Source organism: Leguminivora glycinivorella, chromosome 17 (genome assembly GCF_023078275.1).
Source record: "Leguminivora glycinivorella isolate SPB_JAAS2020 chromosome 17, LegGlyc_1.1, whole genome shotgun sequence".
Lineage (NCBI taxonomy): Eukaryota > Metazoa > Arthropoda > Insecta > Lepidoptera > Tortricidae > Leguminivora > Leguminivora glycinivorella.
This window is the reverse complement of record NC_062987.1, coordinates 1,162,196-1,234,284: the sequence shown is the minus strand read 5'-3', so window position 1 is coordinate 1,234,284 and position 72,089 is coordinate 1,162,196. Positions and strand designations below refer to the sequence as shown.

General features: G+C 37.7%; 1 protein-coding gene and 1 long non-coding RNA gene across 4 annotated transcripts; one reads left to right on the top strand and one right to left on the bottom strand.

Moving 5' to 3' along the window:
• Positions 1 to 22,840: 22,840 nt before the first annotated feature.
• Positions 22,841 to 23,985, bottom strand: LOC125235187. The gene is made up of 2 exons (XR_007178055.1): positions 23,548 to 23,985; positions 22,841 to 23,134 (listed from the first exon to the last, which is right to left on the bottom strand). It is a non-coding gene; the product is annotated as an uncharacterized LOC125235187 (long non-coding RNA).
• Positions 23,986 to 42,295: 18,310 nt separating this feature from the next.
• LOC125235184 (4-coumarate--CoA ligase 3-like) lies at positions 42,296 to 58,811 on the top strand. 3 transcript variants are annotated; one of them, XM_048141649.1, is made up of 9 exons: positions 42,296 to 42,367; positions 45,308 to 45,510; positions 45,901 to 46,111; positions 47,714 to 48,067; positions 54,362 to 54,547; positions 54,736 to 54,857; positions 55,202 to 55,363; positions 56,179 to 56,349; positions 57,702 to 58,811. In XM_048141649.1, exons 2-9 carry the CDS (start codon positions 45,319 to 45,321, stop codon positions 57,984 to 57,986), a joined length of 1,683 nt encoding a protein of 560 aa, XP_047997606.1. In that variant the 5' UTR covers positions 42,296 to 42,367; positions 45,308 to 45,318; the 3' UTR covers positions 57,987 to 58,811. The 3 variants fall into 3 exon arrangements, with proteins under 3 accessions (XP_047997606.1, XP_047997607.1, XP_047997605.1); XM_048141650.1 differs by lacking the exon at positions 42,296 to 42,367 and adding an exon at positions 42,416 to 42,718 and having other exon boundaries at positions 54,748 to 54,857; XM_048141648.1 differs by lacking the exon at positions 42,296 to 42,367 and adding an exon at positions 42,418 to 42,718.
• The last annotated feature ends 13,278 nt before the right edge of the window (positions 58,812 to 72,089 follow it).

Below are 72,089 nucleotides of genomic sequence, written 5' to 3'. Positions count from 1 at the left end.
ATGTACTCAGCTTCATGTGGAAAATTGTCAAAAATGAGTTTCTTCCTTAGGCAGATAACTATTTTCAGTTCGTTTGACCCAGTCATGTTCTTTCAATCTTTATGAAAATTGCCTCGTTTATAAACATTTTTAGGACGCTTCTAATGATGCCAAACACAAAGTGTAATATATTCAGCTTCATGTGGAAAATTGTCAAAAATGAGTTTCTTCCTTAGGCAGATAACTATTTTCAGTTCGTTTGACCCAGTCATGTTCTTTCAATCTTTATGAAAATTGCCTCGTTTATAAACATTTTTAGGACGCTTCTAATGATGCCAAACACAAAGTGTAATGTACTCAGCTTCATGTGCAAAATTGTCAAAAATGAGTTTCTTCCTTAGGCAGATAACTATTTTCAGTTCGTTTGACCCAGTCATGTTCTTTCAATCTTTATGAAAATTGCCTCGTTTATAAACATTTTTAGGACGCTTCTAATGATGCCAAACACAAAGTGTAATGTACTCAGCTTCATGTGGAAAATTGTCAAAAATGAGTTTCTTCCTTAGGCAGATAACTATTTTCAGTTCGTTTGACCCAGTCATGTTCTTTCAATCTTTATGAAAATTGCCTCGTTTATAAACATTTTTAGGACGCTTCTAATGATGCCAAACACAAAGTGTAATGTACTCAGCTTCATGTGGAAAATTGTCAAAAATGAGTTTCTTCCTTAGGCAGATAACTTTTTCAGTTCGTTTGACCCAGTCATGTTCTTTCAATCTTTATGAAAATTGCCTCGTTTATAACCATTTTTAGGACGCTTCTAATGATGCCAAACACAAAGTGTAATGTACTCAGCTTCATGTGGAAAATTGTCAAAAATTAGTTTCTTCCTTAGGCAGATAACTATTTTCAGTTCGTTTGACCCAGTCATGTTCTTTCAATCTTTATGAAAATTGCCTCGTTTATAAACATTTTTAGGACGCTTCTAATGATGCCAAACACAAAGTGTAATGTACTCAGCTTCATGTGAAAATTTATTAATTTCTGTTAGGCAGCTATGTTGTGAAGTTAGCTGCCTGTGTATTTTTGCAATTTTTGTATTTTTTTATATCATTTTGTGATGATATTTGACTAAAAATATACTTTAAGAGTACTTGAGACCTTGAAATCGCATATTTTATTGTTTTAACGCATTTAAAATTTTCGACTTTTTCATTTGGTCGGGTTACCATAGGCAGATAACTTTAGGCTGCTAACTTCACGCCGATCTAGTTCACTACGCGCTAGGCCACGCCGTGCAAAGGCTATATACCTATAACCTGTAGGTTACTTTCCAATATGTATCTATAAACTTTTTACTAAAACTGCATAAATGCCAAATTAACGTTTCAAAACTGAGTAGGTTCGGTGTAACATAAAGTTGGCGTCGCCGTCGGCAACACTGACTTAAATTACCACTCCTTTGCTTCCACTTTGGCTCGTGTCTGTTGCTAAGAATGATTCAAATAGTGAAAGTTGCTTCAAGTAGTTAATAATTATTGCAGTTAATAGAGTTCGCATGTTGAGTTTGACGACCGGTCTTGCCTAGATTAGGTAGTGACCCTGCCTGCTAAGTTGACGGTTCTAAGTTCGAATCCTGGTAAGGTAAGATATTTGTTCCCGAGATATGGATGTTTTTAATTAAGATTTTAAAGTATTTTCACATTATGCCTAAGATTTATTGTTTTCCGAGTAGGTACTCACAATACAAGCATGTACAATCATAATAGATATAGATGGCCTATAATAGTTATTTGTTATACAAGGGGGCAAAGTTTTATCTTAACGCCGAGTGTGGAATTGAAAACAAGCAAGTGAAAGGATTCCATGTTGAACCACGAGCGAAGCGAGTGGTTCGAGAGTAGAATCCTGAACTTGCGAGTTTTTTAACACACGAGAAGTTAAATATGACGGAGACCAGCCGGTTGGCGGCGGCGCCCGCTCGGGATGGATGGCCAAAGGATGAGCGGCATGGGCGCGTGGAGTGGTTCTTCGTGTATTGCTTACTTCACAGCTACACTCGCATGCTACGATTTCGTGAAATATACTCTGGACCACATTGACCATTCCTAAACTAACCTCTATTTATTACTCAGTGCCAAAAATCAATAAGGATTGCTCTAGGAAAGACGGATTGCTCAGAAATGAGGAATCAACATGAAAACGGTTAAGACTTTATTTTCAAATAAGCTACACCGGTTCTAACCCTACGCCACTTTCCCGGGAAGAATTCAGTCCCATCTTAATTAGGGTTCCGTAGTCAACTAGGAACCCTTATAGTTTCGCCATGTCTGTCTGTCCGTCCGTCCGTCCGTCCGCGGATAATCTCAGTAACCGTAAGCACTAGAAAGCTGAAATTTGGTACCAATATGTATATCAATCACGCCAACAAAGTGCAAAAATAAAAAATGGAAAAAAATGTTTTATTAGGGTACGGTCCCCTACATGTAAAGTGGGGGCTGATTTTTTTTTTCATTCCAACCCCAACGTGTGATATATTGTTCGATAGGTATTTAAAAATGAATAAGGGTTTACTAAGATCGTTTTTTGATAATATTAATATTTTCGGAAATAATCGCTCCTAAAGGAAAAAAAAGTGCGTCCCCCCCCTCTAACTTTTGAACCAAATGTTTAAAAAATATGAAAAAAATCACAAAAGTAGAACTTTATAAAGACTTTCTAGGAAAATTGTTTTGAACTTGATAGGTTCAGTAGTTTTTGAGAAAAATACGAAAAACTACGGAACCCTACACTGAGCGTGGCCCGACACGCTCTTGGCCGGTTTTTTCAGAAGAGTATCCCATTTGGGACCGGCAAGAAACCCGGAGGGTCACGTCTTTTCAAGTCATAGGGTCACGTCTTTTCAAGGTCAAGTCAACGGTTAAAGAACGATAAGATTCAATAAGCTATCGAAATAATCCTTCAGGTATAAGCCTTCAGGAACGAGGCGAATTAGGCACGAGCGTGGTCAACGTCTATAAGCTACAACGGTCTGATCAAGAATCATCCGAATGAATCAATGGGGCAAATGAAAATGGGCAAAACGCAAATGATCAAGAATCTGACAACCTTTTTATAGCATGATTCAAACAAGAATCCTCACCATCCCCGCTCAGAGCGGTCAGGTCACATTTCCGTTTACCGTCAAAGTGACGTTAATTTCCAAGTAATCAATTGACGTTTTAAATCTCAACAACATTTCCACCTCGTGCCGAAAACACCCAAGTTAAAACGACTTGACGTTCCAAAAGCCTTTTACCAACAATCAAAAGAGAATCAATAACAACTGTCATGTTTAACGACATCATCTGCGATTGACACTAAAATGGTTTGTTTACATCACAGAATATATAATAGTACAAGTACAGAAGGCTCACTCCTTTGATGTTCACAAAACGCCGCCATTCTAAATTCATACCTACATTAACAAACGGACCGCACGCGTGCAGACGACATTGAATTCTATTGCGCCGCGCGAAGGTCGTCGCCACTGAATGGGCCGCGAACTCGCGGCCGCCGGCATGTACTTGTAGCGCGGCGAAAGGATCGCGGAGTGAGCCGCCCCTGTTTACATTCGACTACCCGCAGTACCCGCGTTAATACAAAAATAACAATATTGGTGTCGGAACTGCCTCACGATACGACAAATACATTTGCACCCGAGTGTAACACAAAACTTTTCCCCTCGCTGTAGTGAGGAAACTACAACGCAAAAAATGCGTTTATCACTGCTTATTTATTTATTTATTTTATTTAAACTTTATTGCACAATTGGAAAAAAAAAGTACAAATGGCGAACTTAATGCCTTGAGGCATTCTCTACCAGTCAACCATAGGGCCAAACAGAAATTCGCGAATGTGGGTGCAGTGAGAAAAATACAGCCAAATGCTTCCAGTAGTTCCACAGGTGGTAAATCATCTTTATTACTAGATTCACCTACTTTTATCAATTTTAAAGCAGTTAATTTGACTTTATTCAAGGTCAAATTACTTTACCCACTAGTGGGTAAAATGCGTTTTTACCCACTGGTATTATAGGACAAAACACGTGTTTCCGAGCTAGTGAGGGGAAATATTAATTATTTGTCTCTGCAAAATATACAGGGTGCAGCATTGTTGGTAGTGCAGAAACCCTTCATTGGCAGAAGTAATATGAGTCGTCCTTAGTGGAGCCACCAAGTTTGTTATACATGTGGGGGTGGACGAAAATTTCATCATTGGTCTGAATAAGATACCATAAACGACAAAAAAATATGTGTTATTATAATTATAATGAAATATTTCGGTTATTCCGTAGTTGGATGTTTTGACGATGAAATTAAACTGTTGTGAGATACACTAATGTTATGATTATTTTACGTTTAAACCTCAATTGTATTTATTCAAAACTCAAATTAAATATAACCGAGTATGAAACAGCTTACAAGGTAATATATTCTGCCCTGCTAAGCCGTATATCATAACCAAATGATTTTGAAAATGGAACTGTCAGCTATACATCGTGTTTTTTTTGTTTTCTGTTAAACTCGACACGTCGTTAGGTTAATTATCACCTGTCCATTATCGCCGCCCTGTTAAATTCGCAAAAAAAAATGTCATCGTTTTCACCTAAATACATACATACATACAATCACGCCTGTTTCCCAGAGGGGTAGGCAGAGATCACGGATTTCCATTTACTACTACGGATTTCACATAAATAATAAATAAATTTATTAGTGTGAGAGACCCTTTAGAATAACATTCAAGTTAGTGTCAAGTGAGTGATGGCACATGTCAAAACAAATAACATTAGGGATTGGTAAAGGCTGTGACACACGTGTTCAGCATTTATCTTAATTTTTTTAATAACTCGATAACCGTAAGAGTTAAGACGCTAGTTTCTTAGAGAAATTAATTGTATTTGATGTTATGAATCTTCTCTTAAAGTTACCGGAATTCAATAAAAACAGTGGGTAGATACTTAAATATAAGTTACATATGGATTTTTGTTTGATATAGCGCTTTTCAGCTTAAGAGGGCAGTATTTTACTTTCAAACAACGTGAACGTTTTCATTCACCCCCGTCCACACTAACCCCGCAAATAGGCGAGATCTTAAAATTTAATTATGCCCCTTGTTTGCAATGATCCAAGTTTCGCGAGAAACTTAAGCTGTTAAAGACGCACGTGACTCACCCTGCGGCGATTCAGAACAGGGTACGTGGTCGAATTACACTTCTACAGGCAGCCAAGTATGGTCGCGCGATAAATGATAAAACATCTGGCCGTCCCTATCGCACTTACTATACTGCGATAGGGACGGCCTGATGTTTTATCGTCTATCGCGCGACCATGCTTCCCGTGCAGGGTGTGGCCTGTAATAGGAGCAAAAAAAATAACTGTAGCTTGTACCAAGGATGATTTATATAGGACTAGCGTTTGCCCGCGGCTTCGCTCGCGTTAAATTCGAAAATTGGGGAATGCTCCATACAAAACTCCCACCTCCCTTTTAGAGAAGTAGGGGGTTAGAAAGGACAAAAAGTAGCCTATGTCACTCTCCGTCTCTTCAACTATCTCCGCCTCAAAAATCACGTCAATTCGTCGCTCCGTTTTGCCGTGAAAGACGAACAAACAGACACACATATTCCATTTACAATATTAGCATGGATTTACAATCTTCATACTAAGAGTCGTACCTCAATTTTTTAGCGCCACCTATTATATACGAGTATGTAGGTCTGTATGCCTCCCTTTTTCTCTAACGCGAAGAAAAAGGACTGCATGTTGCTTATGATCATATTTCTATGATAAACATATGATAGTGGACTATCGGCCTTAAGTAAATATTACAAATAAGGTACATACATACATACAGCCTGTATCCCATAAAGGGGTAGGCTGAGCACATGACACTACTCAACTTTCAAATTTGAGGGTGCAGTGACAGATTGCCAGCCTCTCGCCTACGCTTCAAGCAAATCCTTATCCCACAGTCGACTTCTACGACACCCACTGCGCTGCCTCCAGAACTGGTATAATACAATAGATGTGGGTACCAAGACAGCCAAGGTCAAATGGGATTGGGCGGGGCATGTTTGCCGAATGCACCCGGAACGCTGGGCCAAAGTACCTATCTACTGAATGGTTACCATTACCACCAATTAGCCGGGGCAAAGTTAGACCAAAGAAGAGAAGACGGGACGAGCTCCACTTATTTTGCAACAACTGGCAAGAGCGGGCATCAAACAGTGGGGAGTGGAGAAAGGAAGGGAAGGCCTTTGCCTAGCAATGGGATACTATTTAGGCTATACCATATAGAGAAGCAACTGATGTATCAGGGAGATTGTTAGGAGAGATGTAGAATATATTAAACGGATATAACAGCTATTATCAAACCACCAGCCGGCTGGTGGCCGTCCGGCGGGTCGACCCGGGTATCGCTGGGAGGACAGTGTGGTGGCGGATCTGCGTCGGCTTCAGGTCAGTGACTGGCAAGAGGCTGCACAGGATCAGGACAGGTGGCGATCTCTCGTTTCGGAGGCCAAGATTCACTTTGGATCACTGAGCCAAAATACCACCTACCTCGGCGCTATGCCTATTTCACGGGAAGATACTGAAAGGAAAATTTCCATTAGTTCTGAAGCAAAGACGACGATAAGTATACGTATAATTTGATTGCAAATTCTCACTTATGGTGCTCAGACAAGTTCGCTTACTGAGTTGCAAAAGACCGATTTGAAGGAAAATCAAAAATATAACCTGTATACCTAGTTGATATAATTATTATTACGCTTACCGTAGTTGATTTATTATATGCTAAAAAACTGTATATCTTTTTTGAAGTTACTCCAAAGCACAAAGTTAGTATTTTTCTCGTATTGGTGTACCAATTAAAAAGTTTTGTGTTGCACTCGGAGGCAAAATTTGTTTAATCTTCGTGCATTGGAACCCTCACAACGCTCAAGATTTCACTTCAATATTGTATCATGTATTTCGCTTACTCAATCAATATTGGCACGTGCGGTTAAACAACTTTCTCCATTGTAAAACAATTAAGTAATGCCTTTTTGTTCATTATTATATATTGTAAAGTAGGTAGCTTATTACATTATTATAATAAAGGGCAATACATACATGTAGGTACCATTAAGTTCAGTAATGTAACAACAATATATTATTAACTTTTCTGTTGTTAAAGCGATACATTGCCAAACATTTACTGAATCCCCATTAACTTCGATAACATACATATATCTTAGTAGACCAGATACAGCACACGTATTTTGTGTGTAATAATCGATATCTGATATTGTTCTATTATTTTGGAAACCTGTTCAAGTATCAATGCTCCACACGGTCAGTCCGCGTGACATTGAATTTTAATTACTAAATTAAAACTATCCTTAAAAAATCTAGTCTACTTGGTAAACAGAAAGAAACCTTTCCTTACGAATTCAACATAATATTTTGAATGTATATACTTATATTTTAGTACAAAACCACACAGCTTACTATATTGCATATTTCTAGGTCAACGAGAAGTAACTACCCTATAATTTTGATCTTTAAAGAGTGTGAAAATCATAGTTTTACGACATAAACTACAATGTTTTTTTTGCCTTGCTATAAAACTGTGATTACAAGTTTCGATACAATGTTGATTCTGTTGCAGGCTCAGTAACTCTAAGTCAAAGTCAATAGGGTGAGTCGTAGGGTTAGAGTCGGTGTAGCTTTATTTGACGTTCATAATTATGCGCATTGTAATATGCCTACTTGAAAAATAAATATTTCATTTTCACTTTTCAATATTCTTTATTCAAATCGGCTTACAATAAGCACTTTTAAATCGTCTACAATGTACAATAATCATCTTATTCTAAATATCAGAGCAATCTATTGGTGGAATGAACCGTTTTGTTTAGTCTACTTTTGAAGTTTTGACCATTCAATTGCAGCGCTCTTGCGACTTCTATCATGATACGTCTGTGTCCCACAGCAGCCTATATCTGCTCAGCACAACTGACTTCCCGATTACGAGACCAATCGTCTTCGCGGTACATTTAGCAATTGCCAAGCGTCGAGTTAAGGTAGTCTCTTAAACAGAAAGTATTTAAGTGTATCGGGAGTGGGCAGATAAAATATACGTTGAAACGTCTACTTAAGAAGCCCTAAAATTTTACATTATTAATTTTTTAAGCCTAATATTCGTTTTCTTGATATTTAGGTATGTCTTGTGTACTTGTGTATTTTGTAGTTATCACGAATAAATAATTGATTGATTGATTGATCTTTAAAGTAACCTCAGGCGTCTCAAGGACAGCTTGGTCCTTGTGGTCTCAGAGAAAGTTGGCTGGTTGACATCAACATCTTCTAGCTGTACAAGTGTTTCAAACTACCCGTACTTGGTCCTGATGATTATTCACTCAAACCACATTCACATTATGTGTAAAGACACATAAAATTGCACATAAAAGTCGCTGAACAAATGTTGGTCAGTTTATGGAGCAGAGCCTACAGTTAAAATTTTTGCTTTGTTACATGCTCCACTCTGTATTAAACGAATTAATTAGTGCGAGGGGATTTTAATAATAACATTAAAGTTAGTTTCAAGTGTATGGCGGCACATGTCAAAAAAATTACGTTAGGAAGTGGTAAAGGATGTCACACACGTGTTCAGTAATTAAATAAATGTTTGTAATGATAGCTGTAAGAGAAGACAGAAATTTCTTTATTTGTATATCTTTAAAACAATATTTGTTTCTGTGTACGAACGAAATAACATTACAAACTCTGGGGCATCGTAAATAGTCATGTACGTGTAGTCGAGTTCATAAATATGTGTACATTTTTTCACCTTATTGCAACGAGTTAAGGTTACGAAATGTACACATATTTATGAATCGACTGTACATTTGGTATGCCGCGGAATTCGCAGTCCGGAGTAGCCGGGGCATGGCGTAACAGACCCGTGAAGTAATATTCAATTAATTTATTTCAAGGACCAACTGATCATTGTTGTTAGTACGCAATTACATAATAATTAAATATATGGTTAGTATTCTACACAACTATTTTTTTTAATATTGTGTACCGCATCAAACTGTCGATATTGGTAAAATTCTGCGCATGAATAGGTACTTTGTAAATTTATACTTACTCCGTTGGCTCAGTTTTATAGGAGGTAGGGCATAGCGAATGATATTCCGCTTTGTGTGGTAGGGCACAGCACAGCGGATAACTATCATCTCGCTCGAATCTAGAGCAGAGCCCAACTGGAGAAGTACCTCCGCCTTACAGAAGACCTCAGCCAAATAGCACTAGACCTTACTCATAGTGTTGTGTTCCTGCCGGTGAGTAAGGCTGCCAGAGCTCATCGAGGGTGCGGTGTGCTGGTGACGAAAGGACCTACGTCCGGGACTAATTTGTTCCGTCTATTGTCCTTTGAGTCGTCGGCAACCCGAACCCTCCTTGGAATTTGTACACTCCTAACACAGCAAAATGGAGTGTACAAACTTCTAATAGGTTGGCAACGCGTATTTGACACTCCTTGAGTTTCAGGCGTCCATATGTTACGGTGACCGCTTTCCATCAGGCGGACCGTATGCTTATTTGCCACCGACGCAGTATAAAAAAAAGTGCCCCAAAATGAGACTTGGCTTCCGATACAAGACAGCGCCATTTTTCTCGGTCCTGCGTTTCCTCTCGCCAATTCTTGAGTTGGAGTTCGCACAGGTCCGCCTCCACCATGCACCATGTCGCTCTAGCCACAGTATAAGGACGACCCAGTAGTGAGTCTCCCGCGATGGGTGTTTGGCTCTATCTCACGCGCCGCGCGCGACTCGCTCGCGCAGAGCGCTACTCAATGGCAAACCGCGCGGCGCAAAATTTGTTAGAACAATTTTATTATTACTGGTTTTATACTGTGCTCCAGCGATACAAGTATGCGTAGCCATATGCACAAACGCCCACGAAACGCTCACGATAATATCTCTTTCGTAGCTATCTATCTCTATCGCTCTTGCGTATTGGCGCGATAGAGCCAGACTACCTTTCTGCGGTGTTTCGATTTTGTTTCGCGTCGCAGAAATGCCATTCGGCTACGGGGTCTGGGGCGTCCGGCAGGTTATCCTCCTGCTTGGTGACCCAGGTATACTCTTTTGACATTTCGATCCTCATCCATCCTCTCGAGGTAACGCCATCATCTTGTAAATTTATAGATACGGTAAAATTACCAGGTATTCGATAGTGTTATCAATAGGTGCCACTTTCAATGTTAAGCCATTTTTAACCGACTTCAAAAAAGGAGGAGGTTCTCAATTCGACTGAATGTTTTTTCAATGAATGTTGACACATTGCCTTGCATTGACGGATATAATCTATTGTATTGGGTATTAACGTGTCAAGAAGTATTTTTCGAACAGATAAATTCTCTTTAGGGTACGTATCACAATGTCTAAAACAAATATGGATCATTTAGTTTGAAATAAACCAATTTTATTTCATTTATAATTATATCCTAGTTAAGTGTACACTGTATCTACTTAATAATTCAAGAAATGTAAAATTTCGAAAAAAACAGGAGTTGATTTCCTCCCAGTCGTAACTACCTACAAAATCTTTGTATAATCTTATTTATTTTCAGTCTTAGACCGTTTTCACATTATCCGATCCGATATCGGATGTCGGAAGGATTTCAATAGAAAAAATCCAAGATGGCGCCTGTAATGTATGGGATATCGGTCCGACATCCGATATCGGATCGGATAATGTGAAAACGCACTTAGGCTAGGCTATTTATAATTCGCATATAATAGTAAAATACAAAACCACTTACAAAACAATAAAAAAAATATAAACATATATTATTTATTATAAAAAAACATAACCCAGGGTGCCGCCATCAGCGGGGCAGGGCCCAAGCTGCCGGTGGTTAGGGCTGCAGAGAGAGGAACTGTCGGACTATCCGCGCCGTGTCCAAGATCACCGCCTTCTGCATCTGACCCTTGATCCAGCCACCTAGCGAGAGTCTCTCGAGATGTTGGTCGAGACTCTTCGCTATGAGACCGTTCGCGGAAACAACTATCGGGACAATGATCGTCGAATCAACATCCTACATGGCGGTTATCTCGTAAGCCAAGTCCAGGTACTTACTAGACTTAATTGTCCTCGGCTTTACCACGCTGCGCTGAAATTGTTAGAAAATAGTTATCAATAACAAGTATGAGTTTGAAATCGGAATCGGCTTCCATATCTTACATCAAATTTTATTCAAAGCATTATCAAAAGATAAGTATTATGTTTTGTCGTAATACACATGTATTTGTTATCTATTATTCTGTTTGTACAACTGGTACGGCCTGTGGATTCAATGGCTCGAATGAGAAACATGGAAATAAATACAGATATTTTTTTGAGTTGTTTATTCTATGTTTGTATATGTAAGTAAAATACAGAGGGCGCAATTTCGACTGGAAGAATTTCAATTAATCGTTTTACATAAATAAATTATACAGAGTGGGGCCTGTAACAAAGGCGAAGAATTGAACTGTAGGCTATTCTCCTTATACTGATCAACATTTGTTCAGTGACTTTTAAAAATTATGAAGTCTTTAAAATTTTCATTTCATTTTATTTCATTTCATTTATTTCATGCAAAACCATGGTTACAAGAGGTGTTACATAACATAGATTAGGTACATGGTCACCCTGCAAGGGCGTAGCACTGTCTTATAAAAAACTATCTTAAAACTAAAAAAATTACATTACAATAAATAAAAGAATATCAAGCTGTGAAAGTATTACATTACTCCTACATTTATTATTTTCCGTCAATAATTAATAATATTAGTTTACAATTTCCAACTTTCAGATTAAAATTATTTCTATAAAAAAACAATATTAAAAATAATTTAAAAATAAGTTAAATGTAAAAAAAAAAAAAAAAACCGCTGACACTGACGGACGTGTCTTTGGATAAATTTTCACAATTTTATTTATTTTTATAGTATTTTTATCGCCGTTCTTGGTTTTTGTGGTTCAGTTTTTGTGTATTTCTTACGCTACATTAAATCATGTACAATAATGAACATGCAACGGTACAATTATCAAAATACACGGATATCAGCATGAACTGTCAAACGGCGATAAGTGCATTGTGAAATTTGTGAAAATGATAACAAGGTCACGCACCAAAGCGGCACAAAGAAACGCACGCCCACCATCCCCGCCCGCCTCGTCCAGCTCCCCGTCCGCATCCTCGTCGGGCGACGAGTTCGCCACGGCGCCCGACACCGACGGGTCCAGCGACGAGAGCGGGCCGCCGCCGCCGCCGCCACCACCTGCGCGACGAGGGCGGCCACCGCTGCCGGCACGCTTGGGGCCTGCGGGACATCCTGCCCCGCCCACGGCTCCCGCTGCCGGTGGTGTAGTGCGTCGCATGACATGGACTCGAGAAATAAACGAGAATGTCATGCGCGCCTATTACGGGGCCACAGAGGGGGGAACCCGGCTATCCGCGTACCGTTCTAGAATGCTGCCTCTATTCCAGGCACTCGAGCCATCCACCACCGTATCGGAGCAGCGTCTATCGGATCAGGTGCGCGTCATTCAGCGGTCAAAGCGGTTGGATGACGCCACACTTGATCGGCTTCGCCAGGAGGCTCTCGCTGCTCGCGCGGACCCCGCCTCGGGGCGGGATTTGCCCGCCATGTCGCAGGACCCGGTGCCCGAACCCGACCTGGCACCGGAGGCGCCGCGGGTTGATTCCGGTAACGACGGCGGGGACTTCGCGAGTCAGAGCGTGAGTGAGCCTGCTAATGAGCAACTGAGGAGGTCTTTGGAAGAGGCGATTACGCAGTATCGCTCCACAAACAATCCTAGGCCACGATTACCACGTCTGCCCATGAATAGACGCAATCTAGCGTTAATGGGAGCCTTAAACGCTTTACTAGAGCCATTTATACGGACTAGTAAAGATCTAGATGATACACACTCGATCATGTACTGCGGAGCCATCGCGGCGTGCCGTGTTGCTCGAGTCAAGTTTCCGGACGCTGACCGTGCAACTAGGACCGTCGGAGGTGTCCCTGCATGGCAAGTACGGATCGAGCGTCGTATCAACTCATTTAGGACTCTCATTGCAAAGCTGATCTGCTTCAGAGGGGGTAATAATCGCCCCCGAGTAATGCGCTTTGTGAACCAGGCGTTCGCGGGGACGGACATCAGACCCCGCGACTATTTGGCCAATGTCACAGAGCGCATCGACTTCCTGAAGCAGAAAGTCTATGCATGGGCAAACCGTATTCGCCGCTACAGAAAGCGTGTGGACCGATTCCAGCAGAATCGTCTTTTTCAAAGCGACCAAAGGAAAGTATACCGAAGGTGGGAGGAAACCGACCCTCGTGTGTCTGACGTGCGGCTGCCGGATGCTACTGCCATGTCTGATTTCTGGCGTAGCATCTGGTCGGTGCCCGTAGAACACACGGAGGGTGAGTGGATGACCGTTGTCGAACGCGAGTGCGAGAACATCGAACCTATGGGGGCTATCACCATCAGCCCCGACGACGTAAGTTGTGCTACCCGTACGGCCCAGAACTGGAAAAGTCCTGGACCGGACGGATTGCACAACTTCTGGCTAAAATGGTTTCGATGCTCGCACTCGCGTTTGGCAACGCAATTTCAACAAGCCCTCGATCTTGGTTCTCTTCCACCTTCCCTAACAACTGGTGTTACTTTCCTGCTCTATAAGTCCGGTAGTACCATGGAAGCAAAAAACTACAGACCCATTACATGCTTGCCTACACTCTACAAGCTCCTTACATCCATTTTGAGAGCAAAAATTAACGCGCATATTGTCGCTAACAACATTGTGGCTCCCGCTCAAAATGGATGTAAGGTTGGGTCCCGTGGTACTAAAGAGCTCCTCCTCATAGACATGACCATTTGCCAACAAGTTCGGCGGAACAAGGGGGCCATCTCGGCCGCTTGGATTGACTACAAGAAGGCCTATGATTCGGTGCCTCATTCATGGCTGGGAAGGGTATTGGAGCTGTATAAACTTGATGCAGCTTTAATATCCTTCCTGGCTGCATGTATGAGGCAGTGGACCACAGTCCTTCGTCAACCAGGAGGCAGGGATGACCCCCTGGCCCGCAGGACTTCATAAGGATTGAGCGAGGAATATTCCAGGGTGACAGTTTGAGTCCATTATGGTTCTGCCTAGCTCTGAATCCCCTCAGTACGCTGCTGAAGGATTCTGGGCTAGGTTGCCGGCTTCGGAGAGAGGGTGAAGTCATCTCTCACCTTCTGTACATGGACGATCTCAAACTATTTGCACCGAACACCCAAGACCTGATGGTGCTATTGAACACCACAGAAGTTTTCAGTACCGCCATCAGAATGGAGTTTGGTGTCGATAAGTGTGCGGTTATGCATGTACAGCGGGGGGAGGTTGTAAATTCAGAAAATTTACAACTTTCTGAGACGATGTCGTTCAGATCTATCTCTGAATCAGAAACCTATAAGTACCTTGGTATATCACAGTCGTTGGCTATTGAGGATGTTGGCATTAGACGGTCGGTGAAGGAGCGCTTTTTCAGTCGGCTCACAAAAGTCCTTAACAGTCTTTTGTCAGGAGGCAACAAAGTGCGCGCCTTTAACGCCTGGGTAATGCCTCTACTCACATACTCCTTTGGCATACTAAGGTGGACCCAGACTGAGCTGGACGCCCTGGACCGGAGGGTCCGCTCACTGCTTACCACACACCGCATGTTACACCCGCGCTCGTCTGTTATGAGATTGTACATCCCACGGAAGTGCGGAGGTCGAGGCTTCCTAAACGCCAAAAATCTCCACAACCGTGAGGTGTACAATCTCAGGAATTACTTCCTTAACAACGAGTGCGGGATGCATCGTGATGTGGTGGCAGTGGACGGAAACCTCACGCCGCTCTCCTTGGCGAAAGAGAACTGGCGCAAACCTGTGGTACTAAGTACTGCGGACCGCAGGGCGGTATGGGAGAGCAAGCAGTTACACGGGCGGTTCTACAAGGCCCTCACGGGACCCGATGTAGACCTGCTCGCATCGGTGAACTGGTTACGATTCGGGGACCTCTTCGGAGAAACCGAGGGTGTTGCCTGTGCAATTGCCGACGAAGTTATGATGACGAACAACTACCGGAAATATATCCTGAAGGACGGTACGATAGACATTTGTCGGGCATGCCGCCGTCCCGGAGAGTCACTCAGGCATATCATCTCTGGTTGTTCTCATCTAGCTAACGGTGAGTACTTGCACAGGCATAATCTCGTAGCCAGGATCATTCACCAGCAGCTTGCTCTTCAATACGGCCTTGTGGAACGCGAAGCACCGTACTACAAGTACATACCTGCGCCAGTTCTCGAAAATGGTCGTGCCACGCTCTATTGGGATCGATCTATTATCACTGACAGGACTATTGTAGCCAATAAGCCTGACATTGTCATAATAGATCGATCGCAACGCCGGGCCGTGCTCGTCGACATCACCATCCCCCATGATGAGAATCTCGTGAAAGCCGAGAAGGACAAGTCCAGTAAGTACCTAGACTTGGCTTACGAGATAACCGCCATGTGGGATGTTGATTCGACGATCATTGTCCCGATAGTCGTTTCAGCGAACGGTCTCATAGCGAAGAGTCTCGACCAACATCTCGAGAGACTCTCGCTAGGTGGATGGATCAAGGGCCAGATGCAGAAGGCAGTGATCTTGGACACAGCGCGGATAGTCCGACGGTTCCTCTCTCTGCAGCCCTAACCACCGGCAGCTTGGGCCCTGCCCCGCTGCTGGCGGCACCCTAGGTTAGGTTTTTTATAATGTGTTTATATATTTTGTATTGTTTTGTATGTGGTTTTGTATTTTACTTTTATAATCATATTATAAGTAGCCTAACTTAAGAAGAAAGATAAATAAAGAGTTAAATGTCAATGTTAATAAAAAAGTCAATTAATTAGTGCTAGAGTGAGGAAGTAAAATTTTCATCAAAGAACTCAGTAATTGTATAATAGCATTTTGAAATAAGTAGTTGTTTTATGAGCCTTATGAAAGTAGAGTCTAGTTCTTCATTTCTAAGATCGTCTGGAAGTTTGTTTTAATTTTTCATACAAAATAAATATTAGCTTCAATGTACGCCATTATTGTTGTTATTGACGTTGTCTGTCACACTTTAGACTTAACAGAATTCGCAATACATTGCCTCTTAGAAAAAACTTTCAAGGGTGATAAAAATCAAAATACAAGTTATTTTTAAAAGTCGCCGAACAAATGTTGATCAGTATAAGGAGAATAGCCTAGAGTTCAATTCTTCGCCTTTGTTACAGGCCCCACTCTGTATACAGTACTAGTTCAGTGGACACATCACACATCATCATCAGCATCCTCCTTGCGTTATCCCGGTATTTTGCCACGGCTTATGGGAGCCTGCGTTCCGCTTTGACAACTAATCCCAAGATTTGGCGTAGGCACTAGTTTTACGAACCGAAGGGTAACTAGGCCTTATTGGAATTAGTCCGGTTTCCTCACGATGTTTTCATTCACCGAAAAGCGACTGGCAAATATCAAATGACATTTCGCACATAAATTCCGAAAAACTCATTGGTGCGAGCCGGGGTTCAAACACGCGACATCTGGATCGAAAGTCGCACGCTCTTACCGCTAGGCCACCAGCGCTTTAGTGGACACATAAGGCACACAAATATTTTAAAACGTGGAAAACATCTTTCGATTGATTGAAAACATCGATTTAAACTTCCCTAGATACACTATCGCCTACAAATTCGACACTCAAAAGTGTCCGATCGCTTAGTTGCAAATGTGTGCGTCTAGTTGACAAACGAAAACTTCGCAATGTAGTAAAAACTACTTTAATTTTTTTACAAAAACAACGTTATTTCTTAGTACTTAGAGTTCAATTTCAAATGCAAGCAATTGGCGGTTATGACATTAATGAATGTGATCATCGCGAAAGCCATAAAATTTTATGACCGCAGATCGCAGGTGTGCATATTTTTAAACAAATCTACGTCTTATTGCAACCAACATAAGTTTAACACGTTCGCGGACGCTCAGTCACCCCTCTGGGACACCAATATTTTGTATGGGAATTTTTCGACTGCTATAGTATACCTGTCCTTAGACAGCTTATATTAGGGTTATTATGTGACGAGGAACGCTATAGCATTCGGATGCTATAGCATACCTGACAAAATACAGAGTTAAAATGTGATCTTATGTGACACCGTATGCTATAGCATACGATGCTATAGCATACCGTGACACAATACTGAGTCAAAATGTGATCTTATATGACACCGTATGCTATAGCATACGATCCATAGATGGTGATACAGCAGATTCATTCTGTAGAATCATATCAAATAAAACATTTAGTGTTTCTGGCTGCGGGGATGATGCCCACAAATAAAAGTATAAAGCTTGTTCACGAATACAGAGTTTTTTGGTACAAGAAGAATTGTCTAAATGTGTATCTCCTACAGACTCTTTTGGAGTACCTAACTTTCGTCAGAACTGTAGTCACCCGTTTCGTCATTGAGACTAGAATAATGTTTGTTCAAACCTGCTGTTGTATAGGTGCTAAAGGCCTTCATTTGGTGTGATGATTTCTGGGTAGAACTTATCCACTACGCCCAGCTTTATATGCTATTTTACAAGCATCTAAACCAAGTTCAAGTAGTTAAACACCAACAAAATTCACTCAAAAAGATATAATTTAACGTAAACAGTCAGTATCAACCAGAAATAGGGTTTATTCACAATTATATGAGCAAAGCAATGACTAAGTACAAAGGAAATTACTCAAATAATAGGTGTAAACATGCTTCGGTTTTCTTAATTTATCGTAACCAAAATCACGGTGTATTATTATAAAACGACAGTGGACATGTTTGTTAACAAAACCGCAACACAAAAATATATATAAACTGTAAAAATAATTACTTATGATTTTTTAAACAATCCGTAAAATTGCGTTTGCGCTCGAAATTTGGCCACATTTCACGGGCCAACTCCCGGTGACACTCGCGGGGCTACTGCGCAAATTTCCATACAAAGAGGTATTCTATAGCATACGCGTCACAAAAAGGTGAACTCGATCTGTGACGCCACAGCATATTTTTTAACTGCGATAAAACTATGTAATGTTGCAGTATGCATACTATGATTCTAGTGAATGGTAGAGGAAATGTTGGTGAATAATATTATACTGTGAACAAGAAGATTACTAAGCAAACAGACGCAGAAATTCAAACCAAATAACGTATTCTATAGCATACGCGTCACCAGAAGGAGTACAAAAACGTATGCTATAGAATACGCGTCCGCGAACGTGTTAATTTCGTTCGCGCTGCAACAATCTAAACGCCATTTTTAAATTGGGAACGAGGATGGACAGAGGCATCATGGGAGTCGCGCTATGAGATGAAAGGCGAAAATGAGGAAATTTGCGGTATTCTTGCGAAAAACTGTTTAAAAAAAATATATATATATATGTGTGTGTGTGTATGTATGTTTATAAATAAATAAATAGATATTGGGGACACCTTACACAGATCAACTTAGCCCCAAACTAAGCAAAGCTTGTACTATGGGTACTAAACGACGATATACATACTTAAATAGATAAATACATACTTATATACATAGGATACATCCATGACTCAGGAACAAATATCTGTGCTCATCACACAAATAAATGCCCTTACCGGGATTCGAACCCAGGACCGCGGCTTAGCAGGCAGGGTCACTACCGACTGAGCCAGACCAGTCGTCTAATATATATAACATATGTGTGTGTGTGCGTGTAGTGAGTGTATGTGTAGCGATTATGTGAAGGTAAACAGTTGAGGGATTGTATGTGGTGTGTGTGAGGGATGGTGCACTTGGAGAATATGAATTAAGTAGCTATTAAAACAAAGAAGAATTGAATGATGACATTAATTTATTATTCTACGTAATTTCTTTCAAAGCTTTGTGTGGGTAAATCTTCTCTCCGCTCCTCAGCTATAATCTTGCGCCATTTTTCCCTTTCAACGTCTTGTTTTGGAAATCTGGAATAAAAACCTTTTTTATTACTTAAAAACGAATTTGCTATTCCCGGGTTGTTTCTTTTTAGGGTTCCGTAGTCAACTAGGAACCCTTATAGTTTCGCCATGTCTGTCTGTCCGTCCGTCCGTCCGTCCGTCCGCGGATAATCTCAGTAACCGTTAGCACTAGAAAGCTGAAATTTGGTACCAATATGTAAATCAATCACGCCAACAAAGTGCAAAAATAAAAAATGGAAAAAAATGTTTTATTAGGGTACCCCCCCTACATGTAAAGTGGGGGCTGATATTTTTTTCAATCCAACCCCAACGTGTGATATATTGTTGGATAGGTATTTAAAAATGAATAAGGGTTTTCTAAGATCGTTTTTTGATAATATTAATATTTTCGGAAATAATCGCTCTTAAAGGAAAAAAAAGTGCGTCCCCCCCCCCTCTAACTTTTGAACCATATGTTTAAAAAATATGAGAAAAATCACAAAAGTAGAACTTTATAAATACTTTCTAGGAAAATTGTTTTGAACTTGATAGGTTTAGTAGTTTTTTAGAAAAATACGGAAAACTACGGAACCCTACACTGAGCGTGGCCCGACACGCTCTTGGCCGGTTTTTATAATTAAAGTAATTTATAAGATATGTATTAATATTATTGAATTGAAATCATTTATTTCAGATTTATTGGTCCATAATAATAAATAAATACATACACTAATAATATGAAGTAGGCTTCTTTTACAAAAAATATAAATTAGCGACTCCATCATTCCATTTTTAACTATGTTCCACTTCATCCATCTTTTGTCGCCGTCCGCTCATTACTAGTATAGCGCGAGAGAAAGAGACAAACTGCGTAAGACCAAATCAAGGAATTTACTTTAATTATTCTAGAAAATAAATGTTTTTAGTAAGTTAGGAAGCCATTTTGGCCACAAATGCATAACATTATAAAATTATTAACAATTACTTACCGGAAATACGATACGTCATCCTTTTTTAACGTATATAAGGTGTTATTTTTGCACTTTTTTACGGAGCACTTAGGCATGTTGCCGGCACGGCGGATGAAGCGCTACTGACCGCCCAATTGTGCTTAGAACATTTTCAAGCACAATTTGCTGCGGACACATTCTAAGCCATGATGGTGCATCTAGGTAGTTTAGATCGATGATTGAAAAATGCTTCGCTGCGTTCTCGGTTCAAAATGTGGAATCTTGAGCGTTACGAGGGTTTCAAGATATTCACTCACTACCTATACCGCACATTGCACTTCCTACCTTTTGTTAATAAACACTTTCTTGACAATTTAAAACTCGTTTATTCCATAATCAAACTAGCTTCCTTAATAGCGTGAGGCAGCTTTTGTATGGGAGCTTATTAGTGACATCTGGTGAGACATTTGGATATATAATATTACATTTAACACAAGAGACGTCGTTTAAATAATTTTTCGGCGAGTGGTGACAAATTTTGTGTTTCACTCGGTAGCACAGTTTACCTTTGTGCCTTGAATTCTGTACCTTGTCTTATTAATGTCTTGTTTGAAATGTCATACGAAATTGTCAAACGATTAAGAGCGACAAGGAACAAAAATCATCAGATGTGTAATTCTCGTTAAGTTTGTACATTTGGATCACGTCTCCGATTTGGATAAAAATTGGTAGGCTGATAGAGTCCATGATGCTGAGCAAGATCCACTAGGTTTCCCAAAATGTCCTATGTAGTTTGTATGAAACCTTCCTTTTTGTTACCAGATTTCTATACATTTTCGGTAACAAAAAAGGAAAGCTTCATACAATCAACCTAGGACAGTTTGGGAAACCTAGTGGATCTTGCTCAGCATCATGGACTCTATCAGCCTACCAATTTTTATCCAAATCGGAGACGTCATCGAAATGTACAAACTAAACGGGAATTGCTGAGATCATCACTTCTTTATGCCGGTGACTGAACCACTCGATACAATATTAGTATCTTTGACTTGTTCGGCGTTTTTAACCCCCGACGCAAAAATGACGGGGTGTTATAAGTTTGACGTGTCTGTCTGTCTGTCTGTCTGTCTGTCTGTCTGTAAGATAAGATAAGATAAGATAATATTTATTCCATAACAATTTTACAATTATGTCGGAAATGTAACATTATACTATTAATAAACTTTCTAATTACTAGAATATCTTACAACCTTATAATTAACATGCAATTTAACTATATTATACAGTATTAGGATATTAATTAATCTTATGTCAGTCAAATTTTGGTATACAGTAGGAACATTTAAAAAATACATTAAAAATTACAAATAAAATCATTGACGTCGTAATAGCATTTACTAATCAATAAATCCCTTAACCGGCATTTAAAATTGGTCACATCGTGTAATGACTTGAGCTCGGTCGGGAGGCAGTTGTATAGTTTTACTGCTTGATATAGTACGGAGTGGTGAACAACATTTAATTTTGGCGCTATCAAGTTATCCAAGTCCTTCCTACGTGTGTTCATTCTAGAGATTCTTTTTTCCTCTGTCTCGTATCTATTTAAGTGTTTTACGACACCAGTTAGTAACACTAGAATGTAAAGACAGGGTACTGTAAGAATTTTGAGACGGATGAAATGTTCTCTACATGACTGCCACCATGGGATGCGGACCATGATTCTAATGGCACGTTTTTGGGCTACAAACGCTTTATTTATATTATATTTGTAGTAAGTTCTTCTCTCCAGTTAAGATCCCTATCTAAATATATACCGAGGAATTTGACACTGTCTTCATCGGCCACAACAGAACCTTCTAGGTTGACATGCAGGGACTCGCTATTCCTAGACGTAGTTCTGAACATCATACATTTAGTCTTGTTCATATTCAAAATTAGGTTATTGCTATTAAACCACGCCTGAAACCTTCTCAGTAATGCATTGACTTTATTGCTCAGTTCTTCTGTGTTAGTTGAGGAAACTGTTGCGTTTGTGTCATCCGCAAAAACCACAACGCCAACATCGCCAAAACATTTATTAATGTAATGTTAGAGTAAAAACACCAGGTCACCACTATTAATTATACAGTTTATTAAACGGAATCTCAAAATACAAGTTCAATGACGAGCTATCTTCAAGTGACGCTCTGAGTCCGTCTGCCGCCATTTTTGACAGCGATGCCTAGGGATGGGGACCAGCGACTAGTGATGTCCTTACATTCGCCCATTCTGACCTTGACCTTTCGTCCCGAAGGTCTCTGCTATCCATGCTGCTACTGATGACTGCCGCAGTCAACGCAGCCGAAGCAGGCCGCGCCTCCAACTGGTGGCGGTAGACTTCATCTGTTCATTTGTTCTTTTCTTTTCTGCAAAGTGAACAAGAACTTTGTATACTCCAGCTATACACTCAGGCCCTGGTCCTTTGAAGTGATTAACTCGAGAACCGTTGGAAACGGCCGGTGTAGTTTAAGACTAACTTACACCAAGATATGTAATTGGCCTCATTTTATAGTCGAATCATAGTAATGGCATAACTAAACTCAAGATTGCATGACCAGACTAGCCTAGTACAAGTAAGTCAGGTCATTATTTAACAAATCCACAGCCAGTAAGGCTTTAAAACTATTAAGGTGCGATGGTACGAAAAGTACATGTTTTACCGCCATGATCGATACTATATATTAGTCAAATTAATTATGTAAAATAGATGACATCTAACGGCGGGCAGGTAATTACTGGTGTACAAAACACCATCTAATATTTGCTTGTAAATAACTTCACCCATCAATACATTTCATTTATTTTCAGGCAAGTATTATGCCATTTATGCCTTAAGTTAAGACTTACGTGAGCGGTGCATTCCAAACTAACCAACCGCTCAATATAATAATGATGATTGGCGTCGTTTAAATAGCAAATACATGGAACAAACTCACAGTTGGCTTCGTCACTGTAGGCTGTGAAGCTCCCCACATGCGCAAGAAGGCGTACAACTCGTGAGAGGTTAACATGACACACCCTATGCGTGATCATAGCCACCTTCCAACACAGCACAAGCTCTTGTTAAGAAGCTCTGTAACATACATGGGAAATACTAAGTTCCTTAATGTAACGAGAACGTGATAATTTTTCCTTGGAACTAAGCCAGTAGGTGATAGAATCAGTACAACACAACTGTCGTTCAAGTAACATGATAAGGTTACGAGAAATTAATTTACAATTGGCATAGTAGGTGCTCTCAATTACAGATCCGGCTTACATAGCCGTTAAATAATTTAGTAATAAACAATGACAATCAAGACATTACAAAATATTGTCATGTATTTTTTTTTTTTTGAATATATATTAAGCAGAATACATGGCTGTTCCTTGGCAGGACCTTTAACAACCGCTGATTATTTTTTTCTATCAACATGATAAAATTAATAAATGGTAATAAACAATGTGTACTAGCCACCAATTTTGCTATAAGACAACACACATTACCATATCAAATCTTCATACGAAAGCCACGGTGATACGGCTTCTTTCGTGGCTGTCAGCGCAACGACCGCAGAAGTTGGCCCTTCATGACAAGGTTGTCGCGCAGCCTGTAGCATGCATTCGTTCAGCTAGGCATTCCGAACAGTTGCTCTCTCCGCTCTATTGGAAACCGTAATTTCACCAGCGACCTCTGGAAAGTATGCATGTAAGTGACCCTTTCAAGGTAACCTTGAGATCATTACTCTTTAAGGTCATAAAACATGCTTTTGACAAACAAGGTCTCAAGCTAACCTCTTAAGGATATACCTCTTAAGGACTATATAACACATGATGGCATCTCTGAAGACCTTCATCACAAATAACAGAAGCAGAACAATCCTCTTAAGGATAGACTATATAGCACATGATGGCGTCTGTAAGACCTACATCACAAATAACAGAAGCAGAACAATCCTCTTAAGGATAGACTATATAGCACATGATGGCGTCTGTAAGACCTACATCACAAATAACAGAAGCAGACCAATCCTCTTAAGGATAGTCTATATAACACATGATGGCGTCTGTAAGACCTACATCACAGATAACAGAACAGAACTAGCCTCGTAAGGGTAGTCTATATAACATATGATGGCGTCTGTGAAGACCTACATCACAAATAACAAAAACAGAACAATCCTCTTAAGGAAAGTCTATGTAACACATGATGGCGTCTATGAAGACCTACATCACAAATAACAAAAACAGACCAATCCTCTTAAGGATAGTCTATATAACACATGATGGCGTCTCTAAAGACCTACACCACAAATAACAAAAACAGACCAATCCTCTTAAGGATAGTCTATATAACACATGATGGCGTCTGTAAAGACCTACATCACAAATAACAAAAACAGACCAATCCTCTTAAGGATAGTCTATATAACACATGATGGCGTCTGTAAAGACCTACACCACAAATAACAGAAAGAGACCAATCCTCTTAAGGATAGTCTATATAACACATGATGGCGTCTCTAAAGACCTACATCACAAATAACAGAAACAGACCAATCCTCTTAAGGATAGTCTATATAACACATGATGGCGGCTGTAAAGACCTACATCACAAATAACAGAAAGAGACCAATCAGATATACAGATATACAGATATACAGAATTTATTGGTAAATAAGTACATTTACAAGTCATAAATTTCATTAAAACAATAAAGATTATTATTAACAACAATATGTTAGGTATTAAGTTAGGATTATGGATCAATGATCATTTTTCATAGACAATATAAATTCGTCAATTGAATAAAAAGCCTTTTCGATAAGCAACGATTTAAGCTTTTTGTAAAAAATTGTGTCACTTTTTGATTCCTTTATGTTAGTCGGTATTAAGTTATAAAGTGTTGGTCCCATGACTTTGAGTGACTTTCGTGACTTAGCAAGCCGGCACTTTGGAGCGAACAATATAGGCGACCTGCGGGCTGGCCGACTGCGGTTACATGCACTGGATTTGTACAAATGTATATTTGTTCTGCAATACATACACGCGGTTAGTATATACATACATGGCAGAGTTAATATTTTGTGCTTTTTAAATAAACCTTGTGCAGGATAGTCAGCGGGTTTGCCGTCAATTATGCGAAGGGCGCGTTTTTGCATTTTGAGCAGTCTATCGCGGTCAGCAGCAGTAGCCCAAAGGTCAACACCTGGAGAAAGTATGGCGTGAAAATATCCGTAATATGCAATTTTCAAGTTCTCAATGGATAAACTGGGTGCTATTCGAGATAACGCAAAACAGGCTGATGCCAGTCTGTCGCAGGTGGACTGTATGTGTGGGGCCCACGTTAGTCCTGAGTCGATTTGGTATCCTAGGTATTTTACGGTGTCAACCTGTGGGATTTGGGTGTCGTTTACTATAATGTCGAGATTATTCGTATTAGTATGTTTCAGTTGAAAATGGATAATATTTGTTTTATCGAGATTAATTAACATACCATTAGCAGTGAACCACTTTTCCACCAAACTTGCCGCGTGGCAGAGTTTGGATTGTAAATTGTTGAAAGTATCCGCCTGCACAATAATACAGGTGTCATCTGCGAATATAATGTATTCCAAGTCAGGGCATGCCGCAGTGATGTCATTTATGAGGATCAAAAACAAGTTATTACCAGCTATTGAGCCCTGGGGTACTGCGCAGTTCCCTGTGGATTCCAAATCAGACTTAGAGTTTAAAACGTAAGTGCTCTGTTTCCGGTTTTTTAGGAAAGATGAAACAGTGTCGTGAAATGTACCCGCTATTCCATACTGTGACAGTTTTGTTAGAAGGAGCGAGTGGTCAATCATCTCGAAGGCGCGGGACAGGTCACAGAATATGGCTGCGACCTGCCGCGCGTCCTCGAGATGACCGAGCACCCGCGTCACTACGTCACGAGCCGCGTCCGTGGTCGACCGACCTGGCCGGTAGGCATATTGTTGGTTATTCAAAAGCCTGTTGGAGGTAAAATGCTGCATCAGTCTGTTACTTAATAGTCTCTCGAACACTTTTGAAATAACGGGTACCAGCGATATCGGTCGATAAGACTTTAGCGAGTTCAAATCACCCTTACCCTTGTAGACTGGTTGCACTTTTATTAATTTTAAAATGTTAGGATAAACACCCGCACTGACGCATTCGTTAAATAAGAAAAGTAACAAAGATACAACCACCGGTGGTAAACAATCAAGAATATACGTCGACATATCGTTTATATCCTTTGAGGTTTTACGTTTGATTTTTTTAAAAGTGTCAATCATTTCACTTATTGTGAACGGGTTATTCACAAAGGCTGGGGCTGGTTTACCTAAATAAGTGTTTAAGAACTCTAAAGCAGTATGAGTGCACGGTTGAACATTACTTACGTTAGGGTGGGCATAGTAGGTATTGAGGCGCGCGGCGGCCGAGGCCGCCCGTGCGCTTGCGCAGTCACCCTCCGACCCGCTCACGAGTATGTCGATTGCGCGATTGCCTTTGTTATTGTTATTGCATGTTTCATCGGATATTATTCGCCAGATGCTTCTACTCATATTTTCGCCGCTTTTCGATATCTTTCTATTTATGTAGTCACTACGTACGCTTTTTAAAAGGGCCCAATACTGTAGTTCTAATCTATGAAGGTGGGAAAGTGACTCAACATCATAAGGCTTGTGAGAAAGTTTAATCTTAAGTTTACGTATATTATTACGTTTAAGTTTTACTAGATCATTGATCCAAACATCATTAGACATTCTTGCAGGGTGGTACTTAACAGGAAAGTTTAATTCAAAATAGTGCTTTAAAACATTCAACAACAATTCCATTCTTCCACTAGGGCAGTTACTTTTCGAGAAAATAGAATCCCAATCATATAAATCAAGACAACGAGTGAAATTACGTTTGTTACAGTCAGAAAACTTTCTTTTTAAGACATGACATTTTGGTGGGACCTTTTTATTAATATTTATAGCTACTTTTATAGATAAGTGATCGGATAAGTGAATGTCATTACAATGTACCTCCGCTATATCACGTTTAGGTATGTTAGAGTATGCGTGATCAATGCAAGTTTTAGACGAGTTTGTTATCCTTGTCGGTACGCTAACTAGGCTTTTAAAACCGTTTGCCTTTATTGTGTCAATTAGATTTTTACTATTGTTACAATTTATCAATAAATCAATGTTTATGTCACCAAGTATTATAACATTATTATTCTTAATTAAATTTAAATTCAAAATTTCGTTCAATTTAGACAAATACAACATTATATCACCGCTCGGTGGTCTATATATACATATTATAATGAGGTCAAGGTCGATGCACTCAATTCCGCACGCTTCGAATTGCATTTCAACTGACAAGTCTGCTACTTCCTTGCGCTCCATTGTGAGGATCTCCGGTCTTGTATATATACAAACTCCTCCTCCTATTCGTGAGGGTCGGCAGTAGTGGGTTTGCAGCTGGTAGTTGAGTATGTTTACTGATGTAATTTGATTTGATTCGAGCCAGTGTTCAGATAAGCACAATATATCTATATTTTTAAGTAACTGTAGCTCACTTTCCAGTTTATAGGTTTTATTTGCAAGGCGATTAATGTTCAAATGTAGTAAGTTAACCTGTTTTTTGCTAGGGTTGGTTTTGGCTGGACGTGTAGTTGTTTGAGGGAGACCGGGTCTCCCGGGGGCGGAGAAACGGCTGCCATTCCGAGATGCTGGTGTTTATCGGCCAAACCGATGTCACAAGAAATTTATCAAAAACAGCTGATGGGATACCGATTTTAAAAGAATTGTAACTGTCACGTTTGGACTGTATTTGCTCCACGGTATATTCTGCTTCATTATGGATAGTTTTTAAATGATTAATAACACTATCAGGTGTTGAGTTCTTATTAAAATAACATCCGTGTAGGTACCTATAGACAATTACTCCTTCCAAGGACGTATCCGTTGCGGTTCCTTTTATCAACAAAGTAGATTTGCGGTTTTTTCGGCGATTTTTACGGGTAGTAGCGGTCTCCCAGTCATTATCAATCGTTTCAATCGATTCAGGCGATAATGATGATTTCGTATCAGTTGCTACAATGGTAGTTGGCATAGTAGGTTCTAATGATTTTAAGTTATTTTTGCAGTCAATTACACTCGTAATTTTATTCGTATCATTATCCATAGATGCGGTGGGTACTGTTCGCAGCGGGTCGTGTTTCGCTGGCAGGCTGGTTATCTTCGCCCGTGTCGTTGGTTTAGACAGAGAAGCTATTTTCTCTTTTGTTCGCACGGCAGTCGCCCGCTTCGCGCGGGTTGGTGCGTGCGAGGAAGCAGGACGGCTGGTCGGTGTTGACGCGTCGGAATCCGAAGCAATCGACGGTGTCGGCGGCGCAGGCACAGTTTTTGGTTGACCTTTGTTTACCGGTTTAGATGGGCCATCTTGGTTTTTCGTTGAGATATCGGATTTTAATTCACATAAATCACTGTTTAACTTGTCAAGTTTTATAAACATTTCATTTAATTTTAGCTCTATTGGTTTAAGTACACTCGCGAGTATTGTTTTTAGTTGTTCACTGTTGTTAGGGGACATTTTGTAATATTAATTCGAGGACGACAATAGCGCGTTATGTTGGTCTAACCGCCCGCAGACCGCGACGACTGAATCCTCTTAAGGATAGTCTATATAACACATGATGGCGTCTCTAAAGACCTACATCACAAATAACAGAAACAGACCAATCCTCTTAAGGATAGTCTATATAACACATGATGGCGTCTGTAAAGACCTACATCACAAATAACAAAAACAGACCAATCCTCTGAAGGATAGTCTATATAACACATGATGGCGTCTGTAAAGACCTACATCACAAATAACAGAAACAGACCAATCCTCTTAAGGATAGTCTATATAACACATGATGGCGTCTGTAAAGACCTACACCACAAATAACAGAAACAGACCAATCCTCTTAAGGATAGTCTATATAACACATGATGGCGTCTCTAAAGACCTACACCACAAATAACAAAAACAGACCAATCCTCTTAAGGATAGTCTATATAACACATGATGGCGTCTGTAAAGACCTACATCACAAATAACAAAAACAGACCAATCCTCTTAAGGATAGTCTATATAACACATGATGGCGTCTGTAAAGACCTACACCACAAATAACAAAAACAGACCAATCCTCTTAAGGATAGTCTATATAACACATGATGGCGTCTGTAAAGACCTACATCACAAATAACAAAAACAGACCAATCCTCTTAAGGATAGTCTATATAACACATGATGGCGTCTGTAAAGACCTACACCACAATAATAGGTCTTATGCACATGGTCCGCCTCCTTAGGCCTGCATTGCATAAACAGAACTACTTAAGAAACAATAATCAAAGTGCTAAATGTATAGCAGACATTAAAGTAATCATTATAATTATGACTCACACTTTAAGTGACGGAAATCACTTCATTTGTGGATATCACATTAATTACACTACCATGGATACCACAAGATTCAGGTACAATGTGCTTATCAGGAAACCCTGTGAACAGAATATATTATTAACATCATGTAAAGGCAACACAACTCGGTTCTTAATCCGGCGTGTATATATGCAATGGAAACTCAGTTCTTAATCTGAAAGTAATAAGACAAGCACAACTCGGTTCTTAATCTGAGACTAATAAGACAAAACACAACTCGGTTCTTAATCCGGCGTGCATATATGTAATGACAACTCAGTTCTTAATCTGAGACTAATAAGACAAAACACAACTCGGTTCTCAATCCGGCGTGCATATATGTAATGACAACTCAGTTCTTAATCTGAGACTAATAAGACAAAACACAACTCGGTTCTCAATCCGGTGTGCATATATGTAATGACAACTCAGTTCTTAATCTGAGACCAATAAGACAAAACACAACTCGGTTCTCAATCCGGCGTGCATATATGTAATGACAACTCAGTTCTTAATCTGAGACTAATAAGACAAAACACAACTCGGTTCTCAATCCGGTGTGCATATATGTAATGACAACTCAGTTCTTAATCTGAGACCAATAAGACAAAACACAACTCGGTTCTCAATCCGGCGTGCATATATGTAATGACAACTCAGTTCTTAATCTGAGACCAATAAGACAAAACACAACTCGGTTCTTAATCCGGCGTGCATATATGTAATGACAACTCAGTTCTTAATCTGAGACTAATAAGACAAAACACAACTCGGTTCTCAATCCGGTGTGCATATATGTAATGACAACTCAGTTCTTAATCTGAGACCAATAAGACAAAACACAACTCGGTTCTCAATCCGGCGTGCATATATGTAATGACAAGTCGTCTGGCAACCCCAGAAACGATAGTAATCTTACACGGACTCTATAATTCGAATAATTAATAATAAGTGTATTTTCGACATAATGTGAATATATTGTGACACTACAAGTGACAAATGCACGCGATAAGTGTTATCTTCTAAAAATAACCATCATAACAGTGTGAATACAGTTACAACAAAATAGACCTCTTGTCATGTCTGTAAGAATAACATTCAAAAAACAATAAGTGAAGTGTTTAGTGTACGCATCAGCGCTATGATCACGGATACGCAAATGCAGAATTGAGCGTATTTTGATCAACTAATACGTAAAATTAGAAATTATAACCACCGTTAAATATACAAACTCAGATTAACGAAGCTCATTGGTTCCAGGAAAAAGGTAAACAAAGATCAGCTGACCAATCCGATCAATACGTGTCACTTTGACACATAAGACTGGGTTACCATAATAAATATATCATCAACGTCTCAAATACGGTGATTACAGTGCCATCTATACTCAACCAGCTGAACTAGTGCTCAGCGCCATCTACCGAAAAATCTACACACTAAATAGAAAGTCGATACAAAGAAACGATGTCACTAAAACTCAACCAGAGAGCCACAGGAAGTGGCCGCAAGATGGCTGCACAAGTAAGCTGCTACAAATGCAAGTCTATAGTTGATATTAAAAAAACCTTAGAATGTACTAAATGTAACAACAGATATGAATTTGATTGTGCGGGATACTCCGAAAAATTATATAATTTGTCAAAGGAGGCAACAAAAAAGGAATGGAAGTGCAAAAATTGTTTAGCAAAAAAAAACGAAAAGGGGCGAGGCGCCCGGTCAAACATCACACTTAGAAAAACCAACAGAGGAATATCTAAGACAAATACCCCATGTGAAATCACATCGTCGCCACTGCCAATTTCAACAAGCGGCACATCGTTTGAAGACTCAATACAACCTCTAAAAGACACCAAACCTGAGGCATCGTTGTCTACGCCACTGACTTCACCTATCCGACTACCGTTAGACCAAAATCCGTCCCTTGATATCGAAGGTAAACACAGCCCCACTGCATCACCATCGCAGCTAGAACATAGTTCAGACGGAATAAACGACAGCAACGAATTAGACGCGTCGCTACATAGCGTATCCTCCAATTCTCAGAATTTAGACTCCGACGAGAGTATTCTAACTGAAAGAAACTCGTCTGATTCATTATCGAATACCAGTAGAATATTATCAAAAAGCATGGACGGCTCGCTCCGAGGGTCCAATATACACCTACCAGTAAACGAACTGCATGACAAAATAACGGAACTGGAGCTGACATTAGCTAGTACGCAAAACGAGCTGGAAAATAAAATAATTGAAAATATGGAGCTGCAAAAAAAATACAGCAAGTTAGTTATGGAGACAGAGGTACTTCAGTCATTGTGTTTCGTTCCCTCATTCGAATCAAAAAACAGTGGAAGCGCGAGAAAGAAGCATCGGCATTCCTTACGACCTACGCCACCAGCGACGCCAGCCAGATCTTCACCAGGCACTCTACTAAATACTAAAAATGTTAATATGAACTTGATTAACATGCAAATAAAAATTGTAGAATTGGAAAAACTCATTAAAAATGTCGATAAAGAAATTTCAGGGTTTGCAAATCAACTGGAGAGACTAACCAATAAATTTCAAACAACAAATACAGGGACGATGTCACCATCTACTCTGTCGCCGCTGAAGAAAAATGCAGCTCCGGCAAGCGGTGAATCAACATTTGGATCATCAATAAAGTGTGAACAACATAGCTCTGGTCCTAACATAGTAATATACGGTACCCAGCAATGTGTGGGTCTGGCTTCAGCCCTGACCCGCTCACGGGAGTCAAATAATTATGTCAAGTATCACGTTACGGCCATCACAAAACCGTATTGTTTGAGCGCAGAAATAGCGAAGAACTGCCTAACTACAGTACTTAATCCTAATGATAAAATGGTCATATGCCTTGGCGAAAACGATCTTAATGTCCATTACACACTATCACAGATGCGGTCGATACTTAAGAAAATTACTAATATTCCGGTGCTGATATTAAGTGTCCAAAATAATACACAATATGTAAATACTAATAAGCTAAATTGTGCAATTAACGAATTATGTAATGAATTTAAAAATTCACATTTCATCGATTGTTCTCGCAAGAAATCTCTTAATTTGTGTAGAATAATAAACTATAACATAGACTGTCTTGACTATAATAACAAATATTTAAATGTAAATGAAATAAAGAAATTGATGAAGAGTAAAGAAAATGGTCACATCATATCTGCACAAAAGCCAAACATCCAAAAAAAAGGTACTATCCCTTATTATTTCTCACGGGCAAACATTAAGAATGCAATTTTTGAAAATGTAGAGACGTTTACCGTTCAAAGTTATACGGAAATAAATAAGCCAAAGAAAGGGACGATAGGCTATTATTTCCCAGTAGTAAAAAAGAAAGCGTTTTTTCGTGAATAAACCTCCAGAAAATGGCAGTTTTTCTATTCTACATCAGAATATAGCTAGCGTTTTGGCCAAGCAGGATGTTTTAGAACTAACGCTACAAGAATTGAAAGATAATAATTTTGTCCCGAGTATCCTTTGTCTAACGGAGACCTTTTTGAGAGCAGGATGCGAAAACTATGTTCAACTCTATGATTACAACTTTGTGGCGGGCTTCAGTAGGGAGCAAAATAGAGGTGGATCATGCATCTTAGCTAAAAAAGATCAAACGTGCAAGGAGCTTTCATTCATTAAAGAATTAGCCACAGAAAAAATATTTGAAGTCTGCGGCATAGAATTACCTATTCACAAGCTTGTGATTATCTGTATTTATAGAACTCCTTCGTCTAACCCTAGAGTTTTTTTAAATAAATTAGATCTGCTACTTTACGAATTAGAGCGAAGATATAACTCAAAAGTACGGATAGTAATAGCTGGTGACTTTAATATTAACACTCTGAATAAAAACTCTATAGTAACTGAACTGGAAGATCTCTCCAATAATTATAATTTAAAGATACATATTAAGGTACCAACTCGAAAGTCATCTTGCATCGACCACTTACTTAGTAATATACCTAACGCTAAAGCAACCGTGTTGCCACTTCATCTCTCAGACCATGACACGGCACAATTACTAAGTTTTCCGAATAGTACGACAGCCTCTAAGCCTATTAACTATTTTACCTATAAGAGAGACTACAGCACGGATAATCTAAATAAATTCAGAAATTGCTTACAAAGTCTTTCTTGGTCGGATATCTACGACGAGACAGATCTTAACAAAGCATTTAATAATTTTCATGAATTATATTGCCTTTTTTATAAACTTTGCTTCCCTCATATACGTGTGAAGGTAAACAATACCAACAACAACACACAAAAGTGGATAACTAAAGGTTTAAAGGTTAGTTGTAAAATTAAACGCCAGATCAGATTTAAGTATTATAAAGACAAAAACGAAAATGATAGGACTTTGTATACTAAGTACTCTAAGTTATTAAAACGTTGTATAACCAAATCTAAGAAAATTGCAAATATTAATTTTATAAATAAAAGCTCCAATAAATGTAGAGCATCGTGGTCGGTAATAAAAAATCAAATATCTAGCACAAAACCACCAGAACCATTAGAATCTATAATACATAAAAACAAGGTCATAACCGATCCAGTAGATATCGCCACTGCCTTCAACGACCATTATGTAGACTCTATACACAGATTACCAAATTCCCAATCCAACATAAAAACGAACAAAATGAACTCTATTTCAAACTCTATTTTCTTATTGCCAATGTCGGTTAATGAAGTCAAAAATGAAGTCTTATCATTGAACAACACAAAATCGGAAGGTTACGATGGAATCAATACAAACGTAATAAAAAATTGCTTAAACGAAACCGTATCCATTATAACACACCTAGTAAATCTTTCTTTTTCTTGTGGAACTTTCCCGGAAACTCTTAAAATATCTGTGGTAAAGCCTTTATTTAAAAAAGGGGACAAACATGACATGAATAATTACCGCCCGATAACACTAATACCCATCCTCTCTAAGATCTTCGAAAAATGTATGTATAAGAGATTAATTGATTTCTGTGAAAAATACAGTATCATTAAAAAAGAGCAATTCGGCTTTCAAAAAAATAAGTCGACCTCTCTAGCCATATTTTCGTTGCTAAAAGAAATTCTGCCAAGTCTTAGCAGTAACTACTTGACTACGGGATTGTTTTTCGATATGTCTAAAGCCTTCGATTTTGTTTCCCACGACTTGTTACTATCGAAAATAGAGACACTCGGAATCCGGGGCCTGCTCTACAGTGGATCTCATCATACTTAGAAAACAGACAACAATGCGTTAAAATTAGTAAAATAAATGACAATAACGAAATGACTAGCTTTTCATCTAGATTCAGGCACAATAAATTTGGAGTTCCACAGGGCAGCGTTCTAGGCCCCATTTTGTTTTTACTCTACATCAATGACATTACTGATATAACCAACCAAAGATGTATATTGTTCGCCGACGACATTTCAATCATTATATCATCTAATAGGAACATTTATACTGTTACAGATCATGAGCAAGTTATAAATAATACGATTAATACAGTACAAAACTGGCTCCATGCTAATAATTTAATAATCAACCTAGATAAATCCAAATATATCCAATTTAATAAATCAGTAAACCCTAATTTGAACATTAATCTGAATATCCCAAGTATACAACGAGTCACGCAAACCAAATTCCTGGGTATACTGATGGATGAGAATCTTGACTGGAAACCACAATTAGATAATGTCACAAAGCGGATTAATAAATATGTATATGCTCTGAAAGAACTCCGTAAAGTCGCTGATATAAAAACTGCCATTTCCTGCTATCATGCGTATGTGGAATCAGTACTACGCTACGGTTTAATAATATGGGGTAATAGTACTGACCGAAATAGAGCATTTATTGCACAAAAAAAGTGCATTCGAGCTATGCACGGAATGCGGTCGGATGAAACTTGCGAACCTCTATTTAAAAAGCTGGGCTTATTACCTCTTCCCTGTTTATATATTTATGAGGTGTGTATGTTTGTTCACAAACATAAGTCTATGTTTAAGAAAGCCTGTGACAGACATGAACGCGCTTGCCGAAACCCAGATAGATTGCTACCGGATGCACATCCAAGACTGGCAAAGCATAAAAAAAGCTGCTTGATTATGACCATAGACATTTACAATAAATTACCTGCTGACATGAAAAATATGAATATTCAAATGTTTAAAGTGAAATTGCATCAATGGCTTAACAGTAAAAATTTTTATAGCATAAACGAATACCTTGACTTGAAATATGTGTAAGAAGTCACTTAATTATAAATAATAATAGTCAATTACCTGTAATTTACTGACACATAGTTTACTTTTAATTATAGCTTTAAGTTTATGTGTATATTTGCATACCAGCAATTGGTTAAACATGGAAACCTACCGTTTTTTGTTTTTCTAACACCTATGTAATAATGCATGCATGTTATATAATCATGGTAATGTTTAAAGCAAATAAAAATATTCTTATTCTTAAAAATATTCTTATTCTCAGTTCTTAATCTGAGACCAATAAGACAAAACACAACTCGGTTCTTAATCCGGCGTGCATATATGTAATGACAACTCAGTTCTTAATCTGAGACTAATAAGACAAAACACAACTCGGTTCTCAATCCGGCGTGCAACTTGTCTTATTTTTCCCGTGCCCCTAAGGTAACACGCTTACTATATATACCATTATTGAAACACATTCCAGTCAAGCAAGAATAATCATATGGCACTTGGCTTGACTTATCGAGGTTTCACTACATTCAAATAATGTAATATTTTATCTATCATTGTTCACTTACCAAATGGTTCTTGACAAAGGTATTTATATATCATCATCAGGCATGGTGCATAAGCTTAATAATTAAACCATCAAGCTTGCCAGACACACTAGAGAGGTGCTCCAGCTGTAGGTATATGTGCAATTTAAAGCACAACATTATCCATATAGCTGCCACCTGCACAACTACATAATTTTGTTAGTTGTGTTAATACTATGCATATGCAAGAATACTTAGTACAGGTGATTGAGTTTTTATAACAAAATATCATTATTTTTGATTCTTGCAAAAGTCACAAAACATGTAAAATATATATATTCTTGTGAAATCAAGAAGCAATAGAAGTGTACAGTTATTTTTTTTTATATTTCAAGGAACAGAACATATTAAAAGTAGACAATACTTGTCAACTTCAAACGTTACCTGTTTGTCATGCTTCAGTTCAGAAACATTCCTTCACAGTGAAGGGTTAAATTTATTAGAAGCTCCAATTAAGTTATTTACCTCAGATTATTGCACATCTGTTAAAAACTTAACTGATTGGCATGTTTCAAGCCCAATTCCAAATCAAACTGATTTGTTGTAACAGACAAGTATAGCATGTAGACCGTTAAAGTCCATCAGGTCTATAAATATCAAAATCTCTTACCATTAGCTATGACAAATTTTACCAGTGTCATAAATAGTTCAATAGATATCCAGTTTGGTGTTTCCAGCTTTTAGCAAGATTTAACCTCAGGAACTTCTGGAATCATGCCTTACCAATGCAAGTATTTTCAACTTATGGTCAATATTCACCAGGTTACCGGCAGGCAACTACTGTAATCAATAAATTAATCTGGAAAGGAATGTAATTAAGGAACAAATTATATCACTGATAATGCATTAAATGGACACTGGACTATGTCATGATAATAAATGTTCCAAATGTCTGTCTAGGTAATATATTTGTCTTTGGTTCAATTTAGAACATGATTACATTGATTACATTTCTTGTCAAAAATGTTTGCAATGCTAAACCAGCATTATTATAAACAAAACAGCATCAACAATACACTATACTTCAGTGCTATGCCCTTAATTTTAACACACATTATGGTTTTAACAAGATGCATAATTAACCTCATCAAAATATTATTATTATTTTATCAACATTTTTGATGAATTTGTGCCATGTAATATAGCAACATGTTTCCTCATTTAGAAAAATGCATGATCATACAGAGTTTATATGCATAAGAATGTCACTAAGACAGATTTCAAAATACAGTCCCCGGAGAAGTGTTAGTGAACTTATAACAAAACACAAACAAGACAAGACAGTTGTCAAAGTTTTCTTATGCTTATTTACTCATCCCTTTATACCAACCTGTAGTGAATTTAAAATGTATTTACTGTCAGTATACTTACATAAGCCAGATGCAATGGTACAATATTATTGAGTAGGATAAATACCTTATTCCATGTCATTCCGGACAAACTTATATTTAATATGACAAATAGGGCAAGATAATGATCATCTCTCTTTGTAGATCATTAAACCCATAAAGTCACCTGTTATAAGGAATCATTTAGGTGTAATTTAGATCTAAGTACTTGTATCTTATACTCTGTTTCACTGTGACACTGTGACAATTGTCAATATATCACAAGTAGGTTCAATATGTATTATGTATTCTGAAACATATCTGGAAGCACAAAAACACAACACACAAGTGAGCTAATGATTATTCATTACTGCAGCCCCTCTATATATACTGGTAATACTCTTTGCCCGGAGCATTATGTGAATGACAACTTGGATGTGGTTAGCATCTCACCGTCCATGACTTACTGTGGTACTTATTGTGATACATTTTGTGAGTATATAAAAGTATTAGTATCTTCAACATGTACATAACTAAGTTGATCTGAAAGAAAGAAACACAACACAGGCTACTATAGTGGATGTTGATAATTTCAGCCCCAGAGCACTGTGTTTGGATCACTTTTACTTCCGATTTCACACTCATTATGATAAATTATTACTCCAAAGTGTGAATATCTCGTAAACTGCAATGAATCTGAAAGACAACACAAGACACGCCAGCACACTAGGCATGTTCTATCTCTTTGTTGGCACAATTACGGACAACTATTTGATCACGTACTTTGCCTCTTACACTTTTAACTGTATTATATGGTGCTAGTGTCTTTACTCGTTGAATCAGATCGACTGGTGTTAATTAAATACTGTTGGACGACAATAAATGGTTATGAGCGCGGCGCGAGAATGATATTGTCAATTTCGGACAAATTTCATAGTACGGGCGTATATGGGTAACTTAATATCTCGCTTCTGAAACTGTTAGAGTAAAAACACCAGGTCACCACTATTAATTATACAGTTTATTAAACGGAATCTCAAAATACAAGTTCAATGACGAGCTATCTTCAAGTGACGCTCTGAGTCCGTCTGCCGCCATTTTTGACAGCGATGCCTAGGGATGGGGACCAGCGACTAGTGATGTCCTTACAGTAATCAATTAAATCATTGACAAATATTACAAAAAGAACAGGGCCAAGAATAGAGCCCTGCGGCACCCCTTTATTAATGTCAACTATTTGGGAATGATACACCCGTTGAGTACTTTCTTCTATCGATTTCATCTCTACTAGCATTTTCCTATTTGATAAGTACGACGAGAAAAGTTTTAGTATATTCCCCCGTACGCCACAGTGTTCCAGCTTGTATAAGAGTATATCATGATCAACAGTGTCAAATGCAGACGTCAGATCAAGAAATATACCAGCAACCCTGAATTTCTCATTTAAATTAATAACTATATCATTAATAAGCCTCTCAATAGCATCACTGGTTCCTACATCATTTTGGTAGCCGTATTGACGTTCATTAATGATTTTATTGCACTTTAAATGCTTAACAAGCCTAACTTTAATTAATTTCTCAAAAATTTTCGACAGGACTGGCAAGAGCGAAATTGGTCTGTAGTTTTTGGGATCACTCTGCAAACCTTTTTTATAAACCGGCACCACTGAAAGCTGAGTTAGTCGGGAGTGTAATGTTCTTAGCCATGTTTCATGAAAATCGGTTTACAATGTCGCGGACGGGGGTTTTTTGTAGTTAGGTTATTATAATATTTATTTGCCTTGAGATTGTTTCTCTTGAGGTTTTACTGCAGATTTCGGCTGTCCAAAATCAAAGCCTAGCAAGTGCATTTACCGAAATTTTACAGGAGAGGCAAACAAAGATTTTGTTAAAAAAAATTAGTACCAAAGACCTTTTTCTCACAAGACTTGGTTTTATATAAAGAAGTATAACTTGCTTTACAAGACAAACTGTTGAAACTAAATGTATGTGTCTATTTAGAACTTTTATGTGCCTTACTAACAATTAATTACAAAAAAATAATAGATTGTTTCGTCAATTACAAAACAAAAAGCTAGCAAGTGGTCTTACTAAGTATTTTAAATGGTTAATTTTCGCATTATCCCGGCATTTGCCACGGCATTTGCCACGGCTCATAAGAGCCTGAGGTCCACTTTGACAACTAATCGCAAGATTTGGCGTAGGAACTAGTTTTTACAAATGCGGCTGCCATCTTACCTTCCAACCCGAAGGGTAAGTAGGCCTTATTGGACTTAGTCCGGTTTCCTCACGTTTTTTCTTTCACCGAAAAGGGACTAGCAAATATCAAAATGTCGTTTCGTGTCTGATCACATTATAATATTTGTTTGATGGGATCATAATAACAAAAGGCAACATTATTAGACAATTAATTAAATTTTATGGATAAAACAAAAATCAGTCATCGGGTAAACAATAGGCTACTTGACCCTTTTTATAGTTTGTCTTATAGCATTACTTACTATCCAATTAACGGAAAAAAAATATCACTATATTTTATTATGGCTTATAAACCGCAAAAATATATTTTTAAGAATACGTTTACGTAATATTTCAGGCAAAAACAACATCAGCCATGTCATCTATAAATTTTCTGTGAATGAAGTAATTCAGTGCGAAAACAACACTTTCTGACAATTTAAGTACGAGGCATAAAGGTATTATGTAATGTCAGCGATTGATTTGACATGAATTCTATGAGGTCACTACACGGCCGACAGAGTTTTCGGTGGCCAAAAAAAATTTATTCACATTTTTGAATTAAAAATACGTAAACATCGTACACATTTAATAGGTACCCAAAATATTACAGAAGACAATTATTTATTGCGCCAAATTAGATATGAATCTAGTAGCCTATTCGCCTCCAGTTTAAAGATCATCCGAAAGGTCATTAATTGGCAATCGACTCCAAAAATCACGCCTTGTTTCTGGCATTAAAGGCACTAATTTTGCAACTAGAGTGTCCTTTTTTTAACACGATAGTTTCATATGTAACACACGCCATATATTGCACATCAACAACCTGTTACAAGCACTAGGTACTACTGGCAGTTATTCCTTTAGGTAGATTGGAAAGGCATAATTGTTAGAACTATTTTAAGTTGCTCCCATCGTCAAATATATATAAGTAGGTTTAGTAGGTACCTACGTAAAATAGATCGCAAAAATAATGTTAAAAAGCATTCCGAATGTTAATACCTCGATCCAAGCCCCATTAAAACATCACAAATAAAAAAACCACAATTCAGCACCACAAACACTTTTGCGATCGCCACACACAATATTAAATAAGTATAATATCACGGGCTAAAACAACGAACATAATGATAATGACTATCTAAAAGCAGCTGCTAAAATTCGACTCCATCGATCACTTTTATTCATCATGCGTCCGCGCAGCAGCGCAAAGTACGACAAACTAGAAACTTCAGGTTGAAACTCGTTCCCTAAATTCGGATCCCGAACGGAACAAACGCGGGCGGGGGCGCGGGAACGGCGACCGTTTGAATTCAAACTTCACTCATTACTGACTTGCTATGTTTTATTTATTGTTATATTTGAATTCCTTGTTCAACCCTTCGGCAATTTTTTAAATTTAAAACCTAGTATGGGACAATTCCATATTCAAAAACCTAGTATATTCCGTTTACAAACTCAGAAACCTAGTATAGCATGCACTTACTAGGTTTTTGGACTTGAAAATGTTACTTACTAGGATTTTGATTTTGATATTTGCATGTAAGATATGCACTTGCTAGGTTTAGAGGGTTCCGTAACTTTGATTCTAATTGAGATAGAAATACAGGTGTTTTTGCATTAGACGCAGCTCAAAATTTGAGGCTGATTGATTAAAAAAACGTATTTTGACAAAAAATGTCCCTTGCTAGGTTTTGATTTTGGACAGCCGAGATGTACAACACGATCTATTCTATCGGGAGATAAGTTTATGATACAGTTCAAGCCGTAGACATAGCTTGATAAGATAATATTTGTATTTGTACTTACCACCGTACCTTGTTAAGTTGTTACTAGGGATTGCAATCGGGTCCAGCGGATCCGGTAATCCGGCTGGATAAAAGGAGCTGCGAAATCCGGAGGGAAATGGCCGGTTCCGATAAAATTCGAAATACACAAACACAGCAGTTTATGCGGATCGAATGATGTAAATGAGAATGGAAAGTATGAGTTGAACAAAACAAAAATGAATGAAATTGTTTTAGATTTAGAATTTTTTTTATTGTGATAAGATATAGAAATTTTTTAGATTCAAAATTTAGTTTTTACTGTGAGAATCAATTTGTAATGTTAGATTTTTTATACATAGTTTTATTGGTATGATAACAATATTATCAGATATTTTTAAGCCTGTTACTTTTCCTTTAAAATATCCTTTAAAATATTTTTTTATGGTACATTATCTTTGTCAACCTTATACAAAACTGTATCCGGTCCGGCCGGATCCGACCGGGTTTCGGATACAATCAGGCCGGATTGCAATCCCTACTTGTTACGTTGTACCAATTCGAGGTTTACATTCATAAATATTACTGACACGCTATCAGTCTCAATTGTACCAACGACCAAGCAACCGGTTACTTTGTTACACAGTTCTTTATTTCAAGTTCAAAAATACTTTAAATACCAACTCTAAAAGGTTAGTGTTAAAGTTCAAACATGAAGAAATTGAACTATAGGTTAACTGTGATTCTATTGCCTTATCAGTTGGAACTGGTTTTGTGACTAACCAAAGCTGGCCTTAACGATGTGACGTCGTTGTCGCTACGTGGTGGTCGAAACGCACTATAGCTCTGTCGCGCCACTACAGAAGAGCGAGAAGGAGAGGCTAGGAGAAGCGCAAGCGATTGTGACGTTGGCTAGGAACGGCTTTGGTATCTTGTATCAGTTTCAATCATATCGTTGAGTGCTGTGAACGTTTGATTATACACTTTGAGTTGTTTTTATTTACATTTTTATAAAGTTTTGTGGTTATCGATCGTATTTGTAGGTAAGATATTTTTTTTATAGTTTGTGGCAGATAACTTATGGATGTACGGAATTAATAAATTGTCTAGAGGTAAGCAAAGGAGTCTGAAGTATGGTAGAGTTTATTTATGCTGTACAAAAATAAACCATTTATGTGACTATCTATAAGAAAGTATTATTTTCGTGCATTTTATTACACTGATTTTATGAAACAGATAATAAAAAATAATAAATATTGGGGACACCTTACACAGATCAACTTGGCCCCAAACTAAGCAAAGCTTGTACTATGGGTGCTAAGCGACGATATACATACTTAAATAGATAAATACATAACTACTTGTATACATAGAAATCATCCCTGACTCAGGAATAAATATCTGTGCTCATCACACAAATAAATGCCCTTACCGGGATTCGAACCCAGGACCGCGGCTTAGCAGGCAGGGTCACTACCGACTGAGCCAGACCGGTCGTCGGTTTATTTAATTAATTATGTGGTACTTAGAACAGTACGTAAATACAATACTTATGATAAATCTATTTACATAGTAGATTTATCCGATCACGTAACAAAATTTTATTTTATTAAATACTTACATAAGCATAATAACTATTCACCATAATTTGTGAGTTAAATGGTTTACGCCGTGGCTTGCGTGGGCGACGGTCGCGCGATGGTCGCGCGACGGCGATGCGACGCATACGAAATCAAACCTTATCGATATGGAAGTAGACGATGCGATGGCGACGGTCGCGCGACGGTATACAGGGTGGCCCATTCAAATCGGTCAGTATGGGAAAGTCTGAAACTATAAGACATACGAAAGATTTGTTCTTAGGAACCATGTCACCGATTTTGATAAAAGAAAAACTGCATTCATACAATTAAAAAAAAAAGTGTACCCAGCTGGGGAATCGAACCCGGTTGTTTTGAAAAAATAAACTTACACTATTTCTATTCAGATATCGTTTGTGTAGGTCTTAAGCAGTAAAATATCTCTAAGAAACATAATGTCTAAAATGAATAAAATGCATTTTTTTCACATACTTTAATTTATCATAGTAGGTGTTCAAAGTGACCACCGTTACAATATTCAGCAAGTTCACTTCATCTTTACAACAGTGTACAAAAATAGCTATAACACCGTTGAAGACCTAAAAGTAGCCATAGAGTCAACTTTAACGCAGATTCACCACATGAAGATACAAAATGCAATAGTAAGATCGTTACCTAGACGTGTTGAATATTGTATTGAAAAAGACGGTGGTCACTTTGAACACCTACTATGATAAATTAAAGTATGTGAAAAAAATGCATTTTATTCATTTTATACATTATGTTTCTTAGAGATATTTACTGCTTAAGACCTACACAAACGATATCTGAATAGAAATAGTGTAAGTTTATTTTTTCAAAACAACCGGGTTCGATTCCCCAGCTGGGTACACTTTTTTTTTTAATTGTATGAATGCAGTTTTTCTTTTTATCAAAATCGGTGACATGGTTCCTAAGAACAAATCTTCGTATGTCTTATAGTTTCAGACTTTCCCATACTGACCGATTTGAATGGGCCACCCTGTATAACTACGAGCTCCCGCGGCTTCGCTCGCGATAAATGCGAACATTGTGGAATACTCCTTGCCAACTCCTATCGCCCATTTCAGGGAAGTGGGGGGTTAGAAAGAGACAAGTAGTAGCCTATGTCACTCTCCGTCCCTTCAACTATCTCCACTTACAAAATCACGTCAATTTGTCGCTCCGTTTTGCCGTGAAAGACGGACAAACAAACAGACACACACTTTCCCATTTGTAATATAATATTATAAGTATGGATCTACTGTCACTTGATGAGTTTACTACATTGCCACCACTACAAGTATCACCATCGTTTATTTTATTGGCATCGCCTGGACTAAATGGGCCATTTTTTTCAAAGTTGTCCACCCCACTTTTTTTGTAACATGGGTATTTTTTACGCGATTAATACTCAGAATCGCGAGCTCTTTCAATCCTGGTAGGAGAAAAAAAATGTCCCAAGATTTCCATACATTTTTTCGAACCTTCCATTCCGTTACCGCCATACAAAATGTATGAAAAAATGGTAACGGAATGGGGAAAAACCTTGGGACACTTGTTTTCTCCTATTAGAATTGAAAGAGCTCGTGATTCTGAGTGGAAACCACATAAAAATTTCCAAATCCAAAAAAAAAGTGGGGTGGACAACTTTGAAAAAAAAAATGGCCCAAATATAATAACAGCATTACTAAGGTGCAGTAGGTTCAGAAAACGGGTTTTAGAAAAGTTGTAGACCACATTACGAATCACAATATGTCGCCATACATTTTTAAGTAATCCTAAATTATTTCTCGAGATAGGTTCATTGATTAGAATCCAAAATTATTGATTTTCGCCTGAATGAAAAATTGGAGTTATATTTCCTAACAATTAATACCTTATATTATGCACCGGATGTTATTGAAAAAAAAAATAAGCAGTTTGTTATTAAAATAATACGATAGCTAAATTTTTAAACACGTTTTTTTAGGTTTGCTTGTTTAATTGGAATGAATTAGCAAAGTAATAAGCGTCTGCATACTTTTTTTTCAGAAGCCTTTACCATGCCAGCACTGTCCCGAGCCGTTAGAAGGCTGCTATCGCGCCAGAACCTGTTAGTTTTGTCCAGGGGTCAGTCCGTGTGGACTCCGGACAACGTGGTCCGGTCTCCGTACAGAGCCGTCGAGGCGCCGAACCGGACCGTCGTGGAACACGTTTGGGAGAATTTGGAGAGGTGGCCTGATAAAGTCGCTACGGTATGGACAACTTTTTTTATCACCGGCAACGCACCTCCAACACCTCTGGTGTTTCGGGTGTCCATGGGCGGCAGTGATCGCTTACCATCAGGCGACCTGTCTGCTCGTTTGCCTACTATCCCATAAAAAATGTCGTTGTAACTTCTTCTTTATCGTGTAAAGGGATCATAATTAAAGAAGAAGGTATAGCGGGTCAATTACGACTGGGGGCAATTTTCAACTATTAACAACAGCCGTAATAGCCGGAGACCCGGGTTCGATTCCCGGCTTCGCCACCAGTGGGTTTAGCTCCTTTTCTTTTGATCTGATCTATTTCAGTTTATACTATAAGCAACTGAAACTACCACTGTTGTATATTTTTTATAACGTTTATGATAATTTGATTTTCAGGTCTGTGGGTTAACAAACCGTTCGTACACCTACCACCAACTTCATAAACAATCTCGTAATTTTGCTTCTCAACTTCGCACCAAACTCGGAGTAAGAGACGGCGACGTCATTTGTACTATGATGCCGAATTCACCGGAGTATGTGGTAGCTATAGTAGGCATACTGACGGCTGGCGCTGAGTTGACGACGGTCAACCCTATATATACTTCCCGTAAGTGCGTTGTTGTACATTTCCCTTTCTTATGATTATTTTATTTTTATTTATCCAAAAATACTAACGTGGGTACTAATTTAACCTTGAAACAGCGAGCGAAAACCATGTACGATTTGTCTTCCGTCATTTTCGCTTGTTTACATTATGTATTTTTTAACTATCTTAATAACATGCAGCTCTTATCTAAATTGAAAGTAGGTATTTACATAATTTAAACTCAAACTCAAAAATATACTTTATTCGTAGGCCTAATTACAAGCTCTTGTGAATAGCTCATTAGGTACATAGTACTGTAATTTAAATCTAATCTACTTAATTATCAGAGCCATTTATTGTAATTTACCTGATGGTTGATAAATATAATTGGCGAACAGAACTACTGTACTTGGTATAATAATAGTTTTTTTATATAATTGTTTCGGTGTTATTAATAATGTTATGATTGTTTTCTATTATTGGTTGGAAAATATTACATTTGTTGAATTATTATTTTTTGTTTGGCAGTTATTTTTATTTAGTTTTTGACGTACGGTGCACCGGGACAATGGGACAATTTTGACTGGGGGGGTGTGACACTACACGGTTTTTACACAACAAAATATACCTAACTGTGCAATAATCATAGGAGTAGACAAAACAATAAAAATCGGTCAAATTGAAGTTTGATTGCCAGGTTACAGAAACAAACAAGGTTACGCGTAAGTTGTTGAGGTTAATCAACCGAAAGTCTTATCGCGACTAGTCTAAATAAATCTCTTGGCAACAAAGACTATAGAAGACTATTCAGTAGTCATTGTTTGTTGATTGTCCTAGGGCACCCCATAGGTGCATAGGGCCTCCACAAGATCCTTCCACGCCTTTCTATCTTGAGCCACCGCCTTGGCCTCGTTCCAACAGTCCGAACTCCCGCAGCTCGTTCTCAACGCTCCGCCTCCAGGTGTGTACGGGGCGTTTGCGGGCTCGCTTCCCTCCTTGAGGCCGCCACTCAAACGCGATACTGGCGCTGTTGGTAGCTCCTCTTCCGAAGGGTATGACCGATCCATCTCCATTTCCTCTGAGCCACTCCCTGTGCGATCGGAGGTTATCAGCACATACTCCACAAATCCTCATTTCTTATGGTCTTCGGCCAGAAGACACGGAGGATTGACCGGAGGGACTTATTGACAAATACCTGCAGTTTGTGCGTAGCCCCTTTGTCACTCTCCATGTCTCACAGCCGACGAGCATCCCGGACTTGACAATGGATTCGAAGAGTTTGAAACCCAGACAGGCTTGAGTTAAGCAAATGCAGCTTTTGCCTTCCTAATTCTGCTCTCGATGTCCTCGTCTGGTAGTCATTGTTTATACTTAAAATTAATAATCCATTGAAACACGCGTTACTTTGCGGAAATTCATGTGTATCAAAATCAAGACGATTAGAACTGGTTAGCACTGATTGACTAGACTGACTAATTGACTATTCACGAATTAGCGAAGTAATCTTCTAGACTTTGATTGTTACTATGTTTTTACTCGTATACAAGGATGGCGTTGTCCACGTTTAAGTAGGTATGTGTAAATATCGTGAAATTTTATCAATGACTCAAACTTTATTTTCAGATGAAGTACACAGACAGCTTTTACTCTCTAAGCCTAAAATTATAGTTGGGAATATAAACACAGTTGATGTTATAAGAGAAGCAATGATATTGGCCCAATTGGATATACCAATTATATGTATAACAGAAAATGGTAGCTTCCTTCCAAACACTATATCATTTAAAGAGTTAACTGCAGATGTAGATCATAGTGTTCTTAATGATGTAAACAACACAGCTGATGATGTGGCCATACTTCCGTACTCCAGTGGCACAACAGGTTTACCTAAAGGTGTAGAATTGACGCACAGGAATATAGTTACAAACTGTGTGCAGGCCGACGTTGATGGAGTCAAACAATATCGTGATACTACAGGTATGTTTATTCATTGTGTGATTTCGTAAACAGGTAATTTTGTTCATTAATTTAAATACGGTTGTACCCACGTTATTATATCGCTATTGCTGCGACATGTTTCGGGCCAATTCGGAGGCCCCTCTTCAGGCATATAGGAGTTCACGCGACGGCTAAACTCCGCAGACTCAACGTCAATAACGTGAGTACAACCGTATTTAAATTAATTATTTGAATATGTCTCACGAAAGTTTAACGGGTAATTTTGTCGTTAAAAGTTAAAATAGACTTGTTTTCTATACTTAAAATAAAATATTTTATGCAGTGCACGAAATAAAGCACCACATAATTAGAAGGAAAATATGCACAGTAAATAGCTATGTTTAAACATAATTTATAGCAGCGTTTTACCTTACAATAAAACGCATATTAAGCGAAATACCTTATTTGAAGCCTATTTAATATATTGAGAGACAGCGATACTGTTTGTAGATGCGTAGCGGTTCACAGCAGGTACCTACAGCTGAACACCTGTAAACAACTTGCAACTCCAGTTTTACGATTCAGGTTTCCCCTTCCCCCAGGCGACCCGTGCCGTAGGGACGGCAACGATGTTTTATCATTGGTTCTCAAAATATTAATTTAACCGAAGTTGCAATATACCACTTACCAAATATTTAGTTGCATCATTTATAAATTCAAATGTGAAATGACATAAAGACGTATCTTTGAAACTGAATAGTCTAAAAATGTTGTTTACTAGCAGCGAACAAAAAATACCCTCAAATGGGAAAATAAAATAGCCACAGGCGTAGTTAAAAATAAGGCTTCAAATAAGGTATTTCGCTTAATATGCGTTTTATTGTAAGGTAAAACGCTGCTATTAAGCTTCTGTACCGTTATTTGAAGCCTATTTAATATATTGAGACGTGTCTGTATTCGCCTGGTGGTCAAGAAAACGCCAATGTGATTAATTGAATCGCCAATGGAAATAACAACTTCAAGTGCACTTCACACATCAGATACCTTGTGTACCTATATATGGAGGAATGTGAATTGCAGCTGACAGCAGCTGCAGTGACTGAATTGATAAGTGCACAGTGACCTATTTTTCTATTGTAACTCTATATACCTATTGTGTATACGGACCCATAATGATATTAAAATAAATTATGAAAAAACCTGTTACTTTTTTATTTCATCCCTCTAACAAGGTCAGGTCATGACTTATGTTTACGTTTATTTCATGATTATATCCAATTTTAGTATGTTTTTAATGTTTTGACCCCGACTCTGCAATTGCCAGTAAGTAGGGTTATTGCAGTATCATTTCTTTTAGGGTAAGTATAAGCGAAAAACTTAAGTTTTGGATTGTGTGTTAAATTCCTCGCAACTCGTTTATCTCTTTTCAGTATCATAGAATAATCGACATGACATAGGTACATTATATTAATATGTATATTGATTTGCATGACATGATATTATTACATAATATAATATTATAGAAAACAGTTAAGGAACTGATCCATTCATTAATGCCTTATCCAAATAGTCACTATTTATTTCTGGCAATTACAGCATTACATAATAGACAGTGAATATTATAATTACTGCCTTATGGCTATGACATGGCAAAATTTGGTAGCGAAGAAAAATTTTGCTCAATCGGCTACAACTTTAAAAGTGTATAACACTAATGTGCGCAGCTATTGAAAACCTTAATACCAATGGTATGACTAATGTTCCAACAATCATGGTTCTTTCGTGATGTACTTAATTCGTTTTATGAAGTCTAATTTTAGTAATTTTCCCGAGCATTCTAGTATGCCGGAAATATTCTTGGCCTCTTGAGTATAACCCATACTGAACCCATGTGGGCCATGTGTAACGTGGTTCCAATTTTATTAACGGAAATAATAATCTGGGTACGTTTGGTAAGTGGTACGCTTATTATCATATAGTGAGGATAAGTACACTTGTGAATTTTTCATCATTGAAATCTCCTAAGCATAAGATACTCTTTTGGTAAACGAATCTATCATCCAAAAAGGAAGTGTAAGTATATCAAGTAACAAGCCTATTGTCAGGCTTTGTATAAGTATAACTTAGTCATTCGTTATACATTATGAGTATACGTATTAAGGTCATTGAATCCATGTATGAATACAGTCCTAAACAAAGTACCTCCTGTGCAATTTGTAGTATTTGTACTACAACAGTTTAACTTTTAATTGCCTTGGTTAACAGGCTACAACTTAACCTTAGACTTTTTGTCTGGAGAGTTCTCTCCCAGTTTCCTAATATTTTTTGTTAGCTATTTACCCAATATGTATGTACTTTCTGTTAAGTCAAGGATTGGCCATAGGCTAACAACGCCTAGGCGGCTAGACGCGCGTGTGCGAAGCGTTTTATTTGTAATTTGTACACATGTAATAGCCAAAGCTGATGATAGAATTTTCTTCATATATAAATGCCTTTTTGTTTTGGGGAACCAGCTTATGGAAGCGCAAGATGTTACAATCAAATATTTTTCTCCTTAAGGATACGTATGTATGCGGGTAAGACCCGTAATTTTCGTTGGAAGCATAAAGATATATAATCATTCCATTATATGGCATGACGTAGCCTTCTGGTTTTGTAATGAAGAATATGATATTGAGGTTAAGGTACCTATATCTGTAGTTCCGAGATCTGAGCTCCAAACCAAAATTTTGAGACACTCATCAAACCCCATGGGTCATGGGTCATGGGTCATGGGCTTATTCGGCATAGCTTAAAAAATCGTTTTGACGGTCCATCTTTATATGAGTATTAAAATCATTTTGAAACCACGTCAAGTACTTATCCTGCAAAATATTGTTACCAAAAACAATGATTAGGTATGAGAAATAGTTTTCCGAATACCCAATGAATGTGATATATTTATTAACCATAGAGGTTACTTTATTTAAAATGCTGATAAAAAGCTGTAATATGACAGCGTTTTAAGTTTGTAGGTGGGTTTATTACCCCATACATTTTATCACTTCTTACATAGGTGTCCTTTTCCCCTCTTTTATTTTTAAAAACGTGTTATGGCGGTAATCTTAACCTAAAACTCATAATTTAAATACGTATTGTTTCATTCGGACTAAATAATGAGTAGACGAGTCACCCCGTGCTACTTTATGAGGATGTGAACACATTTTAATGTAATGGTTCTTTGTAACATTGGTTCAGGTCGTTCTTGGAGCCTCAAAATATGTAATAACATATCACAACTGCATTCTTACATAGCGAAAAACTATGCAAAAATTTTTGCTATTTCATCCACATAGCCAATTCCTTAAAATGTGTTCAACCCACGTGGGCTTAACTGAACATATGAATGACCAAAAACAGTCCAAAGCAATCTGATCTTTAGATTATTGGCCTCATGTGGCGCCGGAGCGGCCAGCGGGCTAGATAACTATTTGATTAAAATAATAGATAAATAACCCATTTAAGATGTTTGGGAAACGGTTAATATCCTGAACCAAAGAATACTGCGGCCTTGATATGCATCAACACTATCAACAGGTTTACTTAAATGATTAAATGACCTCAAATCCCACTTTAAAACCTAAATCAGTAGGCTGATAAAACCGTGGTTAATTTTGAATATTATCATGTCAACCCACTCCGCGTCAGCGTGAGCTAGGTGTTTCAAACGTCGTTAACGACAAGAAAATATGTAGTAGATAACTATATAGTGGAAAAAGTTCTCACAGAAAAGGAAACCACGTTTATCAAGTCACCAGCAATAACTGTGATAATCTTTTTAGTCTTCACCAGACTCATCATCATCCTCCTTGCGTTATCCCGGCATTGGCCGCGGCCTGTGAAGGCCTGGGGTCCGCTTTGACAAAGTCTTCTCGAGACTATTTAATGTTTACTGGGAAGTGATTCCGCAGTAGAAATATATAACCACTGTCAAAATGACTTGGTAATTAACAAACTAAGCACTTGGTACTAAGCTTAGGAGGCGTTATAATCTTGTGTTGTTTCCTCCATCACACGTAAGTTTCAAAAACGCCTTGCGTAGGCCGACAAAAACCGCTTTAGAAACATGCTAATTGTATTATACCTATTATACCACATCTGCTCGATCTGCTTGTGACGCAGGATATGTAAACACGCGCCTTGCGAAGGCGGCAGGTTTTCAGCAGGCTAAATAAAATATTTAATCGCCTTGCGCAGGCAGAAAATTGAGTCATGAAAATTGCAAGCCTTGCGCAGACTGCAAAATTTTCAGCTGTCTTAACAATCATATTATTCACACGCCTTGCGCAGGCGGGAAATATGAAAATGGGAAGATGCACGTCTTGCGCAGACGGCCGGTTTATTATCTAGATAAATAGTAATACTCATAAGCCTTAATAAGCGGGAAATTTGTTATCGGTACCAAAATAAATAGACATTGGGGAATCTATTTTTCCAAAAACTGAGGAAGGCTTGTACTATGGTAGCAAGGCGACATAATACTCTTATTATAGGCATATGTATACTTAAATACATAATAACACAACCGTAGCTCGGGAAAAAATGGACGTAGTAAAAGGAAAAAGATCCAATTCACAAACATATTTGAATATAATCTCAACGTAAAAAGGGAAAAGCCATTCAAATAAAAGGCTATTTTCAGATGATGGCTCTCTTTCGTTCAACTACGTCTCGCTATTTGTGTGCATCACACAAATATATTCCCATACTGGGATTCGAACCCAGAACAATAGGCTCTGCAGACAGGGTCACTGCCCTACTGGGTCAGACTAGTGCTTTTACACCGTCTTAACACTTGATAATTTTTCCACTCATGCCTGCTTCCACAGAATAATAATTATTATACCAGCCTTTTATATCCTTATATATGTTTTTATTTTGTGTATAGTCCTATACACAAAATAAAAACATACTGGTTGTAAATTTCTTCACACCTTGCGCAGGTAAGAAGTTTTTAATAAGCTAGTGCAATGATGCACCCTTTTACTCTGCTTACGCAGCAGCCAAGTAATCAAATTAATCAAATACGCTCGCCTTGCGTTATTAAACGCTATTATTATAGTTAAGAATTAAAGAGTGACTCTCTCATATGCAGATTTTCTCAATTATCTTTAACCGGAACTTATATTTGGTAATTAATACAACTCTCCACATTCCCGAGTTTCACTTTGTAATCCTTTACTTCCCTGGCAAGCGGCTTAGATTTGATTAAGGCATAAGAATATTACCAAACTACATTTTTCAGAGGTATCCCTGACGATACCGTACTGTGCATTTAAAAATTGCCCATATTTATTTACGGAACATTTTTCGGATTACACAAACATGTTCCACAAAGACGCTAATGATATAGGTTTGTTAGTTACCTTTCTTTAGAGCGGAAAGTCGATTTTAAGGCACACAGGGATCGGATATAAAAGCCAACATGATACTTAGAATCAATACATATTTATTGACGCCCTTGCCAAGTCCGGCAGCTATAGGCTTTACCTTTCGTCTTTTTATCTATTTCTGAATTCCGTTACAGAATATCGATCTATTTAAAGAGATTGTAAAGGAATTTTATCCCGCAGCACAGTGGGCACGCACGGAAATTATCAGGTCACAGCACAGGCTCATCTTCGGCCGCAAGGCAAAACAAACACTAATCGCGTCAATTACGACTTTAATAAGGACTGTTTTAGTCTCAAAGAGGACAATGAGATCATTTTTAAATTTTTACTTTCTTGACCTGTTCCGTGCTTAAGACGAATCGATTCACTGAAAAAAATAACTGAAAAAGAAATAAAAAATCGCTTACTTACGCGATACGCTGCGCTCAAAGTGAATCGATCAGGTGCTCAGCTTCTAAAACATTTAATTTATAATAGTAAACGAACGGTAAAACCGTTTTCTAAAACGATATTTTTGATTAAACTTACGAAAAATTCCAAGAATTAAAGAATTCTAAGAATTTTTTGTAGTGAACCGAACGTTCCGACAAACAGAACGCCAATGATAAAACATCGTTGCCGTCCCTACGGCACGGGTCGCCTGGGGGAAGGGGAAACCTGAATCGTAAAACTGGAGTTGCAAGTTGTTTACAGGTGTTCAGCTGTAGGTACCTGCTGTGAACCGCTACGCATCTACAAACAGTATCGCTGTCTCTCAATATATTAAATAGGCTTCAAATAACGGTACAGAAGCTTAATATTTAATAACTCAAAGAGAAAGATATAAAGTAAATGAATTGACCGTGACGTCACTCCTCAGTATTTCATAGTAATATAACTTTACTGTTTGAAATATTTTCAGCTTCACACCAAGAGTCAATTATAGCAGTGCTACCTTTTTACCACATCTACGGCTTAGCAATTATTACACTTCACAAATTATCCGTGGGGGCTAAAATAGTAACAATGCCAAAATTCCAGCCTAACACATTTTTATCTACTCTGAGGGACCACAAAATTAGTCTGCTGTATATAGTTCCACCCATTGGTAAGCAGTAAATATTCAAATAATATGATTTATCGCTTCGGCAAGGTTAGGCCGGATGGTATTTTTGCCATCTCATTTTTGGCCTACCTGGGCCTCGGGTAATCTGTGGTGCCCATTTGGTTTTATATTGCTATTTCAAAAATATTTAATACAATTATAATGATTCTTATTTTGTTTGACTTTTTCAGTATTATTTTTAGGATCTCATCCAGAATCTAAACAAGAACACCTAACTTACGTGGAAAGAGCAGTTTCTGGAGCAGCTCCTTTACCTAAACTAGATATAGATAGATTCATTGAGAAGTGCAAAGTAAGCATAATAAGTTACATTTGATTCCGCAAAACGAATTAGGATTTTATAAGTACCTTGTTTTTTATGTCCGTTAAATTCGACACATCATTAGGCTTATTAGCAGTAGCTACCAGGTATATCTCTTTGTTGAATAAAGATATAAATAAAAAACATTCTCGAGTAATAAATCACTTTTCGTTCATTGATTATGATTAGTGTGAGAAGATCTTAAGAATAATATGTATAACAGTTAAGTGACAAGTATCTGACTACACAAATACAATTGAGAAATAAAATTCTAAATTAATTTAACAGAAATATTGAAAAACGGTGTATGTTATTCATTTAAGTCAAAATTTCAGCCTAACTTGGACTTCATTCATTTGTATGGCTTGACGGAGACATCGCCGCTGGTTTCAACGACAGCTCCTGGCTCCACTAATTATATGACAGCTGGTTTCGCGATCCCTAACACTGAATTAAGGATAGTTGATTCAGAAATGCGGAATGTCGGACCAAATGAGGTTTGACTACTATTTTTGACATCAAGCTTTACTTTGGCATATTGTAGCAGTGGTACAAATATGGAACACTAACCTAACCCTTTAATATCCACCATAGTCTGATGTATAAGACACTTAAAATTTAACGACGCAACATAATATGTTAACTGTGATGACCATAAGGTTGATAAAAAAACAATTCTTATATATATATTTTTTTTATACTACGTCGGTGGCAAACAAGTATACGGCCCGCCTGATGTAAAGCGGTCACCGTAACCTATGGAGGCCTGCAACTCAAACAGTGTCACATGCGCGTTGCCACCCCATTAGAAACGTGTACATTCCCTTTTGCTGTGTTAAGTACACAGCAAAAAGGAGTGTACAAGTTCTAAGGAGGGTTCGGGTTGCCGACGACTCAAAGGACAATAAACGGAACAAGTTAGTTCCGTAAGACCTCCCGTCATCAGCACACCGCACCCTCGTTGAGCTCTGGCAGCCTTACTCACCGACAGGAACACAACACTATGAGTAGGGTCTAGTGCTATTTGGCTTATATCTAAAACTATGGTTTAAAGGTTCATTTCTTATCATATAAATCTAAGGGTCAACTGAAAATCAGCGTCGTGACACTATGTGCTCCGACACATGCTGAGTGGCATCCTTTTTGGAACAACAATCTGTACATTTACCACTTATGCAACTGCCAAGATGTAACGTGTTGTTTCGAATAAATTTTATTTCATTTCATTTCATTTCAATTAATATGTATACAGTGTACATACATAAGTACATCCGCAATGGCACACTAAATAAGTCTGAATCATTATGTTCAGGTTGGTGAGCTCTTGATCCGAGGACCCCAAGTAATGAAAGGATACAGAGACAACCCAGAAGCCACAAGGAACGTGATAGATGAACACGGCTGGTTTAGGAGCGGGGACTTAGCTTCTTTAGACGAGCAAGGCGCGGTCACTATTTCTGATAGACTTAAAGAACTTATTAAGGTAAGTTGCATGTAAACAATTTATTGGTGCTATTAGATGCTTTTGTTGATGCGAAAGATCTTTTGCATTTCACCAGATGGGCATTTAAACATTATTATTGGGAGCCAGCTACTAGCAGCCGGCGTATCATGCTGCCAATTTTATCACTTATCCACTTGGATAAAGCATCCGTCACGCTTTAGCAAGTATGTCAGTGTGAGAGTGACAGATGTCTTATCCACGTGGATAAGTGATAAAATTGGAAGCATGATACGCCGGCTGATTAGCATAGTTTGAGATTCTTCTACCTCAATCGATCAATCAATGTAGTAATACGATCGACAGTACAGTATGGAGGAGATGTACTTCTCCTCTCATTGACTCAGTAACAAAATACCCTGTCTGTCATGACGTAATGCGGGTCTATTGTTCATTTTGTAGGTATTGGCTAATGTTTAATTATTAAACAATAAAATAAACTATTATTCGTATAGTTTAATATACACCGTATTTTTATTGAATTCCGCTAATTTCGGCATATAGTTAGGCCCGTTATAGAAAACAGAACGGCATAGTTCGTTATACATTGCGATACATGTTACATCAATTGCTGTTGAGAAATGTTCTTTACAATTAACTCTACTAAGTAAGTGTCAAAACTATGACATGTCAATCTCATATCATCTCATAACACACAAAACCCGTTTCTCAACAGCAATTGATGTAACATCTACCGCAGGTGTATGGTGTTTTTTAGATAAAAAATAAAAATAAAAAAACGAACTATGCTATTCTGTTTCCTATAATAGACCTAACTATATACCGAAGTTAACATAATTCAATAAAAACACGGGGAATATATACATAGTGACATTAGTGACCATTACGCTGGCGATGGCGTGAGTTTAGTTCATTTTGTCATGCTATTAAAGGTTAAGGCATCAAATTTACGCGTCACCGTGAATGGCACGAGGATTTGCACTGTGAAAACCTTGCAAAACAAACAACAGAGCAAGTTTTCCTTCAAACGTCAATTACGTAAACACTTCTCGCAGGTACACCAACGTTGTTAGACAGTAATGGTTAAATGGGTACTATATATATGTATATGATATATTTCAGTTAGTTTATGTATGTGTATGATTGTACTTATTTATGTATGTATATTGATGATGCATATAGTATTTAGATAGTGACTTATATCTATTTAAATTTCTGTTTTATTTTCCGCACCAATTGTAAGTTTCTGTTTGGTCCAATGGTTGACTGGTAGAGATTAGAGAATGCCTTAAGGCATTAAGTTCGCCATTTGTACTTTATGTTGTGCAATAAAGGTTAAATAAATAAATAAATAAACAGCCACTATGTTTCAGGTGAAGGGATTACAAGTAGCACCAGCAGAGCTAGAAAGTGTTTTGAAAGAACACCCTTCCGTACTAGACGCGGGAGTTATAGGAGTGCCTGATGAGAGAACAGGAGAAGCGCCAAAAGCTTTCATAGTTTTAAGAGACGGCCACAAAGGAGATCGTGAAGATATCAAGAATTTCGTGGCGTCACGGTTAGCGAGCTTCAAAAGGTTAAAAGACGTAGTTTTCATAGATAATCTTCCTAAAAATCCTTCTGGAAAGTTGTTGAGAAGAGTGCTCAGGGACAAATGATTTTCACATCAAGAACCGCTCTTGATACTTTAAGAACTAGTGAGAAAGTTGCATTTTATCCTCAAGAGTGCAAAGTAATTTCATATAAATTATAACTTGATGCTGGCTCATAGAGTTGACATTTAAATGATGATTTTGATTGATAAATGTTAAAAATAATATAAATTTTCTTTAGTCTGATGTTTTAAATTACTACTAGTGAAAAATGTTGTGTTTTTCGTGACAAAATTTGCTTAACCTACATGCCTTGAAACCCTTGCTACACAGAATTCGACAATATGTAAACACAAAACAATATATTGTAATAATATTGGAACTTACTTGAGGGTAGGTATTGGCACCTGCGGTTTAACGACAACTTTACCCCCTTGTTAAAACACAAGAAAATGTGTAAATGTGTAGGTAATTTAATAATGTGTAATACGTAATTTCTGGCATTGTCTTAACTACTCGTAAGTATAAGCAAAGGTGCCTGGAGTAAGTTAAGTAGCAAAATAGTTTTATTATGACATTTTTATTTGGAACGAAATAGATGTGAACGTGGTCGTAAGTGTATGCCACTGGCAAAATTATACACCGTGTTTTTTATTTCTTTTAAATAAACTTGTCTCACTTTTAGTAAAAAAAAAAAATAATAACATAACAGGTTTGCGTCAAGTATCTGATGGGAAATGTCAAAAAATTATATTATGAAGTAAGTAATATTATCTAGTTCAGCTATTAAAATTATAATTTAAAGAATTAAATATTCACAGAATGAGTTAACAATAGTTTTTTAAAGAAATACATTTGTATTTGATCTAAAGAACATTTTCTAAAATGTAACAAAAAAAACACGATGTATAAAATAATTTATCAACGTTTTATATTTAAAAAAAATCATATTTTTTTGAAAAAATGTAATATTTATTAGGTATATTTAATTCAAATATACATACCATTATACTAACACCGAAGCCGTAATCATTAAATCCACCTTTTCTTCCCAACCTCACTTCGCACAGCCGATTCTCATCACGCAGAATTGAATCCACTGCCACTTGCCTGATCAAGCGGATCATTGCACAGGCCGCCTCCACTACTAGACGGAGCATTGAACACAACTCTAATTCGCTACACATCTGAAATGAAATGAAATGAAATAAAATTTATTCGAAACAACACGTTACATCTTGGCAGTTGCATAAGTGGTAAATGTACAGATTGTTGTTCCAAAAAGGATGCCACTCAGCATGTGTCGGAGCACATAGTGCCACGACGCTGATTTTCAGTGGACCCTTAGACATATATTCTTCCTCGTTCCCTCGCTGAGGATCGCGACCACAAGTAGCGTGTCTCCACTGAATGCGGTCATGAGACATGTGGGCTGCACGATATAGGCTGCGCTACTCGACTTCTTCACACAGTCAGCCGACGTATCATGCTGCCAATTTTATCACTTATCCAAGTGGATAAAGCATCTGTCGCGCTTTAGCAAGTATGTCAGTGTGAGAGTGACAGATGTCTTATCCACGTGGATAAGTGATAAAATTGGCAGCATGATACGCCGGCTGATCATCTCTTACGTGCCCCACCCCAAACACGTTTGCTATTCATTCGCCCCAAGATGATACACTTCTCCTTATTATGTACTAGCTTTTACCCGCGGCTTCGCCCGCGTAATAAAAGTATTCATTAAGATTTTCATTTGGATCCGTAGGGACCGTATAGGTTTCTCTGTAGGTATATTTATCTGCGATTATTTCGATTGCACATAATACTTTTGCTTGCAATGATTGTAGAAATATTACACATCGACCACAGCGTAGGTAATTCTATATACGCTGGGGAAACCTTTATAAACATCCCACATAGCCCGTATTTCGACACTATGATCGGTGGGTAAAAAGTACTTTTTTCTATTATCCCTTACAATTTTTTACATTTTGCTTATACTTATCGCAAAGGTAATCTTCAAGCAAGCAAACAACGATCGTCTTAGAGCACATTTGATTGTAAGAGACCGCCGACCGATTATCCGTATCCCTCTAACGATACCCATATTATCCGTATCCGTATCGCTATCGCTAACGCTATCGCTATCGCTATCGCTATCCCTATCGCTATCCCTATCGCTTTCCCTATCGCTATCCCTATCGCTATCCCTATCCCTATCCCTATCCCTTATCAAGATGTTTAATGATATAACACTTTAAGTTCTCGCGCTTTGTACACATATTTAAAGTCACATACAGGTCGAACGCGATTAATTAACATTATTTTTACCTTTTTTCCCAACGTTTCGGCCAGGTTGCACTGGCCGTGGTCGCGGAAGACTGACGTCCCAGCAAAATGTCACCGGAGATGTAAACAACACAAAACTACCCGATATTAATTTATATAAATGTTCGGGGTAGACAAATAAATATAATCTACCCGCTTTTAGTTAATGTTTATTTCCCACCATGTTTATTTTAAAGGTAAAAATAATGTTAATTAATCGCGTTCGACCTGTATGTGACTTTAAATATATGTTTAATGATTTCTTATCAAGTGCTAAAATATAAAGTTTCATGATTTTATCATTTAAAATTAAGAAATCCCATACAAACTTTCAACCTCTTTTTCAACCCCTTCATCCCTTTTTTCGAAATAAAAAGTAGCCTATGTTCTGTCTCAGGGTCTAAAGATTGTCTGTTCCAAATTTCATCAAAATCGGTTGCGTGGTTTAAGCGGGAAAGCGTAACAGACAGACAGACAGAGTTACATTCGCATTTATAATATTAGTATGTAAGTATGTATGTATAGTATGTATTGGTGATCTTATAATGTGTCCAAAAAATCTAAGGGTTCGCTCCTGGCATATTACAGAAAATGAGTTTTAGGGTTGAACTTGGGCTGTTATAAGATTACTCGATTGCGGTGCTCAAATCGTGGTATTTTACCAGTAAAATTTATAATATGTCTAATGACCAACCGCTCTTTAAAACGGTTAATAATGCGATGTGTGGGTAGTCTATGGTGCACTGACACAACGGGGACATATTTTCCGCTTCCTAAATAATCGAATGAGCTAAAAAAAGAACCGTCCTTAGCGTTACACTGTCATTCTAAAAGGTGCCGGACACACTGTTACTCCCCGTGGCAAGCGAAGTTTAATCATTTCGTCATGTGGTTCTAAATTTTATTGTACCTCTAAATATCATTTTTTGGTTCAAATTGTACGATAGCCCTGGGTTCGAATCGTGTGATAGGCACGGTTTTATTCTAATTCCCACAACACAAGTTTACACTGTGGTCAATCTATGTAAGAAGGACTATAGAATAGCTCTGCTATAGTTGTCTCTTTCTGTATATGTTATGACTGATATGTGTTCTGGATGATAAAATGTTAAGTCCTTAAAACGTTCCGTCTTTTTTTTTCTATGTCTATGTACTGATTATTACTTACGGTGGTTAATATTTAATTGAATGGTTCGTTTACTTTCGGTTTGTTTACAATGTTCGCGATTTCCTTTGACGACAACTTTATTACTGCTCTGATGCTTTTACCTGATGCGTTCATCAAACTAAAAAAAATGAAATAATACATCCTAAGTATAGGTAATTCCACGGAGGTTGAAGTGAATGATAACACACACAGCTAAATGAAGATTAGTACTGATTGCAAAAAAATGAATGAATGAAATGAGTGAGTGAATGTAAAAAAACGATCAATATATTTTTGAAAAACATATACTGATATACTGATAACATATATTGATATACTTATCATTAATGGTATTAAAAGCAGTAATGGTATTATTCGGTGAACTTTATAGCTCATATGAAATTTCACTTCCAACTAAGTATTCAGCTATCGATATATTTTATATCGGAAGGATGTCCCTATGTTATTGACGTTATTGCTACCGCGACTTCTATGTCTGCTAATAAGTAATAAAGAAATAGGTAAACACCATTTTAACAGCTACGATGATAAAATAAGGCAATCTTTTAAAATATCTTCGATTTCTACGATTAATATTACAATTATAATCTGACAATTAATTAATCACATAAGAGATATTTTATTTTCTGGTTTGTTTGAAAATTGTTCTATAGACGTAATTCTTAACAAAATAGTTAATAGAAACTTTTTGGTCTTTCTTGCAATTCACTGTTGAATCTGCAGTCGGTACACGGTAAGAACACTAATTTCAAAATCTCCTTGTCTTTACATGACAGTGTTATAGTGTGCGTGGCCTCAACTGAGTTGAAACTACCTATACCATAACAATGAAACTGACTTTTTATCCTGCAAAAACGTCTACGTCTACGAACGATGCTAATTACGTAATTATATACTATATATATTATCGCTCTTAAGCGATAAGACCGCCTGTTGTTACCTCTGTTTAATTTGTTTTTGTTTCTTGTGCATTACTTGTAAACTATGAGAGGTGTGCAATAAAGAAAATTGTATTGTATTGCATAATTATATTTTTCAATTAAAGGATTAATGGCAAAATTTACACCTCCGCTTCCATTTTTCATTTAATTTTTTAAAATAATTATATTCTATTCCTGAAACTCCGATATCGAATCCTATATTTGCCAATAGCCAGAAAACTGAATTTTTGTATGTGGCCAATTAACTTGATTGTTTGGTATGTGTTATTGAATAAATACCTATGTATAAATTATTTGCTTTATATGCAGCTGCGTTGTTAAATTGGTTTGGTAAAAATTCTACATATATATAAACGTAAAAAAAAATAATTAAGTTACTCCATTATTATTCATATTCATATTGGTTTACTGCAGTCGTGTACATACATTATGTGTAGGACTTATGTATGATTCCATTCCTATCCCGTATTAATAGTTTTCTAGAGGTCAACTTACGGTAATGTACTAAAAAGACATAATGGTAATGTACAAACAGAAAAAAACTTTCACCATACATTAACTATGGAAAAACCGCTGTGCCTACCTTAATTAAATCTGAATTGGGTGTCGTTCACATATATTGTACGGCAATCTTGGATATCAAAAAAAGACTTCTTGAGATACAGAGAGAAAAGAATAAAATAAGAAAACAATACAATAACATGCAAGTTGTGGAATGAGCTACCTTCTGAGGTGTTCCCCTTGCGCTATGACATGGGGTTCTTCAAGAAGCAGGTATTTAGGGTTCTCAAAGGTCGGCAACGCATAAGTGACTCCCCTGATGTTGCTTATGTCCATGGGCGGCGATGACTGCTTCCCATCAGGCGGCTTGTCTGCTCGTTTGCTGCCTATTTCATAAAAAAATGCATAAACCGCACTGCGTCTTTCCTAGCCGTATGTTCCTTCGTCAAGTGCTTTCAAGTAATTTTCCACTTGATCAGTCTCCGTTTTTTCCCGTTTCCCCGTCGCAAGTCAAGTGAGAGGTTATTGGGCGGCTAAGAATTCTAATAAAAGTTAGATACAGCGAGTTAGTAGCTCTAAGTGGCTCTTTACCTTTATACAAGATTGGCTGTTTCGAGGAGGTTTAAACTTCAAGGTGTATTTCGTTTATACTGAGCTATTCTTTTTTTAAATATAAATAAGTATTGGCGGACACCATACACAGGTCAATCTACCCCAATCTAAGCAAAGTTTAATGTGTTTATGGGAGTTAACGATACGGGTGATAACGGTCCGAGGCGAACGATACCCAAAACGCGGGCTCTGTCGCACCAATGTAGAAGGGCTACAGAAAGAGACAGGCACCTATTATGGCACAGAACGTCACGATGGTTCACGTCATGATTGCACGCTTGGCTACAAACCTCCATTTCATTATTGTCAATTTACAAGGAAAACAGGGTCTTTATGTTACCTTAATAATGTTTTTCTCTCAATATATATTTTTATTTAGCGCGTAGTGACCCTGCCTGCTACGCCGCGGTCCCGGGTTAGAATCCCAGTAAGGGCATTTATTTGTGCGATGAGCACAGATATTTGTTCCTGAGTCAAGGATGTTTTCTATGTATATTAGTAATTTTATATTATATGTACAGGTTGGTCCAAACCTTTTTTTTAGGGTTCTCACATCATGGGCTATCAGAAAATACCCCATGTATATTGGCCGAATTTTTGTACTTTTCGAGTTACAAATTTCTGAAATTCTCTTCCCTAAAAAATTCTTGAGGAAGAAATTAAGTTATTTAAAAAAAACTGTTTGTTTTTTTAACTATTTTTTTTGTAAAATCATCACAACAAACGGCCCATTTACTGGAAAAAAATTAAACGTCCTCACTGTGATACAAGTTGGATACAAAAATACCAACTTCAAAGTTTTACTTTCAAAACGTATGAATCTTACATTTTATTCTTAAATAAGAAAATACCACATATCCGAATGATTTTCGGTCATTTTACAACCCGCGCTTGACCTGTTAAAAGAAAAAAAATTTAAACGTAAAAATTTTAAATTGTTTTTTTTTTTTATTTTTTTTATTATGAATCGGCTTACTCTTGACCACTACTTTTCCGACTTGTATCAAAGTGAGGACGCTGGTACTTATTTCAGTAAATGCTTCGTTTGTAAGTGATGATTAATATGCAAAAAGAATCTAGCAATAAAAACTCAACAGTTTTATTTTATAAATTGAAATGGATATCATACACGAAAAAAAAAACGACAAGGCCCAATGGTGGCCGAGCCGGATTTTTTTTTTATAAGGAATATTTTTTTAAGGAAAAACTACCAAAAATTGTATAATATACATGGAGTATATTCTAATAGCCCATGATGTGAGGCATCTAAAAAAAATTTCTTGACGTCAAGGTTTGGACCATCCTGTATATATTATTGTCTGAGTACCCACAACACAAGCCATCTTGAGCTTAACGTGGGACTCAGTCAATCTGTGTAAGAATGTCTTATAATATTTATTTATTTATTTTAATATTGTTCTAGTATCAAACGGTGAATTGCACCGGTCCAATTTCAACTGGGGAACTATTTCAAGTACTGAATCAAAATATTCTAAGTTTTAAAGTACTAACTAGAGTGCCATTGTGTGCCCACTGAACATGCGTATCGCCATATGCGACTAGTGGATACATATACTTTAAAACGTGGAGAATATTATACGATAGGTTAAAATTGCCCTCCTGTCTAAACTGCCCCGGTGCACCATATATAAAAATAATTAAAGTTAGATTCACCTTTGATTATGTAAATAATATTATACCTACATACATAATGTAGTATGTAAAAATAACATGTAGGTACTAATCATAACTGTAAATCATTGCCGTAGGACTATTAGAAAACTAACAATCTAAAAGAATTAAGTACCTTTTCATAACCCTTAAATGCATAGTGATGTATATATGCATCATGTATATTTGACTCTATTGACAGCTCATAGCATGTCAAAATTCAAATTTGAATAAATGTTTGTCAAGGTCATGCATTTAAGGGTTAAATTCTCCTCTCAAAAATTCTCCTGTATTTCTTTGTAGTAAATAATTAATTATCACTTTATTTCTTAAGATCAATTGGAGAAAGAATCCCAAACAACAGCGTGAATTCTTAAAAATACAGACTCGTAAAGTTGAAATTTCTTAAAACGCTTTCATTGCAGCAGAGTAGTTTTTGGCTTCCAACTTTTTCATTACTCCCTGTGGGACGAAACGCTGAGCCGTATCCCGCTAGTGCGGAATCTAAGGCTTTATTGCGTTTGAGAAACCTTTTTTACTCTAATGACTGTATTTTAATGTGAGAGGAAAGGAACAAAGGGAGTAATTAAACGTTGTGGTGATCTGAACCGCGATATTTTACCATTTTTAAAGTTCAGCTTTTACGAGAATGATTTAACTTTAACTGTTTAATATTGTCTTCGGTTATCGCGATAGTTACTCATGAAATAAAACTATGGAAACGGATTAAATCGCGTATAATGAATTTACAATTCATCCCGACGTTTCGAACAATTTACAGTGTTCGTGGTCAACGGCAAATGAAGTGTTCGAAACGTCGGGATGGATTATAAATTCATTATACGCGATTTAATCCGTTTCCATAGTTTTATTTCATGTTTAACTATTTATTTAATTGTCCAGGTTAGAATTTTAAAAATATGTATGTGAATATAAATAAAACATGACAATACCTACAAAATAATACAGAACATAAAAATACATTTAAAAAATCTAACTTACGGTTCTAGCAGCAGCGGGGCAGGGCCCAAGGTACCGGTAGCACAGTATAATAAAGAGTACTATCGTACAGTATGGCCACTCCCGCTCCCCGCTGAAAGTGCCGCCCACCGCCTCTCGGTTACCTCACAGTTACCGCCTGTCAAAAACGCGAACAGTCGACCTGTCATATGTCACTCATACAAGCATAGTACGCGTTCACCTACACGAGCTTAGACTGTGTGCTAGGAACGCGCATCTTTCATATATTTGATTGCCAGTGTCCGCGGTGTGCCGGTAGTTAGAGTGCCTTTCCACCAGGGATGCGCTACGTGGAGGCATGCGCGGATCCAGGGGGGGGTCATGGGGGTCATGACCCCCCTGGAGCCTAGGTTGGCCATACAAATAGACCACGTGACCCCCCCCTGAGGCCTGGGCCTTTACCACGTGACCCCCCCCCCTGGGCACGAAGCTGGATCCGCGCTTGCGTGGAGGTGCTTGATATCCACCAATAATATTCATTGTTCTACAAAGCATAGCGGATTTTCTGCTGTACCTTATGGGTATTTGTTGAATCCTGAACGAAGCGATAAACGCGGCTACGAAATACCTTACAGGGTTCATATTATGTACCAAATTATGTAATATATTTTGCAATAAATGTCTTGTCTTGTAAACGTAGCCTAATATATGAGAATAAACCTTAAGTACCAACTTACTACGGAGAGCCCACCTGGCGGGTTTCCGGCCTAATTCTTAACCTCAAACTTCCCTACCATCAACGACTTTTATATTCGTCTAACAAGGTAGCCTGGCAGCTTGAACGCATCATGCACAATATGCACATTTAATAGTTATTTGTTATACAAGGGGGCAAAGTTGTATTTTAACGCCGAGTGTGGAATTGAAAAACGAGCAAGTGAAAGGATTCTATAGTTGAACCACGAGCGAAGCGAGTGGTTCGAGAATAGAATCCTGAACTTGCGAGTTTTTTAACACACGAGAAGTAAAAATACATTTGCACCCGACGAGTGTAACACAAAACTTTTCCCCTCACTATAGCGAGGAAACTACAACACAAAAATGCGTTTATCACTGCTTCCAGTAGTTCCACAGGTGGTAAATCATCTTTATTACTAGATTCACCTACTTTTATCAATTTTAAAGCAGTTAATTTGACTTTATTCAAGGTCAAATTACTTTACCCACTAGTGGATAAAATGCGTTTTTACCCGCTGGTATTAAAGGACAAAACACGTGTTTCCGAGCTAGTGAGGGGAAAAAGTCTTTGCTGCGGTGGCGTCGTTGATCGGGTCGCCACCTTCCCGAATAAAGGTTGAGGGAGGCGATGCCGATGGCTGAGATACGCGTCATACCTACTCGTGAACGGGTGCTGTCTGTGAAGACCGGTCTGTTTAAGCTTACTGGGGCCATTATTACTAAGTAACTTTAATTCTGATTTATATTACATTAGGACACTTTGTTCGGTTCTCGTTTGTTTCCTTTCTTTTAGTGAATATTTTAAATATATGATTTCAATTGACTCTGGGAGACCCTATAATACATCTCTAAGGAGAATTAGATTAAGTATACATTTTATCTTTAGTTGTGACATTTAGAGTCATTTGCACCTCTAAAGTAATTTGAGACTTTTTTTGTATTTGTACTTTTTACATTTAGTGTAGTTCTAACTTGTAATTCGACATTTAGAGACCTTCTACATCTCTAATTAATTGTAGTAGAGTTATACTTTAGTTAGAACTTAGAATTAGTAGTACTTATCAATTGTAATTTCAATTCAATTTTAAATATTTTCTAAATATGTATATGTGACGTGTAAAAGTGCCCCTGTGGCCTATTTGCTGAATAAGTTATTTTGATTTTGATTTTTGATTTTGTAGGTAAGGTAAGTATATAGCTGTACCAAATTACAAAACTACACGAATTATTTCCACTCCTTGCACATTTTCGCTTTAATTTGACGTCGTTACGAAACCTTTTGACAGAAAGTCCAATGCATCGTCAGTACATTTAAAGCAAAGTTTTTGTGAAAGTAATATAAAAGTGCAAAGACGAGCAAAGAAAATTTTAGCCGTTGGAACGCTCCGCATCCGATGCAACATCCTGTTTTTCTTGACTAACATTACAAAAGTATCAACAAAAAAGGTCCAAATAGAATTGCTGAAAGGCAACATTTTATTTTTATAGCCGCGAGCTGACTTGCAAGCTATTTTAAAATACTGTTTGAATGACTCTCTCAACGGACGAACAACATGATAAATTAATTCTTTGAAGTTTAAAGAAAGGTCAGTCGGGGTAATAGCTCGGAAACACGTGTTTTGTCCTTTACCTCTAGTGTTTCGGGTGTCCATGGGCGGCGGTGATCGCTAACCATCAGGCGACCAGTCTGCTCGTTTGCCTCCTATCCCATAAAAAAATACCAGCGGGTAAAATCCACTAGTGGGTAAAGTAATTTGACCTTGAATAAAGTCAAATTAACTGCTTTAAAATTGATAAAAGCAGGTTAATCTAGTAATAAAGATGATTTACCACCTGTGGAACTACTGGAAACAGTGATGAACTCTTAAAACGAAATAATTATCTTAAAGTAAAAGACTTCGATACTTCCAGAGAAATCCGTCACTCCAGACGAAATCTTAATTCAATAAGTTCTAAAAGATTTTCGATAATGGAACTCATGAAATCTTTAAAAGGTTCGAAGGAAATAAGAACTTTAGGAGTTCTTTGATTGGTTGTTAAGTACCGATTAATTAGTACGCATGAATGATTCCCAGTTTTTAAGTTTATTTTACAAGGAATATTTTAATTTTGGAGAAATAAATTAAAAATGAAAAAAAAAAAAACAGCGGAAATAAGAAATTATTTAAACATAAAAATATTCTTCGTAATGTTTGATTTTCCGTTCATAATTATGTATGTATTATTACTATATTTGTTTGTTACCTGATTCAGTAGTGTTTCGTTTCTTGCAAATGTTGTTGACGCCTAGCGTATGTGTGCCATGCATGAGACACGCACACACACACAGCGAACTTAAAAGGACTTATTTCTATACATCAACATTGTGTTCGACAGAGTAATATCCCTAGTACGCAAACATTTCAAATTGATAATCAAGACCAAGTGCGGGTAGTTCGAAAAACTCGCGCGGCTGTCAGAAGGTGTTGATGTCATTCCAAGCCAGTCTTCTCCAAGACCACGGGGACAACGCCGTCCCTGAAACGTTAGAGGTCAGTTTAATATGCAGTCATACGCGATTAAGTCCCGATTAAAAAATAATTATAGGCATCCAGTTTATCATTATTGTTTTAATAGTAATTCTGCATTTAAAGATTTTCTAAGAATTGCTTTCTATGGGAATCGAACCGACTAAAATGTAAAATAATCACCTCTATCCAAAGAATGGCCGAATGATAATAACTTTCCTTAAGAAACAATAGTAAGTATTTTAAAAGATGGGAAGAATGTGAAAATAATAGTTTTAATCAATTTAAAATATACTTAAATGCTTACATGAAATTGTCGAAGTAAACGATGTATTTTTAGAAAAAAATGAATTAAATAAAGTTTTCTTTCTGCAAAATACTCCATTTAAGCTACTTTACTTTCATGTCCCATATACAGCGCGTAAACCTAATAAGGGCGATAAATGAAACCAGGCATATAATTCAATATTGTTATCATTCATTAAGAGGTGTTTTTGAGCTACTCTTAATTTTCACCCCATAATGAATTTTTGAAAAAAATCCCAGCAGCAATGTACTGTAAACGTGGTTGCGATGACAATCAATGACAACTGTCAACGAGCGTTTAACGTGAGTGTGCTTGCATTACGTTGCGGGCCGAATTAATTTGTATAGATAAAAAAATATTTCAATTTTAAGTAAAAATTATCTAATTCCATTTTTTTTTTCTTTTATTATTTTCAATTCATAATGTAATTTTTGACGATCATGATGAGAAGATAAACATAACTTTGGCATGTAACAAATTTATAGTGTAATTTTTATCATGAAATAAAGAAATCTAAATCTAATCTAAATCTAGGGTTCCGTAGTCAACTAGGAACCCTTATAGTTTCGTCATGTCTGTCTGTCCGTCCGTCCGTCCGTCCGTCCGTCCGTCCGTCCGTCCGTCCGTCCGTCCGTCCGTCCGTCCGTCCGTCCGTCCGTCCGTCCGTCCGTCCGTCCGTCCGTCCGTCCGTCCGTCCGTCCGTCCGTCCGTCCGCGGATAATCTCAGTAACCGTTAGCACTAGAAAGCTGAAATTTGGTACCAATATGTATATCAATCACGCCAACAAAGTGCAAAAATAAAAAATGGAAAAAAATGTTTTATTAGGGTACCCCCCTACATGTAAAGTGGGGGCTGATATTTTTTTTCATTCCAACCCCAACGTGTGATATATTGTTGGATAGGTATTTAAAAATTAATAAGGGTTTACTAAGATCGTTTTTTGATAATATTAATATTTTCGGAAATAATCGCTCCTGAAGGAAAAAAAGTGCGTCCCCCCCCCTCTAACTTTTGAACCATAAGTTTAAAAAATATGAAAAAAATCACAAAAGTAGAACTTTATAAAGACTTTCTAGGGAAATTATTTTGAACTTGATAGGTTCAGTAGTTTTTGAGAAAAATACGGAAAACTACGGAACCCTACACTGAGCGTGGCCCGACACGCTCTTGGCCGGTTTTTATGTCCTCCATCCTGTATATGACCAAGTGAATGTTGCCTGTCAAGAGTTACGACTCTGAAGGAAGTGGAGAAGGGAAAGAAATAGGACAGGACACATTTAATTGTAAACTACTCTCAAATACAGTCAATTTGCGAAATACTGTCATCCATAATGACTCGTTGGGTGTACGTAAATCCCCATCTTCCGCGGTGTGAACTTTTCCTGTTTGCCTTTTCTCCGTAGGGGCTTTCCACGGAAACTTATTGAGTTTAACTTATTTGATAACGCAACCCCGAGAGTATTTCTCGACAGGGTACCGAGCCAACCTCACTTTATTAACACTTCATGGCTAGGTGTTCCTATAGTTCTTCTGTAGTGGCGCGGCGCGGCGCGACAGAGACAGACTGCGTTTCGAGCGCCGCGTAGCGTCAGCGATGGTCACTTCGGCTAGCTGGTAGTATGAAAATATTTTTATTAGATGGAATTCGATTTGTTTTGTTACGGATTCGTTAGTTGTTGGTTTTTCGATTTCCTTGTTTACTTATGCTCCTGACGACCGGGTTTTAAAATCTGCCAGCTTAAAATGTAATTCAATTTGACACAGAGTCAAAAAATTTAACATATTATGTCAAGGTGTTGAACTGCGACTCGATTTGGTATTTATTTTAAATTGTATGGCTAATTAATATTTTTGATGGATTTGATCTAATTTTCGAACAATTTTCAACACATTTTGTATGGGTTGCGATATTTAACCTGCACCCGAAAGCTGTCATTATACAAGATATTTGTGTTCCAAATTTAGTTCTTTTTTTCGAAGTTACCTATGTCGCCATTTTCGGCTTCCAACTTTTTCATTACTCCCTGTGGGACGAAACGCTGAGTATCGCTAGTGCGGAATCTAAGGCTTTATTGCGTTTGAGAAACCTTTTTTACTCTAATGACTGTATTTTAATGTGAGAGGAAAGGAACAAAGGGACTAATTAAACGTTGTGGTGATCTGAACCGCGATATTTTACCATTTTTAAAGTTCAGCTTTTACGAGAATGATTTAACTTTAACTGTTTAATATTGTCTTCGGTTACCGCGATAGTTACTCATGAAATAAAACTATGGAAACGGATTAAATCGCGTATAATGAATTTACAATTCATCCCGACGTTTCGAACAATTTACAGTGTTCGTGGTGAACGGCAAATAAAGTGTTCGAAACGTCGGGATGGATTATAAATTCATTATACGCGATTTAATCCGTTTCCATAGTTTTATTTCATG

Bases quoted from the DNA above. Each gene is read 5' to 3' on its own strand.
- LOC125235184 (XM_048141649.1), top strand. From the start codon at position 45,319: ATGCCAGCACTGTCCCGAGCCGTTAGAAGGCTGCTATCGCGCCAGAAC. The intron at 46,112-47,713 runs GTAAGTGCGTTG...CTTTATTTTCAG, and splicing joins CAACCCTATATATACTTCCC to ATGAAGTACACAGACAGCTT. The intron at 56,350-57,701 runs GTAAGTTGCATG...ACTATGTTTCAG, and splicing joins GACTTAAAGAACTTATTAAG to GTGAAGGGATTACAAGTAGC.